Source organism: Papio anubis, chromosome 4, assembly GCF_008728515.1.
Source record: "Papio anubis isolate 15944 chromosome 4, Panubis1.0, whole genome shotgun sequence".
Taxonomy (NCBI): Eukaryota; Metazoa; Chordata; class Mammalia; order Primates; family Cercopithecidae; genus Papio; species Papio anubis.
In genome coordinates this window covers 48,803,188-48,875,276 of record NC_044979.1, presented here as the reverse complement: position 1 = coordinate 48,875,276, position 72,089 = coordinate 48,803,188, and the positions used below count along the sequence as shown (strand labels likewise).

At 36.1% G+C, this 72,089-nt stretch overlaps 1 long non-coding RNA gene and 1 pseudogene across 1 annotated transcript; one reads left to right on the top strand and one right to left on the bottom strand.

Moving 5' to 3' along the window:
• The first annotated feature begins 12,234 nt into the window (after nucleotides 1-12,234).
• On the top strand, nucleotides 12,235-52,895 carry LOC103883166. Its single transcript, XR_645302.4, has 5 exons — nucleotides 12,235-12,677; nucleotides 19,003-19,105; nucleotides 26,290-26,384; nucleotides 26,728-26,963; nucleotides 50,998-52,895. It is a non-coding gene; the product is annotated as an uncharacterized LOC103883166 (long non-coding RNA).
• A 10,021-nt stretch (nucleotides 52,896-62,916) lies between these two features.
• LOC110742893 lies at nucleotides 62,917-64,058 on the bottom strand (annotated as a pseudogene).
• Nucleotides 64,059-72,089: the final 8,031 nt, after the last annotated feature.

Genomic DNA, 72,089 nt, shown 5'->3' with positions numbered 1-72,089 from the left:
CAGTCAAGAGAACTGTCAAGTTACTAAAAGTGCTCCATGTGCTGGCGCAATGAACGACATAGCTCAGGCACAACAGTTAACAACTACCAAGTCAAACAGACCTATCATCGGAAGGAGGTTGGAGGAGAGCAAAATGATAATGCCCTTGTCCTTAAGGAAGGTAGATTTTACAAGAGAAAAACAAATACATTCTCAAAGAAATAATGAACGGTAAAAGAAAGGTAAATACAAGGTACTTTGAATGGTACAATGTTGCTAGTGATTAATTTGGGTCAGGAATGTTGCTGAAGAATCAAGAGTGGATTTGGCATTTAAACTTACGGATCTTAGAGGTGTTCGTATACCACTAAAGTTGAAGATCTGTCATTTTTGAGAAATACCAAAAAGTTGTTTAATAATATCTATGTTCTCTTATAGAATGAGTTATTCATAAGCTCATTTGTTCTTATTGATCTGATTATAATTCCACCACTGATCTGTTTCACAGTCACTTAATTTGATCAAGAAATGCATGGAGTATAAACTCACATTTAGTTTATGCATTAATTTGTGAAGCATTTCTTGAGCGCTTACTATATGTCAGTCCCTGCACTTTTCTGATACCAGCAACACCAAAAAGTAATCATCTAGCCATTGCTTTAACAGCTGCATGCACGAGAAATGACAATTCTAGTTGATAAAATACGTTTTTATTACGTTTGAATGAAACATGCCTCCCAGTATCTTCATTCATTCATCTAACAAATATTTCAGTAACTACTATGTGACAGGCATTATATAGGACAAAAAGGATGAAAATTCATTTAATTCCTGTTTCTGTTCCCAGGGAGCTAACACTGATTTATTCTGATTCTATTATGAATCACATAAACAGGGGTTCCCAATTTTGGCTGTCTAATTATACTTACCTGGAGATATTTTTAAAATGCAGTTTTTCAGGAGACACCCGTAATTCTTTTTATTCAATAGTCTGGGGTAGGGTCCTAAAATCTCTATTTTGTAAATTTTATAAGTGATTCCAGTTTCTTCTGATGAAAAAATCTCTTTTTCACATTATAGCCATTTAGACATGTGAAATAGATATTCTTCCCCACCTCCCCACCTTCCTTTTCCTCTTCTGTGCATCATGTGTCAGCGTTTTAAGTCTTGCAATTATTATGATAAAAATCATTCAACCAACAACTTGACAATCTTGGTGTTATTTTATTAAAATACACTTGGCCATGTCAAACCTTCAAGATAGAACTACTGTCTGTTGTTGTTGCTGTGGTTTGTCTGTCAGCACTTAGATGTTCAAACCTAATAGCATATTAACAGTACCACAAAAGGAAATTAATTTGGCCTCTATTTGCCTGGTATTGTGGTCACTGAAAAAGACTATAGGTTGCAATATACCAAAATATATTTTAGAAGTATACTAACTAATACATGCAGGAATACATAATTCTTTCCAGAGACTTTTAAACCACCTGCTTTCAAATATTAATTATGCTAATCCAAAATTAACATTTTTTTCATTAATGTTTACCCCCCTCCTTTAACAAAACTATGGTTTTATTTTATTTTTAGATTTTAACTGGAGTGGGAGGGGAAGGGATCTTAAATGGATAGTCTTAGTACAAAATGATTTTAACCATGTGGTACACTTTTTTTAAGTAAAAAGCTGAGTTAAAATAATGAAAACAGTTAGTGTCAACAGAATCCTGTGAGTTAAACAATATTTGCCTTAAATCAGCAAAAATGCACTGTGGACATGAAGGGCCAGCATTGTTTAAATTTCCACTTTATGTAACTGTAATTACTCCTTTGTGATTTTCAGAGACTCTGCATCACAGCAATTTAGGAATGTCGCTGCTGCATCATGAATGCTGAGATATCCTTGTAGACACCAGCTGAAATGAAATATGGTTCCACAGTGAATCCAGCCATGCTACCTTGAGAAAGGCCTGATTTAGATCACCACTTTCACCTAGATGGTGCACTGCTACCCAACAGCATCCATAAAAGGATCTGTCAGAAATTAAACTCTGCGTGTGGTTTGGGGCTGAGGGGCAGAGAGTGATACCAAGATAAGCTAAATGAAGAGCTTCTCTGACATGATTCAGGTAAAACCATATTTTAAGGTTGAATATTGCAAAGCCAAAAAGGTAGAAGCTACCCATGTAGCACCAAAATGTTCAATGAGGATACAAATTAGACATGAAAGTGTGACAACTCCTGAAGACATGGTAGGGAAAAGCATTTCATCTAAGCAGAGATAGAAATTTCTCTTTTAATACATTATTTTACAATCATAAAAATACACATCAGTTATCACTCATAACAACTATTTCAAAGTTTTGGGTAAATCATACACATATTTTTTAAAGTATTTCTATGGACTACAAGTTGTGAGGTTTTATTGCAGATTTTTGAAAATAAATATTTTCACTAAAGAAAAAATTAAGACTTCAAAAAGTACCTTTTTACCTCTCTACTTATAATAATATATGCTTTGTTAAAATATATAATATTTTTATTAAAGAAAGAGTATTCCTATGAAATTATTAATAAAAAATTATTAAAATACTAAACATACTAAAATAGTATCAGTTGTTAAGTACAGTGCCTTGATTTAGAGGAATAAAAACCAATGTTACTTTCTCATTTATTTTAATGCAATAAAACAACCTTTGCTTAGTAGAAATAAATTTAATAATTTAGTTACATTATAATCATTTTATGCTCACCATTCATCTGTCATTGTCATTTTAAGATTGGTGTCCTTAAGGGATAGCTGCTTTCTGTCTTGATCTTTCTCATCTATCCTTTCTTTCCTGACACGGACTTAATTTTCATTAAAAAAAAAAAAAAAAAGAAATTCCTGTTCCACTAGACTATTACTAACATTCTCCTCAAAGCATGCAGGAGTCTGGGGCATAATGCTGCCTAATCTCCAGTATTTCCCAAGGGCTTGAAAAGAAGCCAATTAACCATCCAGACACCCACCACTGGTAATGAATGAATGAATAACAATTACACTATCTTGTGATATTGCCTAAAAGTCAAGAACAAATTCCTCAGGATCAGCGCATTATTCTTGAAATATTCTGTTTTTCCCACCTATAACTGTTATGCATTGGGCTAGCTAGTCATACGTAAACAAATAGTTTGCACCTCAGATTTATATCACATTGCTCTCATTACAGGAGTCAGAATTTTCAGCTGTCACTTAACCTGAACTAGCTAATTTTCCACCATATTCAGTGTGCCTGAATAAACAAATAGTGGCAACTTTCATGTAGCTCTATGGATCAAGTTCTATCAACCTCATTCTCACCATCCTCATTAGTATTAAGTAAAATGTGGTTAATATCTTAGAGTGAATAGTGCTTTATAGACACACTTTCATTTCACCACCATCACAATCATAAGCAGGAAGAATTGAGGTCTCACTGGTTTAATAAACACAAATTCAAGTTCTGACCAACAAGTTTATTCTATTGACCTAACTCAACACAAAGCTAATCCCAGGCAAAATCATGAATTAGGCAAATTTTTTACTTTGCTAACTTGCTTTCATGAAGTTTTGTTTTCATTATTTCTCCTTGTCTTTACCCCATTTCTTCCTCTGACCTCTCTTTGATTTGTTTCCTCTTCCTCACTACCAAACCTCACTTCTTTCACTTCTAAACTTGTTTTGTTGCCTCTTCCTTTCAGGCATCCTAACAAATTAAGTAGCAATATAGTTCACCCCAAAAATAACCATTGATGAAAATAAATTTTACCTACATGATGATATTTTATTTGATCCTTATAAAAATCCTGCATGTAATCCTCATTTGCAATTTCTTAGACATAAGTAAATTTTTCAAAGCGACATATCAAGAGTCCTTAAAGATTCTTTAAATCTGCATTCTAAAAGCTAGACTCCCCACTAGATGAGCATTTGAAGAAGAGGATGTCTGCTGAAGATAAGATTTATTTATTTTATTTTTAAATTTTTAATTGTTTTTATTTGTTATTTCAATAGCTTTAGGGGTATAAGTAGTTTTTGTTTACTTGGATGAATTGTATGGTGGTAGTCTTGGAATTTAGTGTACCTGTCACCCAAATAGTGTGTATTGTACCCAGTAGGTAGTTTTTCATTCCTTGCTCCCTGCTACTTTCCCCCTTCTAAATCTCCAATGTTCATTATACCATGCTATATGATTTTGTGTACCCATAGCTTAGCTCCCACTTATAAGTGAGAACATTTGGTATTTGGTTTTCCTTTTCTGAATTACTTCACTTAGGATAATGGTCTCCAGTTTCATCCAAGTTGCTGCAAAAGACATTATTTCATTATTTTTTTATGGCTGAATAGTATCCATGGTGTGTGTGTATATGTACATACACACCACATTTTCCTTATTCACTCATTGGTTGATGGGCATTAAAGTTGATTCCGCATCTTTGCAGTTGTGAATTGTGCTGTGATAAACATACACGTGCAGGTGTCTTCTTTATATAATTACTTTTTTAAAATAATGACTTATTTTCTTTTGGTTCCATACCTAGTATTGAACCAGGGATTACTGGATCAAATGGTAGGTCTATTTGTAGTTCTTTAAGAAATCTCCATATTGTTTTCCATAGAAGTTGTAGTAATTTACATTCCAACCAGCAATGTATAAGTGTTCCCTTTTCACCACATGATGGGGACAAGGTTTAATCCAAATGAGTGAAACCCTAAAATGTGAAACTTCATGATTTTTGCACATTCATTCTGTAACCTGAGACTTTGCTGAAGTTGCTCATCAGCTTAAGGAGATATTGTGCTGAGACAATGGGGTTTTCTAAATATACAATCATGTCATCTGCAAACAGATAATTTGACCTCCTCTTTTCCTAATTGAATACCCCTTATTTATTTCTCTTGCCTGATTGCCCTGGCCAGAACTTCCAATACGATGTTGAACAGGAGAGGTGAGAGAGGGCATCCTTGTCCTATGCCAGTTTTCAAAGGGAATGCTTCCAGTTTTTGCCCATTCAGTATGATATTGGCTGTGGGTTCATCATAAATAGCTCTTATTATTTTGAGATATGTTCCATCAATACCTAGTTTATTGAGAGTTTTTAGCAAGAAGTGCTGTTGAATTTTGTCGAAGGCCCTTTCTGCATCTATTGAGATAATCATATTGTTTTTGTCATTGGTTCTGTTTGTGCTGGATTACGTTTTTTGATTTGCATATGTTGAACCAGACTTGCATCCCAGGGGTGACGCAGACTTGGTCGTGGTGGATAAGCTTTTTGATGTGCTGCAAGCATTCCTATATAACAATAACAGATGAACAGAGAACCAAATCATGAGTGAACTCTCATTCACAATTGGTAGAAAGAGAATAAAATACCTAGGAATACAACTTACAAGGGATGTGAAGGACCTTTTCAAAGAGAACTACAAATCACTGCTCAAGGAAATAAGAGAGGACACAACAAATGGAAAAACATTCCATGCTTATGGATAGGAAGAGTCAATATCGTGAATATGGCCTTACTGCCCAAAGTAATTTATAGAATCAGTGCTATCCCCATCAAGCTACCACTGACTTTCTTAATAGAATTGGAAAAAACTACTTTAAATTTCATATGGAGCCAAAAAAGAACCAGCATATCCAAGAAAATCCTAATCAAAAAGAACAAAGCTGGAGGCATCATACTACCTGGCTTCAAACTATACTACAAGGCTACAGTAACCAAAACAGATATATAGACCAATGGAACAGAACAAAGGCCTCAGAAATAGCACCACAAATCTACAACTATCTGATCTTGGACAAGCCTGACAAAAACAAGAAATGGGGAAAGGACTCCCTATTTAATAGATGATGTTGGGAAAACTGGCTAGCTATGTGCAGAAAGCTGAAACTGGATCCCTTCTTTACACTTTATATAAAAATTAACTCAAGGTAGATTAAAGACTTAAACATAAGACCTAAAACCATAAAAACCCTAGAAGAAAACCTAGGCAATACCATTCAGGACATAGGCATGGGCAAAGACTTCATGACTAAAATACAAAAGCAATGATGACAAAAGCCAAAATTAACAAATGGGATCTAATTAAACTAAAGAACTTCTGCACAGCAAAAGAAACTACCATCAGAGTGAACAGGCAACCTACAGAATGGTAGAAAAATTTTGCCATCTATCCATCTGACAAAGAGCTAATATCCAGAATCTACAAAGAACTTAAATTTACAAGAAATAAACAACCCCATCAAAAAGTGGGTGAAGGATATGAACAGACACTTCTCAAAATAAAACATTTATGCAGCCAACAAACATATGAAAGAAAGCTCATCATCACTGGTCATTAGAGAAATGCAAACCAAAACCACAATGAGATACCATCTCACGCCAGTTAGAATGGTGGTCATTAAAAAGTCAGGAAACAACAGATGTTGGAGAGGATGTGAAGAAATAAGAACACTTATACACTGTTGGTGGGAGTGTAAATTAGTTCAACTATTGTGGAAGACAGTATAGCGATTCCTCAAGGATCTAAAACTAGAAATATCATTTGACCCAGCAATCCTATTACTGGGCATATACCCAAAGGATTATAAATCATTCTGCTATAAGGACACATGCACATGTATGTTTGTTGCAGCACTGTTCACAATAGCAAAGACTTGAACCAACCCAAATTCCCATCAATGATAGACTGGATAAGGGAAATGTGGCATATACACACCATGGAATACTATGCAGCCATAAAAAAGGATGAGCTCATGTCCTTTGAGGGGACATGGATGAAGCTGGAAACCATCATTCTCAGCAAACTAACACAAGAACAGAAAACCAAACACAACATGTTCTCACTCATAAGTGGGAGTTGAACAATGAGAGCACATAGACATAGTGTGAGGTGGGCATCATACACCAAGGCCTGTCTGCTGGTCGGGGGCTGGGGGAGGGATAGCATTAGGAGAAATACTTAATGTAGATGACGGGATGATGGGTGCAGCAAACCACCATGGCACGTGTATACCTATGTAACAAATCTGCACGTTCTGCACATGTACCCCAGAACTTATTATTTTGTCAGGACACCATCTGGCATGCCTCAAGCTATACGACATTAGTAGGCTACCACCTCAAGCAGCTTTGATCTTATGCTGCTTTTCAATTTTTGGGATAGTAAATGTTCAAGAAATTGACAGATATCTCATGGCCAATAAACTGAAACAGGGAATATACAGATTGGAAAATTTTTGTACAGATTGAATAATTATAGGTTGCAATAACTAGAGTGAAAGAAATGAGAACAATAATAAATCTCCATGGCCAGGCATAGTGGCTCTCTCCTGTAATCTCAGCACTTTGGTAGGCTAAGGCAGGTAGATTTCTTGAGCCCAGGAGTTCAAAACCAGCCTGAGCAACATGGCGAAACCCTGTATCTAAAAAAAAAAAAAGAAAGAAAGAAAGAAAGAAAAAAATCCAGATGTGAGATGTGGTGGCACATGCCTGTAGTCCCAGCTACTCAGGACACTGAGGTGGAAGGACCACCTGAGACTGAGGAAGTCAAGGCTGCAGGAGCTGGGATCCTGGCACTGCACTCCAGCCCAGGTGACAAAGCAAGACCCTGTTTCAAAATAATAATAATAATAATAAATCATGTCTCTACTGTGATTTGGGAATAAGAAAAGGAACAGATTATTGATAAATAAAAGGAAGGTAAGACACTTATTATAAGTTATTTTAATAAATTGCGTATTGTAAAGAATCATGCTTGGTTGAAGTATCTCAAAACAATGCTGGAAAAAGTGGAAACGCAGAATGTAAAAAAGTGCGCTATTTATTTGGGGCTTAACTCAACTTTTCAAGGAAAGAATAACAATATATGGGGAAAGAATAAACCACTATTTAAAACGAAAGAGATTATGAAAGTCTTTTCTTATCAGTGTAGTCCATCCATCTCCGCAACAGAATCACAAATTCCCAGGCTAGAGTCCAGGACTGTCAGAATTGAAGTCTCTGGGAGTAGAACTAAGGTATCTTAACTTCTGTTTTGAGCACAGGTAATTCATAGTCACATGAAAGATTAGAACTACTGGTGTAAAGGATACTCCCAGCAGTAAGCTATAAGAAAACTAGAAATGTGTTAATTACTTGTGAAATTTCATATACATTTATATATATATATACACACACATATTTTTATGTGTGTGTGCGTATACACACACACACATCCTTGTGGAGTAAAAATTACATTGATTGTCACTTATTATTTCTACTAAATTTAGAAATAATCAGTTTCAGCATTTATCCAAGTTACTTTGAGCCACAACTTTTCTAAAATATTTGGTGAAAATTATTGACTCACTGTCAGTACACAATGTCAGTGGCTTCTCATATTTGTGACTATCATATATAGTGCCCCCTCCTCTTCCCTCTGGCAGGTGAAAAGGTCTTGAGCATCTTATTTCCTAAAATATTCTGTTGGATAATTTTCTTTTTAAAAGCACTCAACTGCCTATTTTTTATATAGCTGCAATGTGGATTAAATGAAAAAGTGGAAGGACCTGAAATACAAACTGTGAACTCACAGGACAGGAATATTTCATGTCAAGGACAGACTAGAAGATATTGAATTCAGTAACAACAGACCATTCAACAGTTTCTAAAAAGATTTTTTTTATCCCTAGTAAAATGTAAATTACAGCAATCTCTTTTCAAAATTCTGCAACATAACAAAATAAAAGTAGTGATTCCCTGACATACAACACTGCCAAATTAGATTTTATTCTCTTTGGAAGAATTTTTTCTCTTTGTGGTAGAAAAAAGGGTAAGGAAAGGTCTTTTAAATATATTAACAGGAATTAAAACCAAAAGCTTCACTGAAAATTGGAGGCAGGAAACATTTATTTTTAAAAATAGATTTTTAAAATAAACAATAGAAATATCCAAATTCAATCTAAACATATATAAAAATTAATCTAATATATCAAAATAACATATTGTGATTTATCCTTGAGCGAACATCATAAAGTGTACTTACACAAAGCGTAACCTACTAGATGGCATAGCCTACTACACATCTAAACTGTGTGGTATAGACTATTGCTCCTAGACTATAAACCTGCACATCACGCTGTCCTGAATACTGTAGCCAGTGGAACAGAATGGTAAGTATCTGTGTATCTAAACATAACTAAATAGAGAAAAAGTACAGTAAAATATGGTATAAAAGATTTTGAAAAATGGTACATTTGTATAAGGCACTTACCATGAATGGAGCCTGCAGGACTGGAAGTTGCCCTTGGTGAGTAGTGAGTGGTGAATGAATGTGAAGGCCCAGAACATTCTGTACACTACTATAGACTTTATAAACACTGCTTACTTAGACTATAGTAGACTTACTTTTTAAAGCTTTTTTTTCTTTAATAAAAAATTGACTTCAGTTTACTGAATTGTTTTTACTTTTGTAAACTTTTTAATTTTAAAAAACTTACTCTTTTGCAATACTTAGTTTAAAATACAAACAATATACAGCTGTCAAAAAATATGTATTTTCTTATTCTATAAGTTTTATTCTATTTTAAACTTTTTTGTTAGGGTTTCTTCCTTAGGTTATAGCATTGGTATAAGTTCATATTCTTTATCTTTGGCAGAACTGTTTTTGTAGAGCTTGTTTATTGTTGACTTACGGGAGCCGGTGATGTGGCTAGTCACAGAATCCCCTCTCCAGCTCTTCACCTTCTGAGAACACCCTTCCAGTAACCAGTTTCCCTGAATTTGTTTTTCTAAATTTTCAAAAGAAAAAGAATGCGCACAGTAGGATGACTGCATCTGGCCTCAGGATAACAGCTGGGAAGGCAAAAATCCACTTCATGTAACTCCACTCTTCTGAGCATATACTTGCCACCGGAATCTGCCTACTTTTCTTTATTCTCTACTGTCTTAAGGTAGCTGCTTTTTTATTACACCCAAATTTTATATTCTTTTTGGTGGGTAATCTGTTGGTACAATCAGTACCAAAAGTTGAAGTCTAAATGATATATTTAAGTATTTGCTATGTTCCATTATTTAATCTATTTTCTTCAGGAATTCCAGTTATTGGCATGTTAAATTTCCTTTTTTATGTGTATTATTGCCTTTCCAACATTTTACAATACATTCTTGTTTCAAAGTATTATTACTATATTATCTTTGATCATTACTGAGCCTTACATAATCTCTCTTCTTGCTTGTATCCCTGTCAGTTCTGTCTTAAGTTTTCTAAGCATGTCTTTTTTTTTTCTTATCCCTCTTTCTTATGTTTCATTTTCTCCCCATGACTCACTATCTGGTTACAGAATTCTTGTTTTGCTGATACAGTTTTTGTTTAAAGAAGCCATTGATTGTTTATGACATTTAAAACAAAATATTTTGGCACAATTTTCATCTGCTATGTAGTAACATTTTCCTGGTGATATTTATTTATTAGTAAGTTTGGCTACTTCTTTTTACATGTTTTGTTGCAGTATCTCTGTGCTATGCTGTGCTGATTTGTGCCTCAGTATTGAATTTGGATTGTCTCTGATGTGTTATTTTTAGGAGGTTCCTGTGATATGGGAGTTGGGACTGAGTCAGGAAGAAACACATAGCATCCAGCGTTGTCATGACATGTGTTTATAGTTTAAAGGATCCTTCTCTGCTGTTCCAAAGTCAAACCACTTTCTACAAATATGGTTTATAATGTGGTTCTTTTTAAAGCCATCTCTTCTTGTTTACTCTGAACCAAATTAGTTCTAAAGGGTCTACTTCTGTCTACTCTAATTTTCTTTTCCATTGTTGAAAATACAGGATCATGCTTTTATATTTTAAAAAATACCCTAACTCTGAAAGACTTTCTTGCCAAAATTTCCTAAAATTTGGTTCCACTGGATCCTCCTCTTTTCCTCTTACCTGTTCCTGCATGGCTTTTGCCCAATATCAGTTGTTCTTAACAGTCTTAATGGGAGGTGGGGGTTGTGGGTTTTATCTTTCTTGTAACTTCACTAAAACTGGATTTTGTGAGTATATATGAACATATTTGTGAAGCTGCAATTTCTAAGAGAAGAAATGATGCTAATTTTCACAGCCTTGATCATAATGAAGATGGCCTGGTCCGGTTTTGTTTGTTTGTTTTAGCTTTTTATTGTTTCCACTGAGTAAAGTACCTTTTTTTATTTGCAATACAACAGATGTCCAGTTATTTGATCGGCTGAATATTACATTTATTTAGATGCTATTAGATTCTACGTGTGTAATCCAAAAATAAATACAAGGTTTTTGTTCATATGTCAATATGTAAGCATAAAAGGAAACATTAATTATAAGCCCAAGAAATAGAAAAAAGAAAGGTTAGTGACAACTCTAAGATATGCTTCCGAAAAATCAAGTGTTCCCAGATATATAATCAATATTTCCTGGTTGAAAAAAAAAGTAAAAACCAGATATACAAAGTAAGAGGCATATTTAAAATTTTAATGTATTTAAGAGTCTATCTACATATTAAATCTACACATGTAACATTTCTATTTCAAAAATATGAAATAATGTTTGATTCTTAATAGTTTTATCACAAACATAATTCACATGATTACAAAAATATTGAAAAACAGAAAACTATAAATTAGAAATTTGAAGACTTAAAATATTTATACTTTTTTCCACTAGAAATACCTACTATTAACACTTGATTATATTTCTTCCCAGTCTGTTTTCAATGTGATGTATGTGCATGTGTGTGCTAATGAGTGGATGGATAGACAGTAGAGATATTGAGAGATTTTGTTTATTTTTGAAGCACACTTTTTCATCTAGTCCTATATATTGAGTATATTCAAATATATTTATTTTTGATAATATGACATTATTCCCTTAATAATACTTCAACATATAAATGATTATAATTTATTTGGAATTAAAGGTGGTTTCTAAATGTTTGCTACCATGGATAATACACTTATATTTTATTTATTTATTTATTTTATTTATTTATTTATATTGAGAAAGGAGTCTCGCTCTGTCACTCAGGCTGGAGTATAGTGGCACGATCTCGGCTCACTGCAATCTCTGCCTCCCATGTTCAAGCCATTCTCCTGCCTCAGCCTCCCGAGTAGCTGGGATTACAGACACCCGCCACCACGCCTGGCTAATTTTTGTGTTTTTAGTAGAGACGGGGTTTCTCCATGTTGACCAGGCTGGTCTTAAACACCTGACCTCAAGTAATCTGCCCCCCTTGGCCTCCTAAAGTGCTGGGCTTACAGGCATGAGCCACTGCATCTGGTCAATACCCTTATATTTAAACCTTAGTTCATAGCTCTGCTTAGGTCATAATGGTGGATTGTGAAAGAGATAGAATTAGCACAGACTATGAACATCTTTAAGGCTCTAGACACATACTATGAAATTAGTTGCTAGAAAATCTGAGATAAATTATGTTGCCAGTACTAAATATAGTTGTGCCTGTCTTCTAGCAATGATTTTTTGTTTGTGTAATCTCTGCCAAATCATCAGGAGAGAAATTTTTCCAGTAGTTTGTTATTGTTCTCTCACCAAATTACCACCAATTTGAGACATAAAACAATACTCTTATTATCTTAGCGTTCTATGGATCAGAAGTTCAGGCACAGTATGGTTCAGCTGTTTCTCTGGTCCTGGTTTCGCAAGGCTGAAATCAAAGTGTGAGTACGGCTGTGTTACTTTTAGAGGATCTAGGAATGAATCCACTTCCAAGCTCGTTCAGGCTGTTGGAAAAATGTACTTCCATGCAGTTGTAGGACTGAAGTCCAAGATAACTTGCTGTATGTCGGCTGTGAAGCCATTCAAATGTTTTGGCTGGAGCGCCTTTCTCCATCTTCAAAGCTAGCAAAGGCAGGTTGAGTCCTTCTCATGCTTCTAATCTCCCCAAACTCCCCTTCTGTTTCATCTCTCCTCCCTCCTTCCGTGCCATTTCTGACTGACACTTCTGCCTTCTGCTGCTGCTTTTAAAAGCTCATAAAATAAAACTGAACCCAGGATAACAGTTTTTAGTTTTAGTTTAGTTTTCATTTATGTATGGTAGAAAAACATTTTTTGTAGTTTAATTGGTCATATATATCAGAAAAATGTTTTTTTGTAGTTTAATTGGTCATACATATTATTTCTATTTTTTTGTGAGTAGAAGGTTGTGTCATTTGCTACTTTTCATTGGAGGTAATAGCATTTTATTTTTATATATTTATATAAAATACATTACTTTTATATAAAATTTATATATACTGTGTATAATTTTTATGTTTTAAGGATATTGAATCATCTTGCTTTTATAATATGAAGTTTTGTGGTTAATATTTTAATGCTTCTTGGCTTTATTTCATGTTTATTATAAGGTTTAAATATGCGTTTTTAAATAGCTAATTTTCCAATAATATTTTGCAGACTGAAATATATATTGAAATATATTTTGATTTGCATCCTTTGTTCAATATCAGTATCTTGTAATATTTTTCAACTCTTTACAAGAGCTATTCTTTCCCATTGATCTGTTTATTTCCTTCCACAATAATATTGTTATATGCAAAGTACTGTCACATCTGGAATATAAAGTCAAGGAGCTTGTTCATCACTTTTGTTTTAAAATTCACTTTGACATTACTCTTGAATTTTAATTCTAGAATGTCCTCTTCTTAAGAAATCCATTGAAACTTTAGTAGAGGCTGCATTCATCATATAAGTGAATTTAGGATAAACTTTCTTCCTTAAAGTGTTTCTCCCTTTTAAATGATCATATTAAGACGACATAAATAAGTGACATTCACTGTCCTTCTCTATATGTGTGTGTGTATATGTGTGTGTGTATGTGTGTGTGTGTGTCTACCAATATACGGCCTGGTTATTTTGAAGAATTTTTCTCAGAGTCTTATCAGTGAAATTTCTTGGTTTAATATAGCCAATGCATATATTTATGTATTGGCTTACCATTTTTGTAGATTTTTAAATTTCAGAATAATTCCACTGATTGATTGATAAGCTATGTACACATGGATATTCTCCATAAAGGATATTATTTTGATTATTTTGACTCTTCTTTTTTAATGATTTGATATAATTATATGAATTCTTGATTTTCTGATGATAATGCCATTCTTTTGTGCTTATTGCAGAAATATTATCTTTCAGTGTGGTAAAAAAGTGAAATTTTTGCAGCTTTATTGATTATAAAATCATCTAGCATTATAAAGTTTTGTTAAATTACTGCACAGTTATGTTTCTATCATTGTCTTCTTGCGTTTTTAAATAATATTTGTTGTACTTTTCATTATTCTCATAAACTATGATGCTTTATAAATATATTTTTGTATTTTGTACTTCTTATGGATACAAAACTACTTCTTATTTAGTGCTTTTTGATATGTTTATTATTTTACATAAAATTAATAGTTGCTTATTTTCATCTGATTTGAATTTATTTGATAAAACTATACAATTCTCATTTTTTACATTTCTAAGAAATTTTATTTTAGTCTTCACTCATATAAGCCATGTAGATTTGCATTTAAGTTTACCTTATGACAGAGAAAAAATAAATGCTTGTGCTTATTACTATAATAGATGTTTGGTCATATTTCGTTTTGATATAATCTTTTATAGTTTTCATACTTTCTCATTTTACTTTTTCAAATTTTTAAAATTTTTGCTATGTTGACTTATTTTGTTTTATTTATTCAGTAATTTTAATGTTATCAGTGTTTACTAGTTATTTTATAAATACTTATTAAAATTTTCAAAACTACTTTTTAACATTTATTTTTTAACAATTTAGAATGAAAAATGAAATATTTGCCACATTTTTATTTTCCACCCACTCTCGTATACATGGGTTTTTGTAAGTGTAATATATATCTTAATACTCAGCTTATCTCTAATTCATTTATATTTAACATACCCTCACAATAATGAAATTGGCATTACCTTTTAGACTGATAACATTAATTTCAAAGTAGTTTTAGATTTAATTTTATTTAACTATTTTAAATGCTTACCACTTATTCAGAGAAAGTGATAATTTTTCATTCTTGTGTTACTGTTTGGACTAAACTGTCAGTTGACAGAGTTATTTTCCAATGTATTGTTCAGAAATACTCATGGTTAGCAAGGTTCCTGAGCCCTTGAGTATTTTGCAAATGTTTTTCTCTTTTCTTCAAATATCAAAACCATTTAGGTTATCATAAAATTTGAGAAACACTAACCTCTTGTCTCTCAAAATTCTATAGATGCTGTTAGCTTAGGCATATTTTACTGCAAATATAAAACCAAAAATAGCTTGATTTTTGTTCTTCTGTAGGCAATTTGGATAAGCGCAGAATTATTTTCATTAACCTTTTATGGAAAGTTTAAGAGTATTTTTCTTGGTGTCTCTTTTCATTAATTCTATCTAAAGTTTAATGAGCTCTCTTGCTCTTCATAGTTATACTTTTTTAAGCTACAGGAGAAATTAATTTGAATTACTTTATTCTTTGATTTTTGATTTTGTTCCAGTTTTTGCCCTTTCATAATCAGAAACATCTTTAATTCATAGTTGGCTTCTGTTTTCTGTCATCCTTATTCTTTCATAGGTGACAAGGTTTCTTTTTTTAGTGTCTTTCTAGTCCATATGGTACATACATTTCAGAGACCAACAGTTTATTAAAATCTTTAGTACAGTAAGATATTTCACTTGTTCTCACAGAATATCCTTTATAAAACCCATTTGTGATTTTTCTGATCTTTTATTTTGTTCTTGATTTATGTGTAATTCAAAGAGGTGATATTTATGTAGACCTGTGCTATTAGTCATATTAGCTATTTATATGTATATTATTTGATTTAAATTAAACTAAAAATTAAGTTTCTCTGTCACACTAAAGACAAGTTTTCCATGCTGAGTGACATCTTTGAGTTACAGCTCTCTGAGAATGATGATTTTGTCAGTTGGAGACTCTGACAAGACTCCACCTGGAGGAATCTATTTGAGTTTTGGACCCATTGCCTCCCCCATACTACTAATAATTCCACCTTTTTTGAAAACTATGTATAAGAAAACCAAAACAGATAATTCCATTAAAAAGTGGGCAAAGGACATGAACAGACATTGTTCAAAAGAAGACATACAAATGGCCAATATAAGCATACAAAAAATTTTCAACATCACTAATCATTAAGAGAATTGCAAATTAAAACCACATGAGATATCATCTTATACCAGTGAAAATGGCTATTGTTAAAAAGTCAAAAAAGAACAGATGTTGGCGAGGATGCAGAGAAAAGGACAAAAGGGAACGTTTATACACTGTTGATGGGAATGTAAATTAGTAAAACCTCTGTGGAAAACAGTATGGAAATTTCTCAAATAACTAAAAATAGAATGTGCATTCCATCCAGCAATCCCACTACTGGGTATTGACCCAAAGGAAAACAAATCATTATATCAAAAAGAGACCTGCACTTATATGTTTATCATGGCACTATTCACAACAGCAAAGATATGGAATCAACCTAAGTGTCCATCAATGGATGATTGGATAAAGAAGGTGTAGTATGTATATATACAATAAAATAGTATTCAGCCATTAAAAAGTATTTTGCAACAATATAAATGTAACTGAGGGCGATTATCTTTTTTTTTTTAATTTGAAAAAAGTGCTTTATTTATACATAGATGTGTTTCTTTTTTTATATATATATACTTTAAGTTCTAGGGTACATGTGCATGACATGCAGGTTTGTTACATATGTATATATGTGCCATGTTGGTGTGCTGCACCCATCAACTAGTCAGCACCCATCAACTCGTCATTTACATCAGTTATAATTCCCAATGCCATCCCTCCCCCCTCCCCCTCCCCATAATAGGCCCCGGTGTGTGATGTTCCTCTTCCCGAGTCCAAGTGATCTCATTGTTCAGTTCCCACCTATGAGTGAGAACATGCGGTGTTTGGTTTTCTGTTCTTGCCAAAGATTGCTGAGAATGATGGTTTCCAGCTGCATCCATGTCCCTACAAAGGACACAAACTCATCCTTTTTTATGGCTGCATAGTATTCCATGGTGTATATGTGCCACATTTTCTTAATCCAGTCTGTCACTGATGGACATTTGGGTTGATTCCAAGTCTTTGCTATTGTGAATAGTGCCGCAATAAACATACGTGTGCATGTGTCTTTATAGCAGCATGATTTATAATCCTTTGGGTATATACCCAGTAATGCGATGGCTAGGTCATATGGTATTTCTAGTTCTAGATCCTCAAGGAATTGGAAGGCCATTATCTTAAGTGAAATAACTCAGAAACAGTTAAGTCCATTACCACATGTCGTCACTTACATGAGGAAGCTAAATAATGTGTACACATGGACATAGAGTATAAATAATAGACACTGGAGACTTGGATGGGTGGAAGTGCGGGAGGAGGTTCAGGGATAAGAAATTGCTTAGTGGGTCCAAGGTACATTATTTGGGTGATGACTAAAAGCCCAGATGTCACTGCTACGCAATATATCCATGTGACAGAACTGCACTTGTACCCACTAAATATATACAAAGATTTTAAAAAGAAAAGAGACCATTACAATTACTACTGCATTCTTGTCAACACTGAATGTCTCACCCATAAGGCCTTATTAATATTTACCCTGATATATCTATATTGAGGTTGGTCAATTCAGATTGCATTATTACCAAGGAAGAAAGGGCCCCCAAACCTTCCCTAGCTGGGTGAAAATGGTATATTCAGGAACACAGCTGGCCTATCCTCAGCAGCAACTTGATCTCACATGACAAAGTAGCAGTGATTCCTTTATAGGAAATTATGACCCCTAATCTACTGTCTGAAGTAAAGCCAGTGGATCAATGGGAGCAAAAGTTGATCCCAGTGTCACTAAGTGAGAGAACATATTCCACGGGCACTGCCCCCGTCTATTTCTGGCAGACTCATGACACTACACCTTTGATCTTTACTTGTAACTATCAAAAATTCAAAATTCTTTCCTGACATCCCTGGACGGGATTATTTTTCCCCTAACAAGAATCCCAGGATAGCCTGATTCATAGTCTAACAACCTAGCAAAAGGGAGTGTCGGTAATTCAAAATTAATTTTAGGCCAGACACCTGAATTGTCCTGTTGAATTGACACGGTAGCAGATCATAAGTGTAATGACCACTTGGTTAAGTGCATTACTCTCCAAGTCAAAGAGAGGGAAACATTGGGTCTCTGTGAGTTTTGTAAAAATACGTTGTCATTTGGAACTAACCCCACTATGTGAAAGCTCTGAGTGTGCATAGAAGATGCTTGCAAGTGTGGAGTTCCCCTTAAAGGAATTAGAAACACCAATTTTGGGGTATTGGAGGAAAAGCAACTACCTTCGCCCCTGAGAAAGCAATCCATTAGGCCTCTGAGGTGTAGATCAGGGAGACACATTAATGATTTTTTTGCTTCAGATCTGTCCTGGATCCTTTCATACCAAGAAAAAATGTCCTGGTGATGACACAACAAAAACTGTTGCACACACTTTAAATTGTCTGCTGGGTCAACTATCCTAACTAGACATCTCCAACCACTGCTTTTTCTTCTAACCTTATCAAAAGGTCTATCACAAACAACATAATGATTCCAGCTTTTGCAACTCCCAAAGAAAAGTCTCCTCTTTCTCTCTGTAAGTTCACCATCCACATTCTCAGTCATTGCCTGGGGCAAATGAATAGCATCCAAATGATGGCAAAAACAAGCAAGATAGATGGAACTGCCTTCAGAGTCTTTTCAAAATCAGGAACTAGACTCTATCCACCAGTAGGGCTGGAGAACACATTAGAGGCAATATCAACTTGTGCCCCCACATTGATTGTTGGCGGTCCCATGAGCAGGACCTCAGCAATCATCATATCTTTTCTCCCCTGGGACAACATGTGCATATTGCTGGGATTATAGTTCTTGTGTAGAAGCTAGGAATTAACTTGCTTCCCTTCCAAAAACATTGTTATTTTCATCTTACAGGTGGTGATAAGAGACCAAGTCTTTACGGAAACACCACCAGTAACTGAGAGCTCAGAAGACTGAGGCATTCACTCTAAAATGAAGCTGCCCTGGATTTTCCAAGGTAGATTTCTTGAGGGATAACTGACACCTTACTTATTTGCTGTTTTTGGCAGTTATTACCACAATGTGAGTCATCAAATTAGAAAGAGTGGTAAAATATTTGTTTTGAATTTAGCTGAAGTAACCAATCAGACTATCTTGGACTATCTTGGAGCTGGAAGGAATTCAGCTTATCCTCAACTCATTGACTAGGGATGATAGGGATGCTGGAATTGTTATAGATTTCATCCTTATTGGCAAATGTGCAGCCTGGGCAATTGTTAATATATCCTATTGTACTTGAATTAATGATTCAGACCAAATGGAAATGTCTATTAAGAAACATAAGGAAGAAATTATCCAACTCTCCAAAGTAGACAGCAATAATTTATTTTTTTATCCATTACTTCAAGCATTTATCCTTTGTGTTATAAACAATCCTATTATACTCTTCTAGTTGTTTTTAAATGCAAAATTAAATGATTTTTTACTACAGTCAGTCTGTTGTGTTAGCAAATACTAGGTCTTGTCCATTCTTTCTGTTTCTTTTGTACTCATTAACCATCCCCACTTCCCCGCCACTACCCTTCCCAGACTCTGTCCTTCTCTCAATGTTTGTTCTTGGCACCTTTGCTGAAAATGGGTTCACTGTTGCATTTCTGCTCAGGATAGCTTTGACTATTCTGGATCTTTTGAGGTTCCATATAAATTTTAGCATTGTTTGTTCCATTTATGCGAATAATGTATTAGATATTTTGATAGGTATTGCATTGAATCTGTAGATTGCTTTGGGTAATATGGACATTTGAAAGATATTGATTCTTCAAATCCATGAACATGGAATATCTATACTTTTTGGTGTCCTCTTCAATTTCTTGTATCAGTGTTTTATGGTTTTCATTATAGAGATCTTTTAATTCTTTGGTTAAGTTTATTACTAGGAATTTTATTTTATCTGTTATCTACTGTAAATGGGAATGCTATCTTGATTTCTTTTTAAGATTTTTACTGTTGGCATATAGAAATGCTACTGATTATTTCTTATTGATTTTTCATTGTGCAACTTTACTGAATGTGTTTATCACATTCAGAATGGAGTTATTCTAGCAGTTTTTTTGTGGAGTCTTTAGGTTTTTCAAAATATAAGATTATATAATCTGCAAACAAAGATAATTTGATGTCTTTCTTTCCAATATGAACACCATTTATTTCTTCCTTTTACTGATGGCTCTAGCTAGGACTTCCAGCTTTACGTCAAGTAACAGTGTTGAAAATATGCATCATTGTTGTGTTCTAGATCTTAGAGAAAAGGCTTTCAGTTTTTACCCATTCAGTATGATACTAGCTGTGCGTCTGTCTTATATGGCCTTTTAACTGTTAAGGTATGTTCCTTCTATACCATTTGTGATGGTTCTTACTATTAAATGATTTTGAATTTTATAAAATGGTTTTTCAGCATCAATTGAAATAACAATATTGTTTTTGTCCTTCATTCTATTGGTATGATATATCACATTGATTAATTTGCATATGTTGAAACATGCTTGCATCCCTTGGATAAATCCCACTTGGTTATGATGAATAAACTTTTTAATGTGTTGTTAAATTAGGTTTGCTCATGTTTTGTTGAGGACTTTTGCATCAATAAATATACATCAGTGATACTGGCCTGTAGTTTTCTTTTCTTGATGTGTCCTAACTTGGTTTTGTATCAGGTTAATACTGGCCTCATAGAATGAGTTTAGAAGTATTCCCTTTATTTGACTTTTGGTCATATCATTCTAATATCTTGTGTCCACAAGGTCACAGTTCCTTCTCATCTCCTGGCTGTGTGAAACCTCTACCTCTGTTTTATAAAAATATTTGTCATGGCATTCATTGCTCTACAAAATAATCTGGGGTTATTTTCTCATCACAAAATTGTTAACTTAATCACATCTGCAGATACCCTTTCCTCAAAATACAGTAATATTTACAATTTGGAGGGAGTAAGATTTGATTTCTTTGGTGACCACTATTCAACCTACTTACAGAGGCATTTCATAGCTTTGTTTAAAGATTAACTCAGATGATTTAGGTGAAATACTTAGCAAACTCTGAAATCATCTAAATATATAGTGTATAATTTAAATTTTCTATCAGTTTCTGACATCCACTGTTCTCATGGCTAATGCTATCTTCATTGTATATAATTTCTCATATACAAGGTCCATGATAAATTAATAATTTTTACATTTGTATTAGGTTATTATGATAGTAATACATTTGCACCCACTCTTGTTAAGAACTTTTTGTCAGAAGTGATAAACATTTGTTAGATAACCATCTGTCTGGAGTTTGGTGCTCAAAGATATTTGGAAGATAAAATTGATCAAACTCAAGATCCTGTCTTCATAATATTACTTTCCTTGCATTAGCTAAGTAGCCATTATAACTCAATCTAAACAATGTTCCCACTACATCCACTATTGAATGTGACTTATATTAAATTAGGTTTCCAGTATTTTGTCCTGGGCATGGTTATCTCTGTCTCTAGTTTCTATTAAAGAGAGGAGGACATGACAGATAATTTCAAGTTCATTTTGCACTTAAATTGCTTCTCAGTTCATGTTTTCATTACTAAGAAAAAAATGATGCTTTTAATGCATTCCTGGATGCTGCTTTCTCCAAGGTTTTGTGAAACTTAACATTTATTTTTCATATTTGGGAATAAGGGTTTAGTCCCTGAACTTTCTTCTCAGTTAAAAGAAAAAAAAAGTCTGTGTTGAGACCTTGCCATCTTTACTGGTACAGTCCTGTGAAAATACATGTAAAATATTTTGCCACTTTCTTCAGAGGAATACTGTGCAAGGAAGAAGGTAGTGACTTAAATAGTTCACACGGTGTCTTGGAGATTAAAAGACAAAGAGAGTAATAGAAATAAAGGATATATATGTCAAACGCTTTACAATAAAATTCCAATTCTCCAACAATATTAAGATCTATTTATATGTAAGAAATTTGTTAGGCTAAACAGGTGAGGATTGATATACTGTTTGGTGTAACTCACTGTTTTATTTGAATCCTTTCTCTTGGATTAAAAGAAAAGTAATAACCCTAGTGTAGTGATTTCCCAAACATGTTCAGTCAGAACTAATTTAGATTTTTTAAAAATAATAATGATTCTTACACTTCACCTCATGAAATTTTGATGGAAAAGATAGGACCTGGAGAGTGGTACAGTGTAGGCAGGAAATTTGTGTTTCTGAAAACCTCAACAGGTCATCTCAATAAGTAGCCAAGCTTGGCAATGATGTGAATAAGGCAGTTCTAATCTTTCAGGTCTGTTGTTCTTTACTTCAGCTTTACAAGTACTTTAAGAAAATATTGATGTGGAAAAATGACTAATTTTTGGCTAATATTATTTATGAGGGGATCTCTTTAACTTGAAAATATTTTTTATTATATAGGTATGAAAACATACTCATATTGAATAGTAGATTAAGCCTAGCCAAGAAGCAAGGAAAACCTGCTCACAGTAGATCAGTTCTGAATATACATCTTCCATAGGTCACGGAATTATGAATATGCAAAAATCAATCTAAATGCTCTTACATTGACCAGTTCAAGCTAGTATTTTCTCTCAGCTATGTGATTTCTATGATCATGATGATTTTTCAGGAGTATATGTTGTGGCCTGTTATGATGGATTTAAACCCTAATAAGCCTCAAACTCAGAATAAATCTGCTACCAATATGTGCATTAGGGCAATACATTGAAAGACTGGGGACAGGATGAGAATAGCTGAGAAACATTTCTCTGAGAGTTTCAAGGTCCTCATTAAGTGTATACAGATGTTTTCCAAAGGCTGTTGGCAAAGTAGCAGGTGAATAGAAATCATCTGAAGGGCAGAAGACTAGGAAGCAAACTGACTGACCAAAAATGTGTCAGTCAGTCTCTAAAGCAGAGAGAACTCTTCCATGGTTTGCAGAGCTGGAAGATCAGCTATGTAAAGATATCCTGACTCTCACTTGAGAGTAGACTTTTTTCTTACATTGACTAGTTCAAGCTAGTGTTTTCTTTCAGCTATGTGATTGCTATGATCATTATGATTTTCAGGAGTGTATGTTGTGGCCTGTTATGATGGATATAAACCCTAATAAATCTCACACTCAGAATAAGTCTGCTATCAATGTGTGCAGACCAACTTTCACTTGACAGTCAGGATATCTTGAGTAGGCCAATCTCAAGCCCCGCTAGAGGAAAAGTCTACCACACCCATAAAAGTTTGGAGGACAGTGTTTCAATAATGCAAGGAAAGCTACAATGAGGCCTAGCCTCAAATCTCAGATTAGATTCACTCAACTTCTTAAATTGACTGTGTAACAGAAGAATGGGTAAATATCAGTGGTAAATAATATTTTCTTTTCTCTCTACTGTTCTTGTACAGACACTATCTATACAAGCAAAATTTATAAGCATTATCACATATGTACAAATGCAACAGCATATGAGCATTAGGCAAGAGAAAATAAGCCCTGACATAGCCGAAAAGTTAAAATCATCAAGCAAGGCATTTAAAATAACTATAATTGATATGTTAATATGGAAAAGTATTTTTGAAACATTGGCATAGAGCAATTTCTGGAACATCAAATGTGTTTGGGAAGACAGAGTGATACAGAGGACAAACACACACATTCTAGTGCCAACAGACTGGGTCTGAATCTAGGCTCCAGTACCCACTGTCTACATCAAATTACTTACATATTTAGAGTTCCAAAATTTCTTCACTGGTCAAACGGGGATAATAAGGAAAAGCATGGCATGCCAAGATAGAGTCTCTGGAGCAGGAACATCTGGATTTGGATCCCAGTTTCTCTGCACATTGCTTGTGTGACCTGGGTCAGGATATTAAATCTATTCGTGCCTCATGAATAATCCTAGTACCTATCTTACAAGACTGTTGTGTTAATTTTTTTAACATATGCAAATCGTTCAAATAAGTTTGTAGAAAAATAAATTTTCAGTAATAATGGCTATTATGAAAATAGCTTTCCTGGCTGTTATAATGATTAAACGAAACTTTATGAAATGTTTGAACAATGCCCAACTTGGTTTGAACTCCATAGATGCCTTTGCTCCTTCCCTCTTTCTCTTAACAGGCATCTGTTTTTCTTTCCTTTCTAAGATAAGTTTTGATCCACTTTAGAGTTTCTAAAGGTTAAGTATTTCAAGTAATTATTCTATTGGGTAATGCCTCATTTCCAAGGAATTTGGAGAAAGGAAATAGATATAAGAGTCAGCTCAAGGTGAAACTGAGGGTGTGAAAATAAAATTAAGCAGAAACTATTAGAAGAATTTATAGCGATGTATCCCGTAAGTTGCTATAAATCGATAAATAATTTTCTGAGTTTCCTAGAAGCCAAAGCAAAGAGATGAGCAAGTTTAGTTACAAGCCTTCACTATTTTTGATATTTTAAAAACTATACGGATAAAGTTACATTTTTCTAGTGCTGAGACTTAAAAAACGTCTTCCAAATGTCTTCCTAACAAAAAAGACAGTCCTGTCTTAAACACAATAGCATGCTGTTCAAGGCAAGGCAATCAGTAGCACGGTCATAACATTCAGTAAAATAAATCCTACACAAGTCTTCTTGGTGGTTTATGAAAACTAAAACAACTGATTAAATAGCTAAACAAACATTGTATATCTAGTAAAATAGATGGACATCCTCACCGGTAATCACTTCAACCACTCAGTGTCTGAGGTTCTATTTTGTGCTAAAGCCTGGAATGCAGGTAAACTCTGCTGTCATCTGAGAACAAAAACATATTGTGAGTGAAGAAAACAGTGACATTCTCATATAAACCTAATATAAGCTGATACCTGATGAGATAATCATGCTACCTCTACACTAGCCCTCAAGCATTAATTGAGATATTTTTCAGAAATTGTTTGAGTCTATTCTAACACAAGAGATAAAACGACCATAATATATTTACCTATAGACCAATCTCAATGATCTTGTCTAGAAAAATATTAAAGTAAATGTTACTAATTACTAAATCACCATTTAAAAATCTCGGTAAAGCACAGCACCAATATTTACTGTTTATTAGTTTGGATTCTGGTATCATACTTTCATGTAGATTAATTACAAATGATCTCAGTAAAAAGTAATTGGAAATAGACTGGTTAGATATTTTCATTGCATGCACAAAATAATCATTTTAGTATTAGTATAGTTCTCTTGAACCATTTTTCTGACAATATTTTGTAGTGACAACAAAATCATGTCATCAGTATGAAGAAAAACACCAAATATTCTTTCCTCAAAGCAAAAGAACAAGAACCCAAATCTTTCAGGAGCAGTTGTGAGTCATTAACATACAAGTTTAAGAGAAATGGGTTATGACATACCTTTGTTTTATACCACTGGAAATTGTTAACTTGTCTTCAGATGACCATTTCTATAGACTTTGATCTTCTCAGCATATCAAGATGTGGGCTCAGTTTGAGCAAGGATAATCGGGGGAATATATCTTTTATAGTATTTCTATTTCAGTTGGACACAGTAAAATTAAAAAATGCTTAACAGCACACTTAATATTGTCATGGAAACTTATAATTTTGAAAGATCAGAAGGTTCATAAATTAGTAAGGGAGGTTCTTATAAATTGATAGTAAAAACAGTAATAAGAGTAATATTAATATAATAAGAATACATTTTAATATTCAATATTTATTATAAGGTCTTTCAATATATCCCAGAAATAATGTTACCAAATTCAGACTCTTTTACTCTATACACAAGCTGTTCATTTTAACACATAATTTAATTTAATTTCCATTCTGAGTAAATAAAATTCTTAACCAGGAAATATTACAATCATTAATCTTAGCATAATTAAAAAATGATTTCCTTTAAAAGCTACAGTGTGGATAGATAACATATAATTTGAAATTAATTTTTAAAGGAGCATAACAGATAGATCAAATCACAGTGGGTTTAATATGGATGGAATATTGATAGTAAGATGTTAGATGTACACTCATTTGCAATCCCAAATGCATATCACAGGTTATCTGTAAGCAAAACTTAGCTTTAATTAGTCATTGAAAATGGTGAGGAAATAGGAAAATGGGGCTATTTCTTTATACTTTACTCTTTTGATCGTTTCCAAGAGGACAGCAACCAAAGATTCCATTCTTTTATTTGCAGGCAGGCATCTGACACCTTTAACAACAAAGGAAAGAACAAATATAGGAAGAACATAATAATCTCATGTATGGATAAATGGTGAAAAGCAATCAATGGTAAATAGGAATTTCTGGCTATATCTCTGCAGAATATTATTAGACTGACCGTATTACTATTTCATAGTTACATTTAGTTATATTAGATTTGGCTGCCTACATTGTTTTTATTAATCAGGGTACCTAAATAAACTGCATATCAATTGTGTTGTTTGGTCATAGCTTGTGTATTAACCTAGCCCTATGCTGGTTAGAAAGATCTATTTGTGTTTTTAGGATTATTAGTTGTAGTAATATTGTTCTTATTAATAATGATTATTATTATACTATATATTGCTAAATTTCTTAACATAAGCCTGTTACAATATCACTTACTTTTCTTATTTGTTTTTAATTTAACTAGTATTCATCAAAATACTACTGTGATGAGAAACAAGGTATAAAAACACTGAAGCCTTCTAGAAGAAAACAATCTATTTCTGTAGACATGATCTAAACCTTGGAACAATTGTAAAATCTGTCCTGTGTCAATACTTAATGAATTGCTCAACGAATTCTACAGGTAGTAATAGCCAATAAACATTTGAAGTGGAGAGATCAATGAAGAATGGAGCAGTAAAAGAAAGCCTAATGAAGGAGGTGAGACTGAGTGTTGAGTTATGGTTGGCACTTGGAGAGGTCAAAGGGCAAGGGCAAAGTGTCTTAGGAAGGGCAAAATATTGGAGTCAAGACTGTGTGACAATACAAACTGAAGAAACGTGTGTAGCTGGAACAGACAGTGTCTATCAATGGGGCAGCAGAAGAGAAGTTTGCATGGATAGGAAGGAGCCAGACTGGGGGACTAAGGAGGTTCAACAATGAGATGGAAGTTGGGTTATCATTCTAGTGACAAAGGGCTAATAATGATAAGAAAAATGGTGTTATTTTCAGTTAATCTTCAGTCATTCCACTCCTTAGTCCCTTAAAATTGTCTATCAGAACTTTCTAGAAGAGATTACAGTGCTGCTCAGATGTTACCCATCAGGGTAGATGAATGGGGCTTAGGGAGGCTCAGAAGGTCCACTCTCAGAGCCTAACTAACCTAGCCCATAGAGTTGTTCAAATACTAGCATTTTCTTTTTTTAAAATTTTATTATTATTTTTATTTTTTTTTTGAGATGGAGTTTTGCTCTTTTTGCCCAGGCTGGAGTGCAATGACGCGATCTCAGCTCACTGCAAGCTCCGCCTCCTGGGTTCAAGCGATTCTCCTGCCTCAGCCCCATGAGTAGCTGGGATTACAAGCATGCGTCATCACGCCCACCTAATTTTGTATTTTTAGTAGAGACAGGGTTTCTCCATGTTGGCCAGGCTAGTCTTGAACTCCCTACCTCAGGTGCTTGTTTTCTTATTTCTAGTTTATAATTTATCTGTAATTTAATATCTCAAACTCTTATGAGATAGCACTGTACACACAAAATAGTACCTAACAACCATCATTAGATGTATATTCTTTTATGTGTATTTGATAATAATCTTACCAATAAGGTAGTATCAATCACTTTTATCTACACTCTATAAAAATGATGGTTTTAAACATATTTCCTTTGGCCCTCTCAGGGAATTTTTATTACACAGACTATATAACTTATCATAATTTAGCCAGAACATTAAAAGAGATGAAAATACATGGTTTGACACATTGCTTCTATATTTATTACCTAGCCTCATTTTATAGATAACATCTAAATATTTGTTTATCCTGTTCATTTTTCCAGCCTATTCACTTATTCTTTCAGTGAGATACAGGCTTTATATCCATAATAAGAAAAAAATACTTTAATTTGTAGATGAATGTTACATTGTATAATGACTCAATTACTTGCTGAGCATATGTTTTCTTTAAATGTTACTATATCATTTTAACAAATATACTGTGTTAATGTATGAAGAAATGCACAAATCATCAAAACACCCTACAATGACTTCATAATATGTCTGTGAAATGCTGTTTATCCATTTCGATGCTTTATTTATATGAAGCAGCAGTGACATTTGCCAACCAGCTGTAGTAATAACAGGTGTGCGTGCCCCCTGGCTATCCTACAGATACATTCCTGCTAAGTGGTAGTCTAATCACCCAAGCTCCGTGGAAGACTAAATTTAAATCAGATGTTAATTGCCTCCAGAGTTCAGCTGATCTTTGCATTCAATTATCTCCCCCAAAGTCAAATGGAAAAAAATACTTTCACTCAGGAAATTGTATATGAAATTCACAAATGCTTCAGAAAAATAAGTTTACAAACTATGTACTTTTATAAAGAGAGAAAATTCTTTCTCACTTTCAATTTTAATATTGATTCAATATCTTTTCTGATGTTAGCTTCACAAAATGATTTCTATAATATCTAAAAAATATCTCATTTATAACTATTTGCCATTGCAAGCTCGTTTAAGTAAAGGACTGAATCTTTTCAAGCCTGTATATTTACCACTGTCTAGCAGAGTCTGTACCCCATAGAAGATCCTCCACACATCTATGCCAACCTACCTCAGAAACTTACTATACACATGCACTTCAGCAAGTTATTTCTTTTCTGTTTTCTTTCTTTCTTCAATGAACTTATTATCTAACTTTCCCAACTCCTCTTCCTCAGTCTTCCCCTTAAATATCCATATTCCACCATGGACAATTAATGGGACTACCCTGTTCTCTCCTTAATCCCTCTGTTCCTGAGCCAATTTATCTAATGTCACCTCTTTGTAGGTGACTTCTCACTCTACCTCTGCTGCCCTGACCTCTCCCAAGTTTCAAACTCAACTTTCCTACTCCACGTTGGCTACACTGGATTATCTTTATGGCAATCTCTAACTCTATCCACCATCACACTGCCCATCAGTGTGTCTGCTTTTGATATTTTAAATATACCTTATCTTTGGGCCAGGTGTAGTGACTTGCACTGGAAGCTGAAGTAGAAGGATTACTTGAATCTGGAGGTTTGAGACCAGCCTGGGCAACATAGCAAGATCCAATCTCTACAAAAAAAAAATTAAAAATTAGCTAGATATGGTGGCACACACCTATAGTCCCAGCTACTCAAGAGGCTAAGGTGGGAGGATCTCTTGAGAGCAGGAGTTGGAGGCTGCATTGAGCTATGATTGTACCACTGTACCCTCTAGTCTGGGCAACAGAATGAGACCTTGTCTCTAAAAAAATTTTAAAAATTAGAAAAAAAAATCAACAAAAGTCCATATCTTATCTTTCGCTAGTATGTTTTTGTTTTGTTTTTTTTTTTTTTTTTTTTTTGAGACGGAGTCTCGCTCTGTCGCCCAGGCTGGATTGCAGTGGCCCGATCTCGGCTCACTGCAAGCTCCGCCTCCCGGGTTCACGCCATTCTCCTGCCTCAGCCTCCGGAGTAGCTGGGACTACAGGCGCCCGCCACCTCGCCCGGCTAGTTTTTTGTATCTTTTAGTAGAGACGGGGTTTCATCGTGTTAGCCAGGATGGTCTCGATCGCCTGACCTCGTGATCCGCCCGTCTCGGCCTCCCAAAGTGCTGGGATTACAGGCTTGAGCCACCGCGCCCGGCCTCGCTAGTATGTTAACGGACATATGAACTCAAAACTTTCAGAATAAGCTTGATCTTCTCATCAATTTTCCTATTCTTTCTTAGCCCTCAAATGATCCACCTTTATTTAAATGATTTCAGTTTTCTAATTCTTTTTCCGATAAAATTTTCAACATAATAATCTTTATATATCTGTTACTATGTGATGAATTATTATTCTATATTAAATTACACTTCCAAACATCACAGTGGGAATATGCTAACCAAGAACTGTTGACAAGTCTACGTATACTCTAATCATATGGCTTCTTATTTTTCTATATTTGCTCCCTTGTTTTATATAAACTAACAATGTCAAAAACTGTTCTTTAATTGTGCTGATTAATTTATACTTTTTATTAGAAACAAAGAGTGAAAATTGCTTTTTTGGCCAGTGCTATTAGTTATTTTTAAAAAGGACATTGCATAAAAAGCCATTAAATTTCTGGACACACACACACACAAAATCATACTGTTACAAATGTCTATTCTAACGCCAGACCAAATTAAAAGCCAGGAGTTGCATATGTCCGAAAAAGAAAAATCTATCAACCCACTTGTGAAGATGAAATCAATTGCTATAGGGTAGAAATGGTACTAAATACTTGATACCATACAGCCGGTCCCAGTTTTCACATGCTACACAATTCTTTGTGAAAGAAAAGAAATTACGATTAGTTAAAACCCATTCAATTACCAGAAACCTATTTCATACTCTCGTTTTCTATCATGAAATACATGTCTATAAACCCATCTTTTTATTTTATTATCATTACTACTTTTTAAATTTAGACCCACACTGAGTAAAAGTGCTCAGATGTAATTGAAGACTAGAAATATCATGTTTTTTTTCCTTTAAATTTCTGTAACATAAAACAGGCAAACCAATTTTAACTAGATTTAAAAAAATAAAAAGTTGCTGTCTGCCTAGTTTAATCCCAGCAAATTTTATATCAGAACAATAAATCGCTGAAAATGCAGGCTTCCAATGGAACCTTGTTAAATATTTAATCATAGGCTCTAGGCCCATAACCATAAGCTCTATTCCTTATTCTTATTTATTTCAACAGTAACTTTTATTCTTTTTATGGAAGAGATCAAATGATGAAGAATAATCACTCATGTGAGTATATGTGTGCTTACCAATACTGCCATGGCAGTATTGCTGCATATAGATTTAGTTGTGTAAGGATAAAATTATAATGACTACTTCTGCCACAAAAAGGGAAGAAAATCTCTCCCGTCTATATTTGCTCATCTTGAGAGATCAGAATAAAGACACATATTTTGTGGATTGTTTTAGATTTATATTTAAAAAATAACAATAATATTTTAACTCCCAGAAGGTATTAATTAAATGCCCAAAATATATACAGCACTAATACAGAAATAGTGAACACATTAAAGTTAATTTGCATTCATCCTTTAGATATTTGCTTAAATGTTACTTCCTTAAGGAAGCCTCCCTTAACCCTCCAGAATAGGATTATTATTCTGATAGGTATTTTGTGGAGATCTTTATTTTTGTTGTGTGGTGAATCTTAATGATGAAAAGCTGTCAAATTAGATTCTATTCCCCATAATAGCAAAAACTGTGCCTATTCTGTTCATTTCTACATCCCAGTGGCTAATCTTGCCTTCACATATCAAGCATTCAATAAATAGAGGATCAAGAACTGCATTTACAAAGGGAAACTTAAAAATTTTGTGTGAATAGATGAAAAACTAGAATCATGACGAAATAAAAAGAGGCTTCTGAACCCCCAACATTTCTAGGAAAAAGAAGAAGTCAAGAACACTACTCAGCTACAAAACAGGTCATTTCCTGTGATATAGGAAAGATGCCTTGGCATAATTAAAAGTTCAGTGGACAGAGTTAAAAGTAGCAGAGAAGGGAGTAGGAAAGGACTGTAATCAAGGAACCACTGAGAGGTGGTCCTATCACATTTTAGAATTACTAATAGCAAGTGACTGCTATGTGCCTCCCATTTCCCTTCTGTGAGAGATAATTTTATGTGTTAACTTGATTGGGCCAGATAGCTGGTTAAACATTATTTCTGGGTGTGTCTGTGAGAGATTTTCCAGAAGACATTAGCATTTGAATTGGTGGTAAAACAGATGGTCCTCTCCAATGCCAGTGGGCATCATCCACTGGGTTGAGGGGCTGAATAGAACAAAGAGGCAAAGAAAGGTTGAATTAATACTGCCCCACTGCTTGATCTTCTCCTGCCCTCGGCATTACAAGTTCTTAAGTCTTCAGACGGGGACTAGATCTATACTCTCAGGTATCCATTGCTCAGCTTTCCTGGGCCTCCAGCTTGCAAGCTTCAGAGAGCAGGTCCTGAAACTTCTCAGCCTCTGTGATTATGTAAGCCAATATCTTATAATAAGAGACAGAGAGATTCAGAGAGAGAAAATAAAGAACATTTCTATTCTTCGTATTTCCTTTTGATTCTATTTTGTTCTGGAGAAACTCGACTAATGTGCCCTCTTTGTTCTTTGTAAATAGAAGTGTCTGCTGTGCTATCCTATCCCTGAAAAGTGTTGTAAACTGGGTGATCGTGAGGCAGATAAACGGTCTCCTTATACTATAGACTATAGGTCTTTAAATCAAAAGAAATTGTACTGATGAACCAAACCCAAGGCACTTTGTTTACACCTAGACATGATTTACATGACAAGACCCTGAATCATGAGCCTGATGTTATAATGGGATCAAATTTTGACAGAGGTCTTTGGAGGAGTGAGTGCATGTTGCATAGCAGAATAATAAAAATAATTTATGGCCAAAAATCAGTCTGTGGAAAGTTTAAAATATGTTTGCAAATTCTTAGGTAATCTTGCCATTGAGAGGTAGGGGTCAGTGTCTCCTTCTCTGGACTATGGGTGGACTTGTGACTACTTAAACAACAGAATATGATAAAAGTGATGGATGTCACTGCAGAGACTAAATCATATAATGCCACTCAGCCTCTGCTTTGCTGCAACATTCACAACAATATAATTTAAGATCTCCAACTATCCTGAAGCTCCACGCTGCAAGATAACTCAAGCTGTGTGAAAAAGCCAAGTTAACTATGCCTGTCTATCATTCTAGCTAAGTCCATCCTTCAAATTATCTATTTGCAGTCATATAAGTAATTATCAGTATTTCTCAAAGTTTAGTGGATGGAACTTCAAGAGTCACTGCAATTCTTCTAAAAGATCTGTGAATCACAATTGTTTCTTAATACTAACACACTCTACACCCTTTTCACTGTGTTGACATTTGAAGTGGTGTGAAATTAGTGATAGGTAAAACCACTGGTGCCTTAGCATGAATCAATACAGAGGCATCACACTGAAATATTAATCTTAAAATTCTTCACTCCCATGTACTTGCAGGAAAAAAAAGTCATTGTCATATCTTCATACATATTCTTGACGGTGCAGAAAAAATAATTGTATGAAATAACTCCTTAGTACTCATTTTTCTAACATTTTATGTAGCATGATGAATACTATACATAAACTGTTTTTCGGCTGTTCTTGGCTGAATTGTGTTCCTCCAAGATTTAGATATTGAAGCCCCTAACCCTCAATACTTCAGAAAGTGACAGTATTTAGAGAGAAGGCCTTTGAAGAGGTGCTTGAGTAAAAACGGGGTCTTTAGGGTGGGCTTTAATCCAATATATAGGTATTCTTTTTTTTTTTTTTTTTTTTTGAGACAGAATCTCACTTATAGCTCAGGCTGGAGTGCACTGGTGCCATCTCGGCTCACTACAGCCTCCACCTCCTGATTTCAAGCAATTCTCCTGCCTCAGACTCCCGAGTAGCTGGGATTTCAGGCATCTGCTACCATGCCCGGCTAATTTTTGTATTTTTAGTAGAGATGGGGTTTCAATATGTTGGCCAGGCTGGTCTCAAACTCCTGACCTCAGGTGATCCACCCATCTTGGCCTCCCAAAGTTCTGAGATTACAGGCATGAGCTACCGCGCCCAGCCTAATATGTAGGTGTTCTTATAAGAGATCAGCCCAGAGAGAGAGAGAGAGGTACGCATGCATGGAAGAAACTGCTTGAGCATACAGTGAGAAGGTGACTATCCACAAGCCAAAGAAAGAGGTCTCACAGGAATCCAAATCTTCTGGCACCTTGCCCTTTGACTTCTGGACTTCAGAACTGTGAAGAAAGTAGATTAACCTACACAGTTGGTGATTTTTTTTTTTTTTTAATGAGAGCCTTAGCAAACTATTAAAGCTGCATACTAAGTATGACACTTGTCTCAAGGAAAAACACTTGTGCAACTGAATTGTGGGCTGGACTATGTACTTCTTTCACGGAACACCATTTTGATATGAAAGAATGAACCCCAAATCTATGGTTATTCAGCATTAGGTGTATCAGAAGATACTTGCTTGAAAAAGAAAAGTATTATTTTAAGGAAAATAATTGACAGCATTGATTGTCAATGGTAAATTTTAAGTTTTATCTGCTATGAGTGTGACAGCTTCCCAAGGCACTTCTGATGAAATAGGTGATAATTTTAATAAATGGTATTTTTTGATATTTTACAATGAAATATATCAGCATTTGGAAGACCTGCATAGCTTAGTGAAACAACATATTCAAATGACATGTGCATGGCATTACAAAAATGATTTATGGGTAAAAGGCCCATTCAAGATTCATTCAAGTGTAAGACCGATTAATGGATTTTAATGTAGCAGAGTCCAAAAAAATCAGTAACACAGTTTCAGATATCGTACTGCAACCGAACTTTCAGAAAATGCCTTCTGTCAAGTTTTGGTATCATATAAAAGGAAAATGTTCACAAATATCTGAAGAGCTATTAAAATATTCCTTTCTTTTCTAACTTTAAATCTATGGGTGGTCACATTTTCTTCATATACTTTAATTAAAACAATACACTGCAACATTGGATGCAGAAGCACACATGAGAACCTGGCTGTTTCCTATTATGTCACATAGTAAAGCGTTTTACCCAAATGGAAAACAAGGCCACCCCTCTCACAGTGTTTTGTTGGTCAGGAAAATAAAGATTTGTATTAACACAGTTATATGCAACACCAGTTGGAGAGCTTATCATTTCTATTTTAATTAAATTTAAAAATAAGTACTTTAAACGTTTTTTATTTTAATTTCGAGTATTGTGAATATTGATGATTATAATCCACATACTCAAAGACGCTTTGGGCATCTTTAATAATTTTTAAACATGTAAAAGTATTTTGAGTGCAAATTTTGAGGACTTCTGTTCCAGTTGTTCTAGACGGCAGCTGTCTGAGTCATCTCCGGTCCTTCGAGTGTTCTCAGATGAGGCCGCAGACATCACAGAGCAGCTACAAACCATTTCTGTGGTGCTTTTTCTGAATTCCTGACCCACAGAATCTATGGCCATAAGCAATGGTGGTTGTTTCCTGGCACTTAATGTGGGAGGTTTATTCTAACAAGGATAGAGAACTGAAACGGTAGCTTTGCATCTCTTGGCTTTTCTACCTAACCCAAACCCAAAAGTTTTTCTACATTCCTTGTGTGACTGTCATGCGTCCAGTTACAATAGTTGGAAACCTGAGAGTTCCCTAGATTTCTCTCTTCGTTGGCCTGGTTTCGGTTTCCTGGTTACCAATTTGATAGATTCTACCTATTAAGTAGCTAATGAAGTCCTTCACTTTTTCCATTTCTATAGCCAGAAATTTAATTCAGGAATTTATATCTCTCATTTTTGCAACTGCAATAGGCTTCTGATTGATCTTCCTAGCTCCAATTGCCCCTGTAGTCAGACTTGCACTTCATGTAAAAGTACTTGTTTTTTTCTTTAAAGAGTAAACTTGACATCATTAGCTCCTTGCAGGAAAGCCTTCAGTAGCTAGCTATCACATCTTAGGATAAAGAGCAAACTCTCTGTAAGAGGACAAATTAAAGCTAAAGTAGTATGGCTCTTACTGTCCATTTTTCCTCATCTTCATCATAGAATTGTGTGAAAGTCCAATATTTTGCTATACTGCCAGTGGCATTTTAAGAAACCATGGCTACTGAGAGCTTACTGAGAAAATAAACCATGTTCCATCTTCATATTTTTGAAATGCCATTATCTATCATAGTGGCAAAAATAGCTATAGAATGAATTCTTTTGCTGTAGTATGCAGTCATATAAGTATCGGAACATAATCTAGTCATTTTTAGTGGGGACACTATATTAAACAAAAATTCAAAGTTAAATGGTTAGAAATAGTCTTTAAACAAGTCAATAACCATAATTTTATAAAGTAGATTATTCACATAGTCAGGGTAAGTATTCTTAATAAGATACCACTAGTTTTATTAATTTTAACCTAAGAGCTATATCCTGTCCCTTTTTATTATTTTTTTTTTTTGCTACTAAATATCTGCTTAATTTTACATTCCAGAACTGATTAATATTTTCATGTTTTCAAATATATAAAACTACATAGTGACAGGTAGCAACTAAATTCTATGTTCAAATGTGATTTTCAGTGCAATATTCATGACTCAAATATTTATATGGCATTTCAGTTTAGCATACCACAATTATTCTCCATATATTGCCAAATGAAAATCTATTTGCTTCCTAACAAATTTGGTTTCAATTTGTGATGTAGAAAAAACATAAATAAAACTAAGGAAATAGGGTTTTGAGCAGGGAAATGATATGTTCTGACTTAGGTTTTAAAAAGATCATTCTGGCAACAGTTTTAAAAATAGCTTGTACATTCTTATACACCAGTAACAGACAAACAGAGAGCCAAATCATGAATGAACTTCCATTCACAATTGCTTCAAAGAGAATAAAATACCTAGGAATCCAACTGACAAGGGATGTAAAGGACCTCTTCAAGGAGAACTACAAACCACTGCTCAGTGAAATAAAAGAGGACACAAACAAATGGAAGAACATACCATGCTCATGGATAGGAAGAATCAATATTGTGAAAATGGCCATACTGCCCAAGGTAATTTATAGATTCAATGCCATCCCCATCAAGCTACCAATGACTTTCTTCACAGAATTGGAAAAAACTGCTTTAAAGTTCATATGGAACCAAAAAAGAGCCCGCATCTCCAAGACAATCCTAAGTCAAAAGAACAAAGCTGGAGGCATCACGCTACCTGACTTCAAACTATACTACAAGGCTACAGTAACCAAAACAGCATGGTACTGGTACCAAAACAGAGATATAGACCAATGGAACAGAACAGAGTCCTCAGAAATAATACCACACATCTACAGCCATCTGATCTTTGACAAACCTGAGAGAAACAAGAAATGGGGAAAGGATTCCCTATTTAATAAATGGTGCTGGGAAAATTGGCTAGCCATAAGTAGAAAGCTGAAACTGGATCCTTTCCTTACTCCTTATACGAAAATTAATTCAAGATGGATTAGAGCCTTAAATGTTAGACCTAATACCATAAAAATCCTAGAGGAAAACCTAGGTAATACCATTCAGGACATAGGCATGGGCAAAGACTTCATGTCTAAAACACCAAAAGCAACGGCAGCAAAAGCCAAAATTGACAAATGGGATCTCATTAAACTAAAGAGCTTCTGCACAGCAAAAGAAACTACCATCAGAGTGAACAGGCAACCTACAGAATGGGAGAAAATTTTTGCAATCTACTCATCTGACAAAGGGCTAATATCCAGAACCTACAAAGAACTCAAACAAATTTACAAGAAAAAAACAAAAAACCCCATCCAAAAGTGGGCAAAGGATATGAACAGACATTTCTCAAAAGAAGACATTCAGACAGCCAACAGACACATGAAAAAATGCTCATCATCACTGGCCATCAGAGAAATGCAAATCAAAACCACAATGAGATACCATCTCACACCAGTTAGAATGGCGATCATTAAAAAGTCAGGAAACAACAGGTGCTGGAGAGGATGTGGAGAAATAGGAACGCTTTTACACTGTTGGTGGGATTGTAAACTAGTTCAACCATTATGGAAAACAGTATGGCGATTCCTCAAGGATCTAGAATTAGATGTACCATATGACCCAGCCATCCCATTACTGGGTATATACCCAAAGGATTATAAATTATGCTGCTATAAAGACACATGCACACGTATGTTTATTGCAGCACTATTCACAATAGCAAAGACTTGGAATCAACCCAAATGTCCATCAGTGACAGATTGGATTAAGAAAATGTGGCACATATACACCATGGAATACTATGCAGCCATAAAAAAGGATGAGTTTGTGTCCTTTGTAGGGACATGGATGCAGCTGGAAACCATCATTCTTAGCAAACTATCACAAGAACTGAAAACCAAACACCGCATGTTCTCACTCATAGGTGGGAACTGAACAATGAGATCACTTGGACTCAGGAAGGGGAACATCACACACCGGGGCCTATCATGGGGAGGGGGGAGGGGGGAGGGGGGAGGGATTGCATTGGGATTTATACCTGATGTAAATGACGAGTTGATGGGTGCAGCACAGCAACATGGCACAAGTATACATATGTAACAAACCTGCACGTTATGCACATGTACCCTACAACTTAAAGTATAATAATAATAAATAAATTAAAAACAACAACAACAAAAAAAAAATAGCTTGTAGAGGAAGTATATTGAATATCTTCTATTTGCACCTCCTGATTTATTCTCCATCCTGCTCTCTGCCCCAGGAGTTTGCCCCATATGTATGGCATCAACTGACTTCCTTTCTTTTGGCTCTTAGTTGGGTATGTCCAACAGAGGTACATTAGCTACCTCTTGAGGTTAGCCTCACATTCCCCTTTTCAGCTACAGCTAAGCATTTACCTACAGGTTTTTACTTACCAAGCATTTACCTAAAGGTTTTTTACTTACTTCCCTTTAGTAGCCTCTTGCTTCAAGCCCAAGCCTTGATAGTTCATTTACTGTGACATGAGATGCCAGCAGGAGCCCACATGGTATTGCTACAAGCACAGTTGAAAGTGTGGAAGAAGTTAATATCCCCTGTGTTAATCCTCAAACAATGGGAAATGGGAGTGATGGATAATTGCTTTTTCCCATTAATCTTTTGCTGACCTATCTAAGAGTCATTCTGTGTGTTACTGAGAAGTTCCAAGAAGGATGAAGCCCTAGCTGCCTCTGGAGAGGACCAAATTCAGCAATGCACGTTTGCATTAACTTTTCCTTTTCTTATTTCATTCTTTCTGGTTCCTCCTACTCACTTCTTGTGTCACCTACTGAATGATATACCTGTACATGAGTGTCTGTTTTAGCCATTGCTGTCACAAAAATCTGAAAGCCAAGATTAAGACACTAATAGGGAGGCACTGAGAGAAGATCTAGAAGCTATAAGAAGAGTGAGGTTGAGATAACAATTTCTCTGGCTTTTCTGACCAGTCATTGTGGGTTTACTCCATCTTGCTTGTAAGGTCAAATACAAATTAAAAATAAGGGGTTTTATACTCCCTTTTGCAAACAAGGAAAGAGACTCCCCTCCCCTCCCTTAGAGTATTTACTTAGAAAACTTGTAATTATATATTCTGTCTCCATTTGAAATGAATGTATATCTTTTTAAAACCTAGGTAAGACTTCTGCTAGCTTTTACCTCAGAAATGTCTTTCTTAAAGACCTGGGGACCATCTCTTTGAAATGTAGTCAAAGAAGATAGTGCTGTTATCTTCAGATTTTAGTGGAAGGGTAACTTCAGTAGGCACCTCACTCTAAGTTGCAAAACTATCTCCTGTCATTCAGAAATGTGAGATTTAGTTTTCCCTCATATATAGTCAATTAACTAACACTGATGGCCACTCTAATAGCCAGGCGAATTTATGATGAAGTGTTTATGACAAATGTTGCTGTCAAGTCCTCTTACTTGAAGACAAGTTATTATCTTGAGAATATATATGTATTGTATTGAATAAAAAACTGAGATTTGTTTTCTCCCTTTGAAATCTCTTAGCAAATTGCCTATGATGCAAGTCACGTTCTAGTTTAATGCTTATCAATAATATTTTTTTTTTTCCTTTTACCTTTGTAAAGAACTTTTCAGAACTGACAGATTTTGTTTTTCATTATGTTTCACCAGAACTTCCAATAGTCATAGCCCTTACCATGTGGCTCTCCCCTGGGTCTGATAACTACCTCCTGGCCTAGATTATCCAAGTCTGGGTGTGGTGATCACTCTCTATTGTTACTAGCCTCCAACTACTGCAATTTTTTTCTTTTTTCTTTTTGCTTTTTCCAAACCATCTCAACAACTTTATAAACATTTTATTAAATTCTTCTAATTAATAAATTTGAGCGTGCTATTTGTTTCCTTTCAAGACCATGGCTACCAAAATAGAAGAGATTAAAATGCAGAGAAGTTAGACAGGATATTATTGCTGAAACCGCTGTTGCAAAAATTATAGTAGTGAGAGAAATCTAACCTAACTGACTCGATCTTGCTTCTGGCCTCACAAGATAACTGCCTTTGTTAACTTTAAAACAAGATAATAACAGTCCTTCTGGAAGCTAAATCTCTCCTTGCTTAGGGACCGAAATTACCTTATAAAATTAATTAAAGGTCACAAAATTAGGATTATGGACAAATCTGAATTCTGCTAAGATATAGGCATCATTAAATGACAACTAACTATTGTTCTCCAGCATGCCTTTCTATAATCATTTACTGTTCTGGAGGTCACAAGATTTGTAACTTCCCCAATTGCTCCTATATATAACATAAGTATTATCAAAACCTAAGATTGACATTTGAGATGTTTTTCAGACTCTTGCATTCTGACAACTGACTGACTCCACCTGAACCTCTGACTTACACCAAGGAAATGGCTCCCACACAGAAGCTGACTCAGTGTCTGAAAACAGTTTAGACACTTCCATGAATTCATCCCCAACCAATCAGCAGTATTCATTTATTAGAACCCTGGCCACCACATTATCTTTAAAAACCCAAGCCTCTGAGCTTTCAGGGAAGCAAATTTGAGAAATGTCTGCCATCCTTTTGCTTGGCTGGCCCTGAGATAATTAAACTCTTTCTTTGCTGCAATATCTGTTGTTCTTAATGTATTGGCTTTTCTGGGCAGGAGGCAAAATGAACCCATTGAGTTGTTACATTATGTAATCCAAGTAAAATATAATAACGGCTGTTCAGTAGTAATGGGAGATTTAAGAAGTGGATGAATTATTCTTTAAAACAGAAAGAATCAACCGGATTTGCTAATGGATGGCAATTTAATATGGTCCGTAAAAGAAAGAGGGCACACAAAAAAAGACTCCAAAATATTTGGATTGATTAACTAAAAGGATGGAATTCTTTTTTACTCAGATGGAAAATATTTGGAGAAAAACATCTTTGCAGTAAGGGAAAACAAAATCTTGTTCTTGTGCCTGTCAAGTTTGAAAGGAGTATATGCTTTCCAGACAGGGATGTTAAGTAGTCTGTTCCATGCACCAGTTCGGGATAGAAGTTCAGACTGGAAGGATGAGTATGTGGGCATCAGTTTAGAGATTTGAAAATATTGAATCAGATCACCAAGACAATGTGTATGAACAAAGAAAGAGGATATTCAAAGATCTCTGGGCTACTCCAATGTTTAAAGCTTTGGGAGGAAACAGAAAATATAAGTTGTCAATTGTATCAGGTTGTTCTTGCATTTATATAAAGAGATATATGAGACTGGGTAATTTATTTTTTTTAAAAAGAGGTTTAATTGGCTCACAGTTCTGCAGGGTTAAGGGAAGCACTGTGCAGCCATCTGCTTAGCTTCTAGGGAGGCCTCAGGAAACTTACAGTCATAGCAGATGGTGAAGGGGGAATAGGCACCTCACATGGTGAAAGCACAAGCAAACAAGAAAGAAAGTGGGGAGGGGAGTGCCATACACTTTTAAATGACTAGCTATTATGTGAACTCAGAGCAAGAGCTCACTATCACCAAGGGGATGGCCCAACCCATTCATGGTGGATCCTCTTCCATGATCCAAGGACCTCCCACCAGGCCCCACTTCCAACACTGAGAATTATATTTTAACGTGAGATTTTGTCAGGGACACATATTTAAACTATATCAGTTTACACCTAGACCATCCCAAATCTCATCTCCTTTGTACATTTCAAAATACAATAATCTCTACTCAATAATCCCCTTAAAGTCTTAATCCATTCTAGCATTAACTCAAGTCTCAAGTTCAGTTCAAGTCGAAAGTCTCATGTGAGATTTATTTTCTTCCACTTATGAGCTGGTAAATTCAAAACACGTTATTTACTTCCAAGATACATTGTGGGTATAGGCACTAGGTAAACATTCCTTACTCCAAAAGGGAGAAGAATCCCCCAAAGAAAGATGCTACAGGACCCATGCAAATCTGAAATCCAGCAGGGCAGTGATTAAATCTTAAGACTCCAAAATAATCTCCTTTGACTTCATATCCTGCATCCAAAGCACAGTGGTGCAAGGAGTAGCCTCCCAAAGCTCTGGGCAGCTCTGCTCCTGTGACTTTGCAGATTATATCCCCCATAATTACTCTGACAGGTTTTTGAGTGCCTGTACTTTTCCAGGAGCAAGGCATAAGCTGCCAGTGGATCTACTATTCTACTATTCTGGGGTCTAGAGGACAACAGCCACTTCTCATAGCTCCACTAGGCAGGGCCCCAGTGGCAACACTGCATGTGGGCTCCAACCTTACATTTCCACACTTCCCTAATAGAGGTTTTCTGTGGTGCCTCTGACCCTGCAGTAGGCTTCTGATGTGCATGCAGGCTTCCTCATACAGCATTTGAAATATAGGCAGAGTCTATCAAGCATTTTTCACTCTTACATTCTGCATACCCACAGGCTTAATACCATATGGAAGTTGCCAAGGCTTATGACTTGCACTCACCAGAGGAGCGGTGCAAGCTGTATCTGGGGCCCTTTGGGTTGAGACTGAATCTACAAGTGCTGGTATGTGAGGAACAGTGTCCTGAAGCTACACAGAGCAGCAGGGCCCTGGGACTGGTCCCTGAAGCCATTCATTCTTCTAGGCATCAGAGCCTGTGATGATAAGGGCAGCTTGGAAAATTTCTAAAATGCCTTTGAGGCCTCCTTCCCATTATCTTGGCTATTAGCACTTGGCTCCTTTTTAGTTATGCAAATCTCTCTAGCAAGTGTTTGCTCAACAGCCTGCTTGAATTCCTCTTCCTCCCAAAAAGTGTTTTTCTTTCTCTGCCACATGGCTAGGCTGCAAACTTTACAAACCTTTAGCTCTGCTTCCCTTTTAAATATAAGTTCCAACTTTTTTTTTTTTTTTTTTTTTGAGACGGAGTCTCGCTCTGTCGCCCAGGCTGGAGTGCAGTGGCCGGATCTCAGCTCACTGCAAGCTCCGCCTCCCGGGTTCACGCCATTCTCCTGCCTCAGCCTCCCGAGTAGCTGGGGCTACAGGCGCCCGCCACCTCGCCCGGCTAGTTTTTTGTATTTTTTAGTAGAGACGGGGTTTCACCGTGTTAGCCAGGATGGTCTCGATCTCCTGACCTCGTGATCCGCCCGTCTCGGCCTCCCAAAGTGCTGGGATTACAGGCTTGAGCCACCGCGCCCGGCCATAAGTTCCAACTTTAACTCATTTCCTTGCTTCTGCATCTGACCATAGGCTGTTAGAAGTAGCCAAGTCACATCTTGAATGTTTTGCTGCATATAATTTTTTTCTGCCAGATACCCTAAATCATCTCTCTTTAGTTCACACTTCCACAGATCCCTAGGGTATGAACACAATGCAGCCAAGCTCTTTGCAAAGGCCTCACATGTGTGACCTTTGCTTTAGTCCCCAGTAAGTTTCTCATTTCCATCTGAGACCTCCTCAGCCTGCACTTCATGTCCACATTACTATCAGCATTTTGGTCACAATCATTTAACCAGTCTCTAAGAAGTCCCAAACTTTCTCTCATCTTCCTGTCTTCTTCTGAGCCCTCCAAACTCCTGCAACCTCTACCCATTACATAGTTCCATAGCCACTTTCACATTTTCAGTTATCTTCATAACAGTGCCCCATTCCTCAGTACCAATTTTCTGTATTAAGCCATTCTTGCATTGCTACAAAGAAATACCTGGGATTGGGTAATTTATAAAGAAAACAGGTTTAATTGGCTCACTGTTCTGCAGGCTTTACAGGAAGCATGCTGCTGGCATCTGCTTGGCTTGTAGGGATGACTCAGGAAGCTTACAGTCATGGCAGAAGGTGAAAGAGAAATAGGCACCTTACATGGCAAAAGCAGGAGCAAGTGCTGGGTCATGTGCTACACATTTTTAAGTGTCAAGAACTTGTGTGAACTCACTTACCACCAAGGGGACGGCCCAAGCCCTTCATGATGGATCTTCTCCATGAGCCAAACATCCCCCACTGGGCCTCACCTCCAACATTAGGGATTACATTTCAACATGAGATTTGGGTGAGGAAAAATATCTAAACTATATTACCAATGAAATAGGAGGAGAAGTAGGAAAAGTAGATGTCTCAAAAGCAAATGAATAAAAGGAATGCTCAATGGTGTCTCATCCTTTAATAATTGTTGAGTAACATGAAGACCAATTAAACTTACCAACATGGAAATAATTGGTACCCTTGACATGAACATTTTTTGTGAAGTGATAAGGACAAAAACTCACTGGAGAATATGTGGAGACAAAAGCATAAGCAGTTGCTTTTAAGGACCATTTTGTGTATGTTTTCCACAGAGAAACTGAGCAAGGGGAGATGAAATCTATTGCACCTATGGAGAACTAAGAAAGGAGCATAGGTTGTTTATCCAAACTAAGAGTACAGAAGGTAGAGTGGTCTCAAATGACTTCAGGATATGTGTTAATAGAAGTGAGGTAAAAAATGTTTTCTGGTTGCCTTCATTTCCTGAATGAAATAGGAATTAAAATATTCTCCTCAGAGGGAGGATGATGGAAGAAGAAGTGGAGATACAATAGGAGAAGAGAAAGTATATGATGGCTTTCTAAAAAATTGGAAAAAATGAATGAACTACAAAAATTTAGTATAATTGTACAACTCTACTAAGATATAACTTGAGTCTAGTGATAATAAGTTCAAGGTAATACTTTTCAGCATGGTTGTGTGCTCTTCTCTTGTGCCAGTTTAGATGTTTGCAAAGGTAGAGTGACCCAAGAATTAGATTTAACCAGAATTGGATTTTATTAGGAGAGAACTAAGAGACAGAGAGAGGCAAGACAGTTGAGGAAGTATTCAGAAGAGTAATTTTAGTGATGAATCCTGAAATGTATACTGAATAATAATGGAAAAATGAGCACAAGATTAGTAAAGAACAGGAAAAAAATCGTACAATTATTGAATTTGAAGTCCGAATTTTAAAAATGTTGTTCTCAGAATACTAGAGGAAAGAAGCAGTTGAGTGGAATAATTGGCTAGAGTGCTTAAAGTTGTATTTTTTTTTTAAGTAGGTTTTTATACTGGCTTGGGCAAATGGAAGATAGGGCTGTTTATAACTAATGACCTTATTTAAAAAGGTATATTGTATAAATTTGGAGGCAGGAATACTTGGAATAAAATTCCAAATATGTCACCTAATATATCTATAACTTTGAACAGATCACTTTAAGGGAGGAGACCATTCCTCATATTGTCTTATGACCAATTTCTGCCTCAAAGAAAAAGTAGGAGTTAAAGAAAATGAAATGAAATCAGCAGTCAGATAGCCCAGCACTACATTGCAGACCTGATAGTGAAAGATTGACCACTGACCTAACCGGTTATGTTATCTATAGATTCCAGACATTCTATGGAAAAGCACTGTGAAAATCCCTGTCCTGTGCTGTTCTGATTACCGGTACATGCAGCCCCCAGTTACATACCCCCTGCTTGCTCAATCGATCACGAACCTCTCACACAGACCCCATTGGAGTTGTAAGCCCTTAAAAGGGACAGGAATTGCTAACTCAGGGAGTTCGGTTTTTGGAGATGTGAGTCTGCCGAAGCTCCCAGCTGAATAAAGCCCTTTCCTTCCACAACTTGGTGTCTTAGAGGTTCTTGTCTGTGGCTTGTCCTGCTACAACTTTACCTAAGAGTCTGTTTTCTTGTATGCAAGTGGAAGATAAGAGTAGCTACCTTAATGGATTCTTATGAAGATTAATTGAGATAATTCTAGATTAATTGTTAATTATAGTACCTGGCACATTGTAGAGACTCTATAAATATTCATTATTCATATTAGCATATAAGCTTTCATCCAATAAAGTTGTTTGTTGAAATAAATTTGACTTAAATCTAAGTCTATATATATATATATATGAAATATATATATACATAAAATGACATTTTAAAATGTCTAGATATTTACCATGTTCATTTAAACCAAAATATTTAGCTGACTTTAATGAGAAGATGATTTTTGTTCTGACCATGTCTATATGAATTAAACATAACAAACCATAATGAATGTTTTATTTAAAGTGTTTTACCTCTATGCCTATAGTGAAGAGATTATCATCTTAAAGTTTAATGTAAGTTAATACATATTAGATGCAAAGTTAAATAATTGTCTATTGCCTAATAACATGGTTTCATTCATTCATTCATGATTTTCTATGCCCTAGACATTGTACTAGGTATTTGGGAAACGGACACACTAGAAATGTAAAGGTAGGATGCAGGATCTTATATGGCTTACACTGTAGTGAGAAAAACAGTAAATGAATATTCTGTAAAATGAACTATATAAATACAGATAGAGAGAAGTCTTTGGAAAAGAAAGAAAAACATAAAAATGGATAATGAGAGAGATTAATCAGAATTGAAGGGATGTTCTGAAGAAGTTATGCTTGTAGGGGCCTGGATAATAATATGGCATTAGCCGTATAAATAAATGTAGAACAAAACATTCCAGGTGGACGGAATAACAAGTATGATGTATTCAGTAAGTTAGGGATAATATAAGGGGGAAAAAGGGTAGAAATTATTCCTGAAGGGGCAAACTGAAGAGGCATTCCTGAAGGACTGACTGAAGTCCTCTTGAGAAGCTAGACATACGTTCTGAGGAACAGGCAGTCTTAAAAACCACAATGATCAATGTATGGAATGTATGAAAGAACCCAGAGTCATTCCTGACTCTCCACTTTGCCTTAAACTCCAATTCAATACTTCTGAAAACTCTGAGATCCCAGGACATACACAGAACTAACCACTTCTCCACTCCTTTAATCCTATCACTTACTCAATCACCATCCTCTTTATTCTTGATTATTAATATCACCCCATCACCTTTATCCTTGATCATTAATATCACCCTTTTAGTGTTCTTACTGCTTCCACCCTTGGGTCTTATGATCTATTCTCAACATAGTACACTGAGTCATCAATACAATGTAGAAAAGATAATGTTATTCTCCTGTGCATACAATCTAAGAGCTCCACTTTTTACACAAAATGTGAACTAAGAATCCTATCATGGTCTCAAGGTCTGATATAATCTAGTTGCTCTAGTTGCTCAGAGTCCTGTCAAAATCGTGACTACACATTCTCTGGCCATTTCCCTTATGTTCAGATAAATGGTATATTCATAGACTTCCTATCCAAAAACAACACTTGTAGTGCCTTTTTGACTTTCCAGGTCTTACATCAGAAGATAGAAGTTTTCTCTGGCCTCTCTGTGTGTACATCCTGTCTACTCTCTGGACTCTGCCATTCTGTTCCCTTCTCTATTACCTAAGACTATTTTTTAAATTCATAGTAATTATTTTCAGTAGTTATACTTAGTATCTTTGCCTATTTGTGCATATTATGATGTTGATTGGATTTAGGGAGAGAACACACTGAAATATTGTTCAAGCAAATACAGTTTAGATGGGAAGGAGGTGCATTTTGGTGGGTTATGAGAGTAACTCTGAAACCAGACTACTTTGGTTCACATCCCAAATCTACCACTTAGTAGATGAGTATAATCTCATGCAATTTATTCAATCTCTCTGTGCCTTATTTTCTCATGATAGTGATATCAATATCCAACTTCAGACATGTTGTTAGACTTAGTCAATTCATGTGAAGAAATTGATATAATATGTGATACATAGAAAGTACTTAATATGTTATTAAATTAAATTATTATTTTGCTGTTTTTGTAAGGCTATCCTTAAAATCAATTGTGTGATTAATATCTTAGGCAACTTATATTAAGAATAGTAAAACAGAAAGATTTTGAAGGGAAAGAAAAATGTCAGGAATATACTTCTGGTTCAACTTAAATTTCCATGTGATTTTAAAACTGGAAGGATCATGTGACTTGGTGAAAGTTTGACTTTTTTGGTAAACTTCTCCTATGATCACTTCCAGTCTTTTATTTCTTCCCTGCTGTTTTCTTTTTTTTTTTTTTTTGAGACAGAGTCTCGCTCTGTCGCCCAGGCTGGAGTGCAGTGGCGCAATCTCGGCTCACTGCAAGCTCCGCCTCCCGGGTTCACGCCATTCTCCTGCCTCAGCCTCCCGAGTAGCTGGGACTACAGGCGCCCACAACCGCGCCCGGCTAATTTTTTGTATTTTTAGTAGAGACGGGGTTTCACTGTGGTCTCGATCTCCTGACCTTGTGATCCGCCCGCCTCGGCCTCCCAAAGTGCTGGGATTACAGGCGTGAGCCACCGCGCCCGGCCTTCCCTGCTGTTTTCAAGTTTAATTCCTTTGTTGAAATAAATCTCTATCTTGAATGTGTGGTGACTATTAAATACTACAATTGATTGCTGCTGTATGTTCTACTAATGAACCATAAGAAATTCTCTCTCTTGTCACTTTTACACAGCTGACTTCATTCACACTGCATAAATGAACACCTAAAAGCAAATCAGTGTCATTTTTTATTAATATGTAGCAGTTTTCAGATTACAGTTACCAAATAGGAAAACGTATTTGTTGGTTAAAAGTGAAGATTAAAAAATCATGAATTTCTGAGAATTGTATTTCAATTGCAACCTTATAGAGAAGTAAATATTAGAGATAGTATCACAAAGTGGAAAGAACACAATGTGAGGCAGCAGACCTGAGTCTGAATAGCGGATCCTTCCCCTTACCAGTTGTGCAAACTTGATGGAACACTTAACCTTGTTGAGTCACAGATTTTCGATCTGTAAAACAGAATTCCTTTCCTGTTAAATACACACTATTCAGAGCAGTAAGAGACACTGTTTGCAACACAGTAGTAGGTGAAACATTTTAGTGAGGGTAATAATTAGGATGTTAAATTCCCACATACTTGAGGGAGACAGTAGGTGTAGAGGGGAGAGATGCAAGACCTCATTCCATGGAAAAATGAGGTCCCTGGGCTTCAAAGTTCTTTTTGTGCATGCACTAGCAGACAATCGCCACTGTCCAAGGTGACGTCTCTTAGATGCTGAGTCCCTGCACTCCCTATATGCCTCCTAAACTGGTGCTGTGATAAGATTGAGGGGAGCACTGGCCATTCTACTTTGCTGAATTTGCTTCCTTTCAACTCCTACTGTGATGAAAACATCTGACTGTTGCTATATCCTCAACTCAACCCTTGCTAAGATTGTCTGCCTTCAATTTCTGCTGCAAAATAATTTATCTCTACCCTAGTAGGATCCCTGACAGACTCATAGGCTCTCAACTCAGAATCCACATCTGAAGAGACATAAGGAGCATTCATACACGCCAGCTAGGGCCTGACCATTTGCTCTATTCTCTTCATTAGCCTGTTACCTTATTTTGTAGTAAGGCTTTGCACAGTCTCTTTCTGGTGTCCTAATTCACTAAGAAACAAGGTAAATATTCCACGCTTTCTGTACTCCCTTCATTTTATTAAACACATATCTAAAGAAGGTCCCAGTGAATGATGTCTCTGAGCATTCACTCTCTCATGGATGGATCGACCCTATAACTCACTTATCACCAAGAAACTGTGGCACAAGTGACACTGTAAGACTTCTGAGTCTAGGCAAGAAGCAGCATGGTAGTGTCTGCCATGGTCTTTCAGAATGCTTTCTTTGGAGCATATAAGAAATCTGAGTACTCTAGAACTGCCCTGTGAGGAATCTCCAGTTCCTTATGTTGAGTGTCCACATATAGAGAGATGGTTAACCAGCCTCAGCACTTCCTGGCACCAGACATACAGGGGAAGAAGAAATCTCTCAAATACTTTAGCCTCAACAATAATCTCATTGCAACTCCAAAGGAGCCCCACCAGGCTGAACTCATCAGTTTTATGAATCAAAGAAAATAATAACAACTCATTGTTATAATCTAATGTGCTTTCAGGGGATATGTTCTACAGCGATAGATAAGCAGGACATCTTCTTTTGTTTAAAAGCCAAAGAGGGAAAATTAGGACACCAATCTGTTCCACTCACATGTCTATTTTTCTTCTTTTCACAATTCTAAGAGCTATAAATACATGCAGGTGTCATTGTTCTGCTGTTTGTGTGTGAGGATGTGGGGTTTTTGTTGGCGGTGGTGGTTCTGGTTTTATTTTGTTTTGCTATTCTTAACAGTAAACTGGTTTCTCCTCTATACTAATAGTCTCTAAATTTGTTTCAATCTTATACTCCTCCAAATAAAAAGACATGTTGAGAATTCATGTGCACATGCCCTGAAGGAAAAAAAAAAATGATAGAATGTGGGAAGCAGAGAAGAAAAGAAGAACCTAAGCAAAAGTATAATTTCAGGAAAGTCTTGAGGGGAGTGCTTTAGCCTGATTCTGCAAATAATTCCTGGAATGTATATTCTGTGTCAAAAATGTATTCTGGCTTAAGGCAGAGGACCTGAGTTTTCATAACCTACACTGGTTTGTCACTAACTAAGGGCTTTCTGAGAAGGTGGCAATGGGAAGACAAATTCTGAGGACTTCTAGTTTCAACAGGCCAAGCAGTTGTAGTAGCAGCTCTTTGAAGAACCACAGTTGTGTACTATTGAAAGAAAAAGTAGGCAGACACTGGGAATCAAAAACAGTGAAAGAAAGTAAAGGGGATTTCATTGGCACCAGCAATATCCATACATACCCCAATATATGTTATGGTGGCAAACATAAAAGACAATAAAAAGACATTGCTTTAGAAAGAGCCTCACAGGAAGGAGTGTACAGAAATCACCCCAGAATAATTTTTTTCTTCTTCTTCTTTTTCAGGTACTCCTAGAAAGTCAGCTAACAAATCAAAAACTGATCTAAGACAAATGGCATTCAGAAAAGATTCCTCTTTCCTCTTCTCCCCACTTCTCTTCCTCCTCCAAGCCAGACTGGGATACAAGTAATATATATAAAACATTCCAGCAGCTCACATTAATGAGTTCATGAAAACCTAATCGTTATCTACCCTCTATATTAAAATTCTATCTCACAGGTTAACATTAGAGTCTTCTGAATATTTGTTATAAAAGGGAGACTCTATGATAGTACCACAGTAACACAGCTATATGCTCACCAAGTACTTACCAGTGTGAGTACCATTGCCCTTCTCAGGATGCCTATTTACTTTTAATAAAATAATCTTGACACATATAAAGCAAGTCAAACAGATACTGAATCAAATAAAACTAAAACATAGTAACTTAAAAAAAACTTTTTCTATCATGACAGTGTCATGACATCAATGGCTATTACGGCAAGACACAAGAAACTTCTAGGCCAGATTAGGTGATATGGACTGAAGATGCCCTTATTAATAAAAATTCCTTTTATAGATGTAAATTTCCTTTACAAAAGGACAGCTTTTCAGAGCTACTCCTTTGTCTGTGGTTTCTCAAAATAATCTGCTCCAAATATGCCAAAGAACTATGTGTTGCGATGACATATTCTGGTTTTCTACAGTAATGTTTTGGGGGTAGTGTGTCCTGCCTCCCAACATATCCATCCTGCCATATTTCTTGTTGTTTGTTTTGTTGCCTACTCTACTTGCATTGTAGGTATTACCTTCAATGTATGGCCTCTTTGCATAAATGGTTTAAGCAATTTATAATTTCATAGGGTTCATTTGGTTGAAATGGGAGGGTATAATCTGTAAATCCACTTCACAGGCACATATTACTGCACTATGTCACAATATGCTGAAGATAAACCAACTGGGGAGGACATCATTACTTATTATTGGACAACCCCTATGATTGTCTCTGAGTAGCCCATACAACATAGAGGACATTTGACCATCTAACACAGGGGACAGAATTAGGACAGCTTTTAAACTCTATGAATTAAAATTAGTAAAGTATAATGTCTTATTTATTTTTAGATAAATCTAAAATTTTAATGTAGGATCTAGTATTTTCTTCCTACACCCAAGTCAACTTACCTGGTATAACATACCAGGGTTTATATACTTAACTTTTCTTTTTCTTATTTTTTTTCCCCCAATTTCAACCAAACTATAAGTACGTGAACATCATCATCATCACCTAATAACTCCCACTCTGCCCTCCTGCCTTCTCTGGTTCCTCTAAACTACTCTGAATTTGCCTCTTCTGGGTATGTCATGTACGTGGAATCACAGAACATTTATCCTTTTGTGTGTTTCTTAGCTCTGCAGTAGTTGGAAATCTCCTTTGTTTTTCTGGAGTGATACATTTTGTTGCCTGTTTACTACATGTCCCACCAGCTTCTTTTTCTCTCATTCTCAATAAATGCTTGATGCTTTTCCATCTAATCATAAATTTAATACTTTGTAATTTTATGTAAAATATTACATACTACAAAAATACACATATGGATGAACATATAGAATTTCTCCACAATCTATCCAAAAATATAGATAATATATTTTCCATTATGACATGAGTTGAGAGAAAAAAGTTTCTTATTTATAATATTAATTAATGAGATAGCACATTATACTTCATTTGCATATCTTACTGGAAGCTAAAACATGCCAGTTGAGCTATTGTCTTAATTAATTGTCGTTCAGTGAACCACAGTGCATTGCATTTCATAAAGAAATAAGATCGACCACTGACTGTTTAATTCTCTTTAGCACAAGAGTTACAAATCATACTAAACAACATTAAAATAATTACTAAGTTATATAGCCATATACACATACACAAACATATAATTCTAGCTGTTCATTTAAAATAAGAAAGTAAATTGTTTTTGTATTTTCTTTTAAATTGGCATATAACAAAAATACTTATTTCTTTTTTACCAGTTTTATTCAAAAATCTATTTTACCAACTGATTTGTTCACTTCAGAAAATGCTAAACAACTTATTTTAATAAAATTACTCCCAATTCAGCTTAGAAAGTTTGATTATAAATTAGAAAATTGAAACAACACTCGGAATTTGAAATACAAAATTAAAAAATTTCTTTTTTCCTAAAGATGTGATCATAGCATATGATCAGATAATAACGGATAAACTTACATAGTTTTTTGTGGCCATTTTTTTATTTACCAAGTACTCAGAAAATGTGATGTGGATTCTTCAATTTTTATATTAATAGTAGCTTCAGTTATTTTTCTGAGCCTCTTTGTTTTTTGTTTGTTTTTTTGAGACAGAGTCTTGCTCTGTCGCCCAGGCTGGAGTGCAATGGCGCTTTCTCGGCTCACTGCAACCTCCACCGTCCAGGTTCAAGCGATTCTCCTGTCTCAGCCTCTGGAGTAGCTGGGACTACAGGCGCGCAATACCGCACCCAGCTAATTTCTGTATTTTTAGTAGAGACAGGGTTTTGCCATGTTAGCCAGGCTGGTCTTGAACTCCTGACCTCAGGTGATCCACCCGCCTTGATCTCCCAAAGTGCTGGAATTAGGGCGTGAGCCACTGCGCCCAGCCTGTTCTGAGCCTCTTTCATTGAAAATTCCCATTATTAAAAAAAATTGAGGAACATAATTTCTTCATGAGTGGTATGAGTGTAGTTATGGACTATAGGGGAGAAAAAAACCTTTCTGTCTACCCTCTGAAGTTGATAATTGAGTCTGTAAAATAAACTGACAGGAAACAGATTAACAACAGAAAGGGCGAACACGTTTATTACGTGCATGGGGCATCATCAAAGGAAAGAAAAGTGTGTACCCCAAAAGCCAGCGAGACTTAAAAGCTGCATACACTCTTTATAGGGAAGACTGGACAGGAGATGTAGGCAATTTAAGGGAGAGTGAATACTTTTGAAGAAAAATGAATGGGCCCTCCAAAGAACAGGTGACAGTCTGGGCAGTGTCAAATTTCAGTCTCTTCCTCCGTGATACAGTTAATCTTTACTGGGTAATGGATTCCTAGGGTGGAGACTCATGACAATGCATTTCTTCTGCCTGTAGTCAGATAAGGGAACTTCACAGAAAGCCCCTCCCTGTGCCCAGAAGAAAAGAGGAATGAGAGACAGGATGGTAGAGAAGATCGGAGAGACATTAGTTCTGAGGCTGCTTCTGAAGCCTTTCAATCTTCTTTAGTTCAAAATACTCTGCTTGCCAAGGTGTCATGCTTCAAGATATTATTTTCTGAGTGCCAACAAGGCCAACAGGAAATTTTGTCTTCACAGAATCATCAACTTGTTGGTTTCTGTATACATCACTGGGATAGAACTCTCTGTGGCTTCTAGAGACTGGCATAACTTTGAGTTTGTACATTATACTCCTATTCACTCAAATATAAGAGTTCATGTTTGCAGTGCTCTCTCTGCCAAAAATTTTGCTAGATCTTTTTTCATGCATTATCTTATTTAATCCTAATAATCCTTTGAGGATAGGTACTACTATAAGCAACCTTCTTTTTTAGGTGAAGAAGCCAAGCCTCAGAGATATTAAGTGTGTGAAAGGAAAATAAAAACTTGAGATCCCAATTCATTATGCCAAAAGTAAAAAATTAAGCTGAGAGCTGAGTCATGAAAGAAAATGCCTTTCCTTTTGTTCCTCAGCAGACAGCTACAGAAAAAAGGTTAAATATCGCCACAGGTTCACCTTATCTTATGTAAAGTGCCGATATATTGAGTGTAAGACTAATGCATAATTGACTATTCCCCTACCTGTTTCTTTTCCCTTGCAACATGTGGATTACCATACCCTCCCTCTTTCCCCTCCAACCCACTTTTCCCCTTTAAATATTAAAGCCCTCAAAATTATCTTTGAACAAAGGCACAGACCACAGACTGTTTCTGTGGTCCCTTGTTTATTCCTTCTGGGCATTGTTCTTAACTTTTGCAAAATAAACTTCTAAATTGATTGAGACCTGTCTGAGATACATTTCTGTTTACAAGTTGTCAGAGGCATTTGAACCAGAGCAACTCCATCTTGAATAGGGGCTGAATAAAATAAGGCTGAGACCTGCTGGGCTGCATTCCCAGTAAGTTAGGCATTCTAAGTCACAGGATGAGATAGGAGGTTGGCACAAGATACAGGTCATAAAGACTTTGGTGATAAAGCAGGTTGCAGTAAAGAAGTTGTGGCCCTAACCCACCAAAAACAAGATGGCCATGAAAGTGACCTCTGGTCAATCTCACTGTTCGTGATATGCTAATAATAACGCATTAGTATACTAAATGGCACTCCCATCAGCACCATGACAATTTACAAATGCCATGACAATGGCAGGAAGTTACCAAATATAGTCTAAAAAGGGGAGGAATCCTTAGTTCTGGTAATTGACCACCCTTTTGCCAGAAAACTCATGAAGAGTCCACCCCTTGTTTAGCATATAATCAAGAAATAACCATAACCATAAAAAATGGGTGAACAGCAGCTCTTGGGGCTTTTCTGCCTATGGAGTAGCCACTCTTTATTTTCTTAATGAACTTGCTTTACTTTATGGATTCACTTCAAATTTTTTTGTGGAGTCCAAGAACCCTTTCTTGGGGTCTGGATCAGGACCCCTTTCCAAGGTCACACAAGTGACTTGTCCAAGGTCACACAAGTATGATTCTCATGAAATCATTTGACTGATGAACAAATGGTTTCCTCCACACATCAGGATGCTGGTGTCAATGGCTATCAAAATGATAATGCCAATGGTATTACCTTTCTGCCATAACTTCTTCACTTCAAAAGATGGTGTACTTTTGTGTAAGAAAAATCTGTTTAGATATAAGAATCGTATTTCAAACTCTTCTGTTCTTACCCTAAATCATTCTGCCAGATATCCTAAATCATCTCTGCCAAGTTCAAAGCCTCACAGATCTCTAGGGCAGGGGCAAAATGCCATCAGTCTTTTTGCTAAAGCATAACAAGAGTCACCTCTGTTCAAGTTCCCAAAAAGTTCCTCATGTCTATCTGAGATCATCTCAGCCTGGATATTATTATCCATATTACTGTCAGCATTTTGGGAAAAAGCATTCAAGAAGTTTCTAGGAAGTTTCAAACTTTCCCACATCTTCCCATCTTCTGAGCTCTCCAGATCTCTTGGAAGTTCCAAAGTTTCCAGCATTTTCCTGTCTTCTTCTGAGCCCTCCAAACTGTTCTAACCTCTGCCTGTTACCCAGTTTCAAAGTTGCTTCCACACTTTTGGGTATCTTTACAGCCGTGCCCCACTCCCGGTACCAACATACTATATTAGTTTGTTCTCATGCTGCTAATAAAGACATACCAAAGACTGGGTAATTTATAAAGGAAAGAGGTTTAATTGATTCACAGTTCAGCATGGCTGGAGAGGCATCAGGAAACTTACAATCATGGCAGAAGGAAAAGCAAACACATCCTTCCTCACAAGGCAGCAGCAAGCAGAAGTGCAAAGTGAAAGGTGGGGAAAAGCTCCTTACAAAATTATCAGATCTCATAAGAACTCACTACCATGAGAATAGCATGAACCACCCCCATGATTCAATTACCTCCCAACAGGTTCATGGCACAATGTGGGGATTACAAGAACTGCAGTTCAATATGAGATTTGGGTGGGGACATAATCAAACGTATTAGAGGACTTCTCAGATAAGTTTGCAGAAATAAATGCTTCATCTAAGCTCATTTATCATGTGTTCACCTTTAGCTCATGATACATTCCCAGCAAATGGTGATATTGGCAAACTAATTTAATTCCATATTCTTTATTTAGGCACAAATAAAGCATATTTATATGTTTCCTAAATTACTATAAAATTTTACATTGGTTATTAATTTCAGTTAATTGTTTATCCAGCTTTAAAGTATATATAATTGTAGCAAATATCAGATAATGGAGAGCTAATTTATTGGTCAGCTAGTTTTGAAATTAAAGAAAAATTAAACCTTTAAAATATATTTTTAAAATGGCTGTTTTAAGGTAGAGAAACTGAATCCCAGAACCTAAGTGGAACAGTTGAAATAAAGAGTTTTTTTCTTCCAGACCAATACCTGAGATGGTCATACTTTTCTCCAGGCCACTCCCCACACTTCTCCGTGGTTCTAGACGCTATGTTGCGCCATGCTAAGAAGGTACCTAGACTGTAGCAGGGAGATGCTGCCTACAGTGAACTTGGTTGGACAGAGGAGCCAGACCTTCCAGTAACAGCCAAGATAAAAGAAGCCCAATACAGCCCATGTGGGAGAAAATACAGAAAGCACTCTGTAAATCAATTGGAACGGGCTGATTCTAGAGGGAATTCCCCTCCCCCACCCTTTGACTTAAGGGCAGGCCCAAATTGAGAAACTTAGTCACAGGCATAAACATCAAAACATCCTAGGGAAATCCATCCTCCTGCCTGGATAACTGGCAAAAAGAGACTTTGTGAGCTGATAAGTATGGAGGAAATCCCTTTTGTTTCTCTATCTCTCGCTGTCTCTTGCTCTCCCTCTTGTTCTCTCTCTCTTTCCTCTACCAATTTCTTCCCAAGGTCATGGATCTGCACAGTTGCAGAAGAGGTGGCTTTGTATCTAAAACTCAAGAGAAAATAATTTCTCTGTGTAGAGAAATAAGAAAAAGAGTCCCTATGGGACAAAAACTATGGAAAGAATTCTTGTTATTTTTCTCTCTCTTTTTAAATACTTCACCAAAGATGGGTTCATTAGGTAGAACTGTGCGGTAATATGGAAGGTTAAAATGTTAAAAGAACATCTCACTTGCAAGCGAAACTGGAAAAAATGATTCTTTGAGCCTAAAATGTGAAGGATATCCTGGAGAAGAGACATATAGGGAAGAGGATCTTCTAATTCTGTGTATGAACCTATACAAGCCTCAGGGTCATCCTCAAACTGTATGTATGCATGTAATGCATCTGAGAACCATAACAAAGGCTTTGTGAATTGAACTACAATCTAAACAACACCTAAGTCACAAACACCTGCGAGGAGGATACCAGGGGACAAACAGCAAAGAAAAGGTTTTGAAATCTGGCACTACAATGTAAATGAGGTGAAATAGAGCATATAGTGTAAACCTAAATAGATATATTGCCAGCTAAAACAACAAGACTAACAAAACCAAGAGCTAAAGGGTTTGGGTAACAAATAGAATTTTCATACATTGCTGATAGAGATACACTTTTGAAAACAGTTAAAAAATTTAATATAAACTTAAAACATATTCTTACCATATGACCCAGAAATTCTATTTCTAAATATTTACCCTTATAAAATGTAAGCCTTTTATTTGCGTCGAAAACTATTTTAGGGAACATCATTAGGAAATGATCCAATCCTTACCAATTCTAGTTTTCTTTAGTTCATTTGTTTGGTCATTTATAAAAATGAAATGTATCAAATAAATACAGGATGGATTTTTGTATCCTGTTTAAGAGCTTTATTCAAAATCACCAAAAACTGTAAATAAGCCAATGTTCCTTAACTAGGTGTATTAGTTTTCTTTGTATCGCTATAAAGGAATACATGAGTCTGGGTATTTTATAAAGAAAAGAAGTTTACTTGGCTCATAGTTCTGCAGGCTGTACAAGAAGCATGGTGTCAGTAAGTGCTTCTGGTTAGCACCTCAGGAAGCTTTCAATTTTGGTAGAAGGGGAAGGGGAACTGGCCACATGGCAAGAGGACCAAGAGAGAGTAGGGGGTGGTGCTACACTGTTAAACAACCAGATCTCTTGTGAAGGAGTAGAACAAGAACTCACAGGGAGGGCACCAACCCATTCACAAGGGATCCACCACCATGACCCAAACACGTCCCACTAGGCCCCACCTCCTACACTGGGAATCACATTTCAGTATGAGATTTGGAGGGGATAAATGTCCAAACCGTATCACTAGGGGATGGAGAAATAAGTGGTGATATATCCAAAAATGGAATATTACTCAGCAAATAAAGGGAACAAACTATTTATGTATAAATGAATCTCAATTGTTTTATCTTAACTGATAGTATCTAGACATACTATATGAGTCAATATATATGATATTTTGGGGAAAAAAAATCACTGTAGGGATGGAAAATAGTGTTTACTAAGAATTAAAAGGAAGCAGAAGGCCAGGTGTGGTGGCTCACATCTGTAATCCCTTGACCTTTGGGAGGTCATGGCATGAGGATCACTTGAGACCAGGAGTTCAAGACCAGCCAAGCCTGAGCAATAGAGTAAGACCTCATTTCTACAAAAAAAAATTATAATAAATTAGCCATGTGTAATGGCTCATGTTTGTAGTTCCAGCTACTCGGGAAGCTGAAGTGGGAAGATCACTTGAGCTCAGGAGGTAGAGGTGGCAGTCTGCAGAGATTGCACCACTGTACTCCAGCTTGGGCAACAGAGTGAGATCCTATCTAAAAAAAAAAAAAGAGAATGAAAGAGAAAGAGAAAGACAGAGAGTGAACAGAAGGCTTAAACAGAAAGAGGTATTATGAGAAAAACTCATGAGTTGATAGAACTGTTCTCTTTCCTGTTGGTGGTGTTAGTCACATTACTTAATTGTGAAAAATCATACAACTGTATACCAAAAGAGTAATTTTTAATTCAAATTTTGTAAAAACTGGCTGAATATCAGTTAAAACTAATACTTTGTATTTTTTAAAAACAAAACAGAAATAAGATAAACTGAAGTGTTCAAACACTATCTTTAAATGCCAAACTAAATTGACTTTTTGAGACGAAGCTGGTTTGCCTGCCAAGCCTGAGACTCTAATTTACTAGTTGATATAGTGAGGCTATTCAGATAAATGCAAAATGAGGCAAATAAGGTTATTTTGGTGAGTGAGAAGACTATGGCTGATGCTTACTGACTTTGCATCTTACTGAATTTGCATCAGTACTTTTGAACATATGGATATTGTCATTCTTTGCAATATGAAAATTACTGATAGGTGAAAATCTAAGTAATTTCATTTCTCTCAATGAGGGTTTCTGGAAAATAATGTCAGATTTTCATTTTACTTTATATATTTCATTTTTATAAATGACTAAACAAATGAACTAAAGAAAACTAAAATTGGTTAGGATTGTGTCATTTTTTAATGGTATTTCCTAAAATAACTGTGGAAGCAAGTTTAGTAACTGTTACCATACTCTCCTCAGTTGCAGGATGTTTGAGTACCTCCTGGCTGAAAATTTCCACAGACTGAAGAGATATGACTAGCCCAAGGTCACGACTTCTCTCCAAGGAAGGGCCATATCCAGTGAACGATCAATAAAGGAATTTAAAAGCCTAGACCCCTTGCCTCACAGCAAAACAACTGTGAAAGGCTCTTGAGCACTAGACCTCAGCTTGGGGTCAGCTGAGGCTTTTGTAGGAATTCCGTCAGAGATAAACTTCTTCCTTTTACTTACTTTCTGTTTTTTGTTTGTTTGTTTGTTTGTTTTGACGAGTCTGGTTCTGTCGCCTATGCTGGAGTGCAGTGGCACTATCTCGGCTCACTGCAAGCTCCGCCTCCCGGGTTCACGCCATTTTCCTGCCTCAGCCTCCCAAATAGCTGGGACTACAGGCGCCCGCCACCACGCCCAGCTAATTTTTTTGTATTTTTAGTACAGACGGGGTTTCACCGTGTTAGCCAGGATGGTGTTGATCTCCTGACCTCGTGATCCACCCGCCTCGCCTCCAAGAGTGCTGGGATTACAGGTGTGAGCCACCGCACTCAGCCTTTTTTTTTTTTTTTAAATGTTCCTAGATATTGATCTGAAGGGTGGTCACTAATGCATTTTCTAAATGCAAATCTCCACATCAGAGTCTGTTTTCTTAGGAATCTGACCTATAGAGTTGGCTCCAGAAAGGGTTTGAGGAGGCAGACTCTGAAAGGAGATATTGGAGCTATTTCACCTTCTGACGGGCTGCAGATGAGGAATCCAGCCGTGATGGCATGTGAAGTGCTGGGAGACCTGGCATGCTGCAGTAATGTGATTGTTAAAACTTCACAGGCGGAAGGAAATTCATTGGCAGGTGCAATGTTTCAGGCTGAGAAAATGATTTCAGAAATTATAGAATTGGATGGGGTATATAATGTGCTGGAGAAAAACAATGCAAGACTGAGGTTGATTAATCACCAATGAAACATGAAGTGTGAAAGTCCTGGCAGCAAATAAAGACGTTCTCATCTCCCATAATTGAAAGGTTGAAGAAGGCGAGGATGAAGTTCATATTTTAACCTTTACAGGCAGAAGAGGTTGAGAACAGGTTGAATTTTCAATCCTGGAAGGCCTTGATTAGGAAGGAGTGAGATCTTGAAATGTGAGATAGGGACACTCACGTTGATGCATTTGAAACTTAAATTACTAGATTCCACTTCAGTCTTTGACCTTCACTGGTAGCTCACTCCCTTCTATTAAAGGCTAGCACTCCCTATGCTTAAAGATGATGGAAATGATTGTTTCTTGCAATAAAATACAAACTCTATCAGAATTTATTGCCATCTGCTCTTCTGGCCACCAGTATGTCTCAATATAACCTGACAAGGAAAGTCCTGGGTCTTTTGGAAGAGAAAAAGACCAACCTCAGAGGAGCTACAGAGCATATATCAGTATAGAACATATATCAGCAACATATATCAGTAGGCTGCGATAGAGGATGCATGGGATTGGATCCTGAGAGTACTGAATCAAGGAGGATTTATAAAAAAAAAAGTTTATTAATATTGGGAAAGTCTTCTATAATGTAAAATTTCACACCCTAACAAAGACCCAGGAAATAATGATATCATGTTATTAGGAGGACTCTCAGCAGTGTGAAGAAAGTGATAGACCATATTATATGCAAGAGAGGTGCCAGAATTCTTATCAAAAGTAGTAAAAGAAGGGATTCAGAAGGTTCAGAGATGCATGCTAGAGGAATATACTGTGTAAGTCACCAGATGACTGTTACACGTGACATCTCAGAGGACACTGGATTTACTGGTGATCTGGAATACAATGATGAGAAAAGGACCAATATAACTGAAAAACTCAGTGATGGCCATCTTTTGTAAGCCAGGGAAGATGGTGGAAAATTCTCTCATAGAACTAGGTTCATTGGTAACAAGGGAGATCCCAAAATAATAGAGGCTAACTGGATATGCTTAACCATCAGCAGGAATGTGTGCACAATTGCTGTAATAAGCAGCAAAATCAAAGTGGAAGCCAGGAGACTCTGGCCCACAGAAAGCTATTCAGTTCCTAGGGGTAGGACAACAAAGATTGTTTATCAATTGTAATAATAAAATATATTTAAGGATGAGTGACCTGGAGCATGAGGGCAGCTATCTCAATAAAATGTCACAATAGTTTCTGGACCTGAGCCAAATCTCAGATCTGGAAATCAGATTTTGATTGGCCAAAAAAGAAGCTAGGTCTTGATAAGGAAGTACTCTGCAATACTATGGCAAGTGTATATGGCAATGACTTCCTCTGTTTTCTTCCAAAGCAACCTATGACCGGACCGGCTTCATGGGCCTATCATTCGCCTCTGCACTCAGAAGCGTTCTGTGCTTGGTTTAGTGCTCTACTGTGATTATCATGAAATTCTTATTAATTTTTTCTTTGACTCTGTTTTTTTTAATTACCAAACAAATTTATTTCTCAGAGTTCAAAACATTATGTGAGAAGATTTCGTGGCCTAGATAGAGATCCAGCTTCTTACGCCTAAAACTCAAATTCAAAGTGTTTCATTCATGTCCCTGCAAAGGACATAATATCATTCACAGAAAACCAAATACTACATGTTCTCACTCATAAGTGGGAGTTGAACAATGAGAACATATGGGCACAGGGAGGGGAATATCACACAGCGGGGCCTGTTGGGTGGTGGGAGGCAAGGGGAGGGATAGCATTAGAAGAAATAAATACCAACTGTAGATGATTGGTTGATGGGTGCCGCAAACCACCATGGCACATGTATACCTATGCAACAAGCGTGCACGTTCTGCACATGTATCCCAGAACTTAAATATAATAAAAAAGAAAAAGAAAAAAATAAGAATTCATACAAGGTAGAGGTTGAAAAAAAAATTCAAAATACTGTGGGTCGAAGTAGTAGATTATGAACATAACCATCCTCACTGCCACTGCCACTGCTGTAGCTCTTGCCATCAGGATGGAAGGCAACACTGTTGATAGGTCCAAAGTGCCCCTTGACTCTTCTGAACTCTTCTTCAAAGGCCAAATGGAAGAACCTGGACTCAAACTTGCCAAACCTGGTGGAGGTTGTGGTTACATCCGTGGCTTCCTGACCACTGCCCAGCACAACATGGTCATAGTTGGGGGAGAGGGTAGTTGAGCTGATGAGACGTTCTGTTCAGAAAGGCTTCTGATGTTGAAGAGTTGTAGAGTCAAAAAGCTTGGCTGTGTTGTCTTTGGATGCAGTGACAAACATGGTCATGTCCGTGGATAAATAGATGTTGCTGATCTGCTGGGAGTGCTCCTTAACATTCACCAACACCTCTCCAGGCTTGGCACTATACTGGTTAAGCTCTCCACTCTCATGGCCTGCAATGATGCAGTCCTCACAGGGCACTAGTGATTTTAGAGTTATTGCAAGGGATCTTCTGGTAGGACTCATTGTTGTCAGTCTGGCTCGGATCCTGCAGGTCAAATAAGCTCACAAAACACTGATAGCTTTTCTGCTTCTCTGTGGAGAATATGATGATATTGCCCCCAAAGTCAAAACTGCAGATCCACACAGCTGAATTGTTCTTGAGTAGGGCCAGCTGTTTCCCTGTTTCACAGGCCCAGAGATGACAGCTATTGTCAGCTGAATGGACGAGGACATGCTTGGTGTCCCAATCAGCATCCACATACCACACAGCTCTGGTATGGCCCAGGTAGATGCCCAGCCTCTCACCATTCACAGAGTACCATGCATTAACGATAGGTTCCTTGGCCGCGGTGAAGAGGAGGTCTCCTTCACAGTTATACTTCATCTGCCTAATGAACCACTCATGGCCCTACAGTAGGACCAGCTTCATCCCAGCAATGATGCAAGGAAAGCTGCAACTGATTCTGTGTTTTATATGTCTGATTTAACAAAGACTATGTATGCAAGCAGAGGAGATTGAGTAGGTACCATCTGTGTGCTTTCCGATTCTTGTCATTCCATTTGCACATAGTATCACCCCAGGAGCACGGAAATTCAGTGGGTCAAGGAAGCATGGGAATTCATTGAGACTCCGAGTGAGAACAAGTGTGTTGCACTTATGACTACATAATGTGGTCCTGAAGGCCACATTTTCCAGTTGAATCAAAACTTGCTTTAAACACAGAAGGAAGGCAGTTACATTCTAAGAAAAACAATGTCCAGGGAGCCCTTTTATCTCCTTCCTTACTCTTGTTATTTGCCTGCATTCATCAACCACTTATGCTGAAAATAATGATGTAGAAGAAAAGAGAGCAACTTACGTCCTTTCCTTTAGACATTCCTGACTCATAGTAACCTGAAGGTAGAAACTGTTGGTAGAATGTGTGCATATCAACAAGTAAAATTAAAATGGTTGGGTTTTATGGAGCATCTCCATTTCTGAAAAGAGTGAGGTATATATACATGCATGAGTTAGAAAATAAGAATTATGTCATTTTGGCAATTCCTCATATGAATTAAATGTTCTCATATTTGCTTTTAAAACTAGCATTGCACAATATTAAGGTGAACAGTATTTCACTTTAAATATGAGAACATTTAAAAGAAGTATTTGGGAATACTTCTTCAACCCATATTCTAAGTAATGTAAAAGGCTTCCAGCTTTAAGTAGGACCCAGAGCAGAAAAGATGTCTGCATCAGGTCTAACCTGTGGAACATATAGCTAGAAAGGACACAGCTATGGGTTCATGGGAAGTACCCATAGAATAATCACAACATAGACCCATAGCATTCAGGATTATCTATAGTGAAGAATAATAAACACTTTTGAAAAATAGCTCCTTGTGAGCTATTGAACCCATTAAAAAAGAGAGATACCAGTTAGCCAGAATTTTCCATTAAAAGTTGTATTCTATCAGACACACCAAGTCACAGTACAATGGAAATAATAGATTAGGCATGACTAGAGGCAATAAAAGGGTTATGCAGACATAAGTAAGATGAGCAAGTGGTCCAGACCCCCATGTTTTCTGACTCTCTTGAACCAGCTTTTCCCTCAGTTCACAGCTATAGCCTAATGGGGGATTTTATAACCAGCTGATGGAGGAGAGAAAAGTCAAAATTGGTTTAAGGATAAAATTTGGTTCAGATCAATCTTAATGGGAAGAACTGTATGTGGTTCTCTCGGTAATCCACTTTGTACGGAAAGAAAAGTAGTTTGAAATAGAATTGTCATCAACCCTAAGGGAGTATCAAATAACCTAGTTGCTTAGTCAGGTGCTTAGAAGAAGAAACATTGATAAATCAGAGCTAAAAAGGTCAGAGGCAAAGCCATGTGGAGAAATCTGTAGGCATGGGTACAAAGAACTTTGCAGCAGTCAGCTAGTTGATGCTAGTAGCCTTTGTCATTGGCCATTAATGGAGAAAGTAGCACAGTGACAGATAAAGGCTAACAGCCTGGGGTCCACTCCACAAAGTTAATCAAGCTACTGCTGCTAAAAAATGTCCAACTTGCAAACAACAAAGACTTAAGCTCAGTTCTACCCATGGCACCATCTTTTGAGGGGTTCAACAAGAAGTTTGGTGGCCGGTTGCTTACATTAGACTATTCCAGACTGGAAGAGACAGTGATTCATCTTTACTAGAATTTACACACACATATTCAAGGTAAAGTTTGGCCTAATGTGCTATTAGGGCCTCAGTAAGCATCACTCTCCCTGGGTTTAAAGGGTATTTGATCCACTGCACAGGATCCTATACAGTATTGCACAAAAAGCAGTCTATCGCAAAGGCCATGTGGTGGTAGCCACATAACCGCTGACTCCATCCATACAGCACCGACCAGAAGCTGCTGGCCTGATAAAACAATGAGACATTCTACAGAAGATACAACTGAAGCACCGTCTTGGAGATGAGATCCTGAAAGGACAGAAAACCATGAACTAGAACAAAATAATACCCTAAACCAGTGACCAATAATTTGCCTTCATGTCCTTGTAAGGCAGAATAAACAAGTCCAGAAACAAAAACATAGACATAGAAATGGCTCCACTCACCAACACATCTAGTAATCTACTTATTTTTGCTTAAACATCCCATGGACTCTGAATTATGTGGTTTGTTTATAGGTCCAAATCCTCATGCCAAGAGACCACCAGACAAAATGAAAGAGTCACCATTCTGGGAGGGATAATAGACTGACCATCAGGAGTAGGCAGGCCAAATAAGTGGGGATAAAGAAGAATATGTTTGGCAATTAGATGAGAGCCCCTGTTGTGATGCTAGCCCAATTTTTAACAAAAACCAGAAAATACAACAGCCCTGGTCTGAGCAGATCATGGTGACTAGTGGCTCAAATCTAATAGATATAAAACTCTGGACCATCCTTATAGTTAAGGCATCCAAGTCAGCACAGCTTACAGAAAGGGTCAGGGGAATGTCTAGTGGTTGATATAGGAGGGAGACAAAGAATATCACTTGCAGCCTCAGAAAAAGCTGCAGTAAAGTGAGAATAGAAAGTCTGTGATTTATCTCACCATTTTCTCCTATTATATACTTCTCCAGGAGAAGTGGCACACAAAAATCCTGAAGGAGCTCTCTAAGAACTTATGTGATACATGTAGAACTGCACAGGGCAAGCAATGGATGGTAGTGTATGCCTTGGTGAGCCATGCAGGTTACCTGCTGCACCCCAGGCCTGAAACACTCATTTTCCCAGCTTTTCGGGAGTGTTGGCAGCTGACAATTCTCTCCTGAGTTCCTCTCAGGTCATCATTCTCAGATGAAGAAAGCAGTTCGTCCAGAGTCAAGTTCTCTTCCTGGGAGCAGCCCAGGAATAATGACTGGTTACAGTAGAGTATTGATATGGCTTGACTTTATCCCCACCCAAATCTCATGTTGAATTATAATTCCCAATGTTGGGGGAAGGAGGTGGTGGGAGGTGATTGGATCATGGGGGTGGATTTCTCCCTTGCTGTTCTCATGACAGTGCGTGAGTTCTCACAAGATCTGGTTGTTTAAAAGTTTCTCCTCTCACTCTCTCTCTCCTGTCTCCATGTGAAGATGTGCTTGCTTCACCTTCACCTCTACCATGATTATAAATTTCCTGAAGCCTCCCCAGTCATGCCTCCTGTACAGCCTGTGGAATGGTGAGTCAATGAAGCCTCTTTTCTTTATAAACTATCCAGACTCAGGTAGGTCTTCATAGCAATATGAGAATGGACTAATAGAACATAAAAGCTTGTCTTGCTTTCCTTGATTAAAGACAACTCTAAAGAGGCATCCAAGCAAAGGAGCTCCCTGTGCTATCAGCTGAGGCCTTTTTATGACTGCACACCTTTCTACTCAGTTGTACTTCTTTTGATCTCCTATTATGTACAATAAACTTCCTGCAAATCTGTGTCTGAGAATGTTTCCTGGAAAATCTAACCCGTGACCCTGCCCAAATATTCAACACCACTGTTGCAAATCCCAAAAAATAAGGGAAAGGATAGGAGAAACATTTTGCAGATACACAGATTGCTGTAGCATTATCCAACTATATAGAGCTATAGCTTTGATATAAAATAGTGTGTATTGCATATAAAAACTCCAGACAACAGTATAGCTAAACTAAATTACCAGACAAATAAATTCCTTTCCTCATCATTGATTTAATAGGAAAAATAACATGGGAGCTGAGGAAAGTTCCATTTATATGCGATGTAAATGAAACTGAATAAAGACTTTTATTTCTTTATGAGATGTCAAATTAAAAAGCTGATAGGAGCTGTAAATGAACTGAAACAGGATGAAGAGGGTAAAAATCCCACACTATTTTTTCATTGCTGGTTACATAAACATTACAAGGATTATCAGAACTAGGCATTATTTAACAAGCTGATCATAAGAAAGCAGAAATAAATGAACATTAATTGCATTGGAATTTGAAGTCAAATATAGAGGAAATATTTTAGGAAGATGAAGCAATACAACTGATCATGTTAAAGTAGCTAAAAATCATGTCCATACATATGTCTTTCTCAGATTTCCAGATTATTAATGTGATTCCTGTAACACTGGCATTTCCCTCTGCTGAGAATCATAACAGTTTTTTTACTTTTGAATGTTCTCCTAGAATAGCTTCTCAGACAGAATCCTAATTGTATTATCAGATTCGGCATAAACTGTATCAGGCATAAATATAATTTAGTCATAATCCTAATGACCTAAATAGTCACTTTAGCTGGGACCCAATGATGATTTTATCTCAGCATCATTTATTATTCAGTGTTTTTACCTCTAAGTAGAGAAACCTTCTTTCTTTTGATTACAATCCTAATATTTTTTTCAATAATGGTTTACTGTCCCTTGGGTATACCAGAGAAGTCACCTGTCCTGCAGGATACCTATGCTTATATGAAAAAAAATGAGAAGAGAAAACTACTTTTGTATTTTGATTGCAATTCTATCACATTAGTGGACAAAATTATTCTAAAATCAGCATACATTAAATACTTTACAGCTATGCTTAATGTGACCTAGGTTCTTATGTAGCACTACCTCAGGCAAGTTACCTACGTTCTCTTAGTCTCCTTCACGGTAATAAAAGTATCACAATTGTATTAGGTCCACCTTAAAGACCATCTAAGAAACACTTATTAATTAATATAAATGAGTGAGTCTTAAATTAAGGTTCTCAGTAAAAAACTAATAATGGTAACAATAATAATAACAGCTATGTTGACAAGCCAGTCAAAGAAATAACAGTAACACATAATTATACCATAAGTTTCATAGGCTATTTTAAGTGAAATGGAAGAGGATAGCCAGTTTCACATGCATGGCTAGCATAATAAAACTATCTTTCTTTTTTGGGATCCAACAGTTGACTTTGACTCTTCTCTGAGCATCAGTGATGTGAAGTAGTGCATATTTTCTGAGGCCCTCTAGTTTTACCTTCCCTCACAGTGGAAAGAACATCAAGCCTTATAATGCAATTGAGATCTTCCTTAAAAAAAAAAGCCTTAGCTCAGTGACTGATCATACAATTTGTTGACAAAAGGAACTTTCTTAAGATAAATATTAAAATTGTTTGAGTGCTTGTTTTCCATTTTGCACACTACTCAGAGGTTGTGCTTATTTTTTTGCATTGGCGTAAGACCATTTGTTTATTTCATAACATCATCGGGTTGCTATTGTATTATCTCTATTTTCACTTCAATCCAACCAAGGGGAAACTTCTAATCAATGGCTCATAGATCATTGTATTCTGATGCCAGAGCCATGTAGCATTAATGGTTAGAGAAGTTGTCAGTTCAGCCTTCAGTCTTAGGTCTTAAGTAGACTTTTTTAATGCCTCATTACCTTGGGAGTACTGCCTAAATATCTTTTTTCTCCTTTCATTTATTCAATGTTTCTCTAAGCAGTGTGTGTTCAGGTAGTATTTTTTAATACAGTGGCCTATGAAAACAACAACAAACCACTTGATCATTATTTGAATATCCCAACCCAAATAGTACACTTTTACCTCTGCCCTGCACCAGCATGATTATTCTCTGAAGAAACTTAACTACAGACTGTAGTTTCTGAAAAGGCTGCCAACAGTAATTAGATGGTGAAAAACTGATTAAACTTAATGAACAGTGAAGCCAACCAGTTGACAAAACCACCTAATACCAAGGTGTCCTTTATATTTAAGAGTGAAGTCACTCTTAAATATAAAAGAGAGCTGAGGATCACCGAACCTTTGATGAAGGTTCTAATGTAAAAGACACCAAAAGAAACAAAAAATAAAAATGAAATAAAGGAAAATAGCTATACACAGAGAATAATAACTTCAAAAAGAAAAAGAACAAACTATAATTGATATTGTCCATGAGAAAAGATATTACACACATGAAATAAAAAAGGAAGGTTTAAAAAGTATAATCATAAAAAAATGAAGGAAGTCTTGGTAATTAAATATAAGATTACATAATTTTTAAAATGTCAGTAGATGTTTGAAAGATATACTTGAAATCTGAGTCAGAAAATAAGATTTAAAAGACAAAGACATGAACAATAGGAAAGAAGAATTAACAATATCAAACTCCAGGAGGTTGAATATCTTGCTAATAGGATTTCCAAAAAGAAGAAAATAAAATTTGGAGGGGATAAAAATTATCAAAGAAATAATACCTTTAATAAAAAGCCCTTCCCCAGCACACATATCACGTGATTTTATGTTTCCAGGTATAAAAAGAGGATCCTAATTGATTTCAGAGAGAACAAAAAGTGAGTAAATATGGAGGAATAAGAGTTAGAGTCATTCAACATAATAAGAACAACAATGGAAATCAAAAGACATTGAATAATGCCTTAAAAATTCTGAACTTAAATATTTTCCAATCTTAAATTTAACCCTGTATTGTCTTTATGCACGAACCAAGTATGAGGATTTTTAAAAATAATTTTCAAACCTGTAGGTTCTTATAAAGTATATCTCCATTACACTTTTTTCCCAGAAAGCTACTTGTAAATGTATTCTGCCAAAAATAAGAAAATAAATCGAGAAAGCTGATGACCTGGGATCAAAACCACATAGGAGTCTCAATTCCCAGAATGAGGGCAAAAGAAAAAATGTAAGGTGAGACTTGTTAAAAGCAACAAGTCTACAATGAAATAGAAGTATAAAGGGCTTCCAGGAGAGAGATCTCCAATAATAAAAATGGAAATAATGGAGTAAGTTATATATTTGTAGCTATATTAAAAGAAACTTTTACAGTTTTCTTCTCAGCTCCTCTTGCAGATGGACTAGAGATAGCTAATTAAAAAGCAAGTGGGTTTTAAAAATAAAGCAATTATAAGTTATTTGATACTTTCTGTGCTACTCAGAGTAGTAAGGTATCATCTTTTTATGTTACATAATAAAAAATAGCAGCTATAATTTTTTAGCGTCTTCTATATGTGAGGCATATTTAAGAAGGAAATTCTGCCATTTATGACAACATGAATGAAGCTAGAAGACAATATGCTAAGTGAAATATGCCCAACACAGAAAGACAAACACTGCTTGATTCTGTTTATACGAAGTATCTATAATGTTAAGCTCAAACAAGCTAAGAATGCAATAGTGGTTTCCAGGGTTTAGGGGAAGGGGGAATTGGGAGTTATTCAATGGGCATACAGATTCAATTACACAAGATGAATAAATTCTAGAGATGTACTCTACAACATTATGCCAATAGTTAACAATAAAATATCGCAAATTTCAAAACTTAAGAGGGTAAATTTCACTTTAAGTGTTCTTATTACAATCACAAAAACAGAAACTAAGACAAATGGACACAAGAAAGCTTTGGGAGGGGTTTAATATGTCTACTACCTTGAATGCAGTAATGGATCATAGTGTTTGCCTATGTCCAAACTCATCAAACTATACAAATTAAGTATGTGCAATTCTTTGTAAAACAATTATACCTAAATAAAGCTGTTAAAACATAGAATTATCATTGTTTTATAAATTAAAAAGCTGACAGAGAAGCTAAATGACTAGCTCTAGGTCATATATAGGCATGAGCTAAGATTCAAATCTATATTTTAAAGTCTATGCTTTCTCTAATAAAGCATGTTCATCCAGCATGCTGTTACATGTGCATATTGCATGTACATAAAATGCAATGTTACAAACCATGCTGATATATAATATTGTTTTTGTCTTTACTTGTGCTATATGTGCATGTATGTATGTAATTATCTCAACCAAATTGTAAGCATTTAGTGGAGAAAAATTTTATAGTCTACATTCAAAGTTACTGTTTTTGAGGATTCTCTAAAGCCTGGCAGAGAATCTTCTACACAACAGGTTTTCAGGTGCTGTTCATCTGCTGGTACTTTTTAGTGCTCTAAAAAAATCTTTTTGTATAAAAAATATATATGATGTAAATAAGTGAAATTGTCTAC